Source organism: Mesoplodon bidens (assembly GCF_964165515.1).
Source record: "Mesoplodon bidens genome assembly, chromosome: 15".
Taxonomy (NCBI): domain Eukaryota; kingdom Metazoa; phylum Chordata; class Mammalia; order Artiodactyla; family Ziphiidae; genus Mesoplodon; species Mesoplodon bidens.
Window position 1 is genome coordinate 53,645,606 of NC_138171.1, and position 60,948 is coordinate 53,706,553.

The 60,948-nt window shown below is 47.3% G+C and overlaps 1 protein-coding gene across 1 annotated transcript; it reads right to left on the reverse strand.

Annotated features, from left to right (window-relative positions):
• Positions 1-7,640: 7,640 nt before the first annotated feature.
• On the reverse strand, positions 7,641-60,704 carry LOC308628654 (BOS complex subunit NOMO1). Its single transcript, XM_081255840.1, has 31 exons — positions 60,433-60,704; positions 57,263-57,352; positions 55,703-55,748; positions 52,738-52,838; positions 51,938-52,044; positions 49,722-49,794; positions 47,750-47,902; positions 46,504-46,641; positions 46,082-46,171; positions 43,240-43,345; positions 42,898-43,048; positions 38,256-38,430; positions 36,789-36,930; positions 35,637-35,768; positions 34,210-34,346; positions 32,371-32,458; positions 29,266-29,329; positions 28,606-28,701; positions 25,321-25,539; positions 25,140-25,222; positions 24,136-24,295; positions 23,866-23,992; positions 21,951-22,064; positions 20,930-21,057; positions 19,707-19,848; positions 15,696-15,779; positions 14,375-14,485; positions 12,824-12,925; positions 11,159-11,278; positions 8,580-8,672; positions 7,641-8,198 (listed from the first exon to the last, which is right to left on the reverse strand). Exons 1-31 carry the CDS (start codon positions 60,595-60,597, stop codon positions 8,067-8,069), a joined length of 3,669 nt encoding a protein of 1,222 aa, XP_081111966.1. The 5' UTR covers positions 60,598-60,704; the 3' UTR covers positions 7,641-8,066.
• Positions 60,705-60,948: the final 244 nt, after the last annotated feature.

Sequence of the window (60,948 nt, forward strand, 5' to 3'; positions counted from 1 at the left end):
AACTGCCACTTCTGAAGAGCCAGAGGCAAAAACAGGGTGTCGGGAGCAAAAGCAGGGTACTGAGCATGCCCCCTGCACACAACAGCAAACGGGTGGGCAAAACACCTAAGCCAGCCTTCCTGCCCAATCCCTGGACACACCCCCACCCTCACCCCATATAAGGAACCAGCTCCCCCCACCTCAGAGAGCAAGCAAGGGAAACTGTTACTTGTTTTCGCTCTCTGGCTGCTGCAGCAGGGGCCCCAGTAAAGCCCTGCCTGAACTTCCTGTCTGGGCTTTTATCAATTTCTATTGATTAAGGAAGGCCAAGAACGCTGGTCAGTATCACTTCCTTACTTTCTGACACTATAGGATGTTCCCAGCTCATCTTATATATTTCCCACCCGAGTCCTAGAATCAGACATTTCTCCACCAAGCCCCGGTGCCTTTTATTGGAGAGGGGTGTTATTAGAGAATGGAGATCTAGGCACTGGGTGTTTGTTGCTACTAAGCTCTCATTGCTTCTAGCCCTGCTCAGCTGGCAGAGCAAGGAAGCATATGTGTGTTACTAGCCTGTGTGTATGCACATATGTATAAATATTTCCATATGCAACCATCTGTGTCTATATGAAATGTGAGTTCATACTGATGTCTCCAACTCTAATCCATCACCACAGGGATCGTTCTAGTCTTCCCTCCTTTGCTTACTTGTATCCTTCCACTCCAACAATGAGAAACCTGGCTCCCATATACACTATCCATTTACTTGTTTAATTTCAGTACGCATGTATAATGGTTGGTTAGTCAACCATTTTGACCTATAAAAATGGCAGTTTCATATGGTTCATCCTAAACAGAAGACAAGTGTGAATTGGTGACATGGTCTCCATATGAGTCATGTGGATGGATCATGACCAACATTATTTCTAATGACCATTCATTCATCCATCCATCAATGAATGGGTGGAGCGTTGACAACTGTTTACCCAACCACCCTATCCTGGGTTACTCCACCTCACTGGCCATTTCCGCTCAGTCTCTCCGGCAGCTACCCCACACTGTCCAGGGCTTGACCTCCTGGCTCTTCCTCAGACCCGTGAAGCTCATTTCCTCCTCAGGGTCTTTCTAATTACTGTCCCCTCCACCCGGGCAGCTCTGCCTCCCGACCTCTGCCGAACAGGGCCCTTCTCTAGTTTGGGTCTCAGCTCCAACAGCACCTCTTCAGAGTGGCCTTCCCTGACACCAATCACCCTCTACCCCATCGCCCTCTTCCCCTCTTTTTTTTACAACACGTTCTCATCCAGGAAGTTCTCAATCACCCCTTTCATGTCCCTCTCCTCCGTCAGCATTTTGCTTCCAGAGAGTTGAGGCCCAGCGCATGTTCTCACCACTAACCCCCAGTACACAGAGCAGGGCCTGGCACGGCACAGATGCTCAACTAATGCTTGTTGAATGAACTAATGACTCTCCCCAAAATCAAACTTTACGAAGTATCCAGTAGACTAGAGGTCAGCAGACCTTTTCTATAAAGGGGCAGATAGTAAATAGTTTAGGCTTTGTGGGGCATTACAGTCTTTGCCATAGTAAATAGTTTAGGCTTTGTGGGGCATTACAGTCTTTGCCACAGCTACTCATCTCCACTGTTGTAGGATGAAAATAGCCACGGGCAATTTGTAGATGAACGGGTGTGGCTGTGTTCCCGTAACGCTTTATATACAAACACAGTGGCAGACCAGATTTGGCAGGGGTGGGGGAGGCATAGTTTTGGGGTCTTTTTTTTTTGGCAATTTGTAATTTTTTTTAATTGAAGTATAGTTGATTTACAATGTTGTGTTAGTTTCAAGTGTACAGCAAAGTGATTCAGTTTTATATATATATTTTTTCACTATAGGTTATTATAAGATATGGAATATGGTTCCCTGTGCTATACAGTAGGTCCCTGTTTATCTGTTTTATATATAGTAGTGTGTACCTGTTAATCCCAAACTCCTAATTTATCCTTCCCCCACCCCCGCCTTTCCCTTTGGTAACCGTAAATTTGTTTTCCATGTCTGTGAGCAGCTACTATGGAGAACAGTATGGAGGTTCATTAAAAAACTAAAAACAGAGCTACTGTATGATCCAGCAATCCCAATCCTAGGCATATATCCAGAAAAGATGAAGACTTTTCAAAAAGATACACGCAACCCAGTGTTCATAGCAGCACTGTTTACAATAGCCAGGACATGGAAGCAACCTAAGGGTCCATCAACAGATGAATGGATAAAGAAGACATGGTATATATGCACAATGGAATATTACTCAGCCATAAGAAAGAATGAGATAATGCCATTTGCAGCAACATGGATGGTCATAAGAGATTATCATACTAAGTGAAGTCAGACAGAGAAAGGCAAATATTATATGACATCACTTATATGTGGAATCTAAAAAAAAATGATACAGGGCTTCCCTGGTGGCGCAGTGGTTGAGAGTCTGCCTGCTGATGCAGGGGACACGGGTTCGTGCTCCAGTCTGGGAAGATCCCACATGCCGCGGAGCGGCTGGGCCCGTGAGCCATGGCCGCTGAGCCTGCGCGTCCAGAGCCTGTGCTCCACAACGGGAGAGCCCACAACAGTGAGAGGCCTGCGTACCGCAAAATAAATAAATAAATAAATAAAATAAATAAAAAATAAAAAAAATTTTTAAAATTTAAAAAATGATACAAATGAACTTATTTACAAAACAGAAAGAGACTCTGGGGGCCAGAGTTTGCTGACCCCTGCCCTCAACCAGTGTCAGTCTTAGACCTCATCTTCATATGTGATCAGTTCTTTGCCATCATTAACTGAGTATCAGTCATCACTTAGGTGAGGCATTCTCAAAACTATACAAGGGAAGAAGCATTTTTAGTGGGCAACAAAATGTTCTTTCTCTGTATTCCCGCCCACCCCGGCCCGTAAAAAGGAAGTGAGAGAGGCCCATCTCGAGTTTGATCACTCAGCGGCGGTTAGCCATCTCTTCCTCTCAGCCCCAAGAGCAGTAACAGGATAAAAATGCAGCAGCTGTCAGCTTCCCTCCTCTTGCCAGCCGCCTCCCCTGCAGAGACTAGACAGGGAGGGGCAGCCATCAGTCCCCAGAGGCATGGATTCCGCACAGACTTGGGGACCACTTGTTCCAATGCATTCATCTATTTTACAGAATCTTCAAATTCCAAAAAGCAAATGCAAGATGGGCTGCTGTTTCATCCACAAGGTGGAACAGTGAAACAGTCACTCATCCGAAAGGGTATGTAAGCGGGCAGCATCGTAAACAACCCCAGGTGTGGGGACAGCAGAAGGGCTGTAGTGACAATGGTCATATCCATCTAAAATCCTACCACTGTATCATGAAGCATAAACGCTCCCACTGAGAAGGGGGGAGGGAGGGGGTCCCCTCATACCTTCCCCCACTCCACACAGTAGGCCCACAAGAAGAGTTTCTCCCCTCCCCTAGGCATGTCATGATAAGGTCACAGTTATTTGCTAATGAAAAGATAAAGCCAAAAATGGTGGGTGACTTCGACCAGGCCTTGTCATCAAGTTTTGAAGGGAGTGGAGTTGACTTCTATTGGTTTTGCCCACCCGGGATCCCTTGTTTCTCTGGGAAACGCAGTGACCCCCTGCAGGAGCTTCGTATGGCATGGACGGAGGTGTGGCTCAGGGCTGGCCAGGGCCCCATGAGCAGTTTGCCCATCACTCCTTCACCTTCCCCAGATGGACACAGGGTCTGTGAGATGGAAGTTCTCTTTCTGTTGGGTCTGCAAATTGGGATGACACAGGCCCAAGGCTGCTGGGTGACCATCTTCCACAGAAGCAGGAAAAATCAGAAGTCAAAAGCCAGTTTTCCCAAACTCTACTCACAGTGGAGTCCGTTCCACATCTGCCCCTGCCACTGCCTCAGGCAGAGCAGTGACTGAACAAATAGCCAAGGACCCGGTTTCAATGTCTGTCAGTTTCCAGCAAAGGGGTCTCTCAGAGGTAATCACTGAGAGCTGGCGTAGAGCCTTGATGGAGGGAAGAGCATAGTCAACACACAAAGGGAAGCAGAGCCGGGAGGCTAAGACATACCCTGGATCCAGCCATGCACGGAGCCAGACACTCCTGGGTTTCTCAATTACATGGGCAGTGAAATGCCCCATTTTGCTTAAGCTAGTTGGAGTTGGGTTCCTGTCACTTGAACCAAAAGAGCCTTGACTAATACAAGTAGAAATGCATCGATTTATTGGGGGTCTCTCAGTCACTGTCCATTCATGACAGACCTTTAGTGAGTATTGTTCCTGTTACCTAATGTTGCATAACAAGTTATCCCAAAACTTAGAGGCCTAATACAGTCATGTATCATGTTCACAGATTCTGTGAGTCAGGAATTTGGGAAGAGCTCAGCCAGGCAGTGTCACCTGGGGGGTCTCTGAAGCAGCTGCAGTTAGACGTCAGCTGGGGCTGCAGTCAACCGAAGGCTTGACTGGGGCTGGAGGATCCATGTCCAGGGCTCCTGAAGCGCATGGCTGGCAAGCTGGACTGGCTGCTGTCCAGGGGCCTCAGCTCTCCGAGGGCTGCCTGTGTACCCTCACACATGGAGGCTGGCTTCCCCCAGGGCCAAAGTGGGAAGTGAAGTGCCCTTTAATTTTTTTTTATTGAAGTAGAGTTGATTTACAATGCTATGCCGATCTCTGCTATACAGCAAAGTGACTCAGTTATACACATACACTACATAATTCTTTTTAAATATTCTTTTCCATTATGGTTTACCACAGGATATTGAGTATAGTTCACTTAGCATGATAATCTCTAGTTGCAGCCATGTTGCTACAAATGGCATTATTTTGTTCTTTTTTTATGGCTGAGTAGTATTCCATTGTATATATACACCACATCTTCTCTATCATCTGTTGATGGACATTTAGGTTGTTTCCATGTTTGTGCAATGCCCTTTATGACCCTGCCTGAGAAGGCACACATCATCACTCAGGTCTGAGTGCCAGCCCTGACTCAGTGTGCAAGGGGACCACACACAAAGGCAGTGGGGATCATCGGGGGGATGATCTTGAGGGTGGCTCCCTACCTCAGGCACCCGCCATGTGTGAGGGACTGGAAACGCAGATGATTGAGACACAGTCCTCACTCCCAGTGAACACTCAGCCTAGAGAGACCGGAATGCAACTATGCAAACTTTGTCCCCAAAATCCTTCCCAACTCTCCTTGTCAGGTTGCTCCAGCTTTTGAGGAAAGAGGAATCTCACCCACTGGATTTGGATTTGTGTTTAGGGAATTGGATTTAAGCATTTAGTCACATAACTCTGGTTCTAGAAACAATGCTGATGGAACAATTAAAAGGTCCTATGGCCCGATGCTCCATTGCACACATGGCTGCATGTCACTGTGCCTTGACTAAATTTATCACAGCTTATGCCCACATCTCTGGCAGATGATATTCACTTTCTAAACCCCTGAATTATTCCCAGACAACCTGGCACACAAATGCACCGACTCATTTTGTACAGCAGGAGTTAGCAGAGCACAGTGGTCAAGAACTCTTGCACCTGGGTTCAAATCCCACCTCTGCTACTTGGTAGCTGCAAGATCTTTAAGTCTCACTTTCCTCCTCTGTAAAGTAGGGTTAAAAACATACCTGTGTCATAAGGTCACGTGGACAAAGCAGTTCATGCATGAAACGACTCAGCATGGCACCTGGCACGTGGTCACCACTTGAGAAAGGCTAGTCTTTCCACGAGTGCTCTTAACTCAGGGAGGTAGTCATTCACTCTTCCCTACTTTCACGAACCTTCTTTCCTTACAGACCACTGAGTTGGGCACAAGGACCGCCTCTTCCCTCCACCTCTCTTGCAGCCACCAGCCCCTCCCCACTACACATTCCTCACACCCACCCCTTCCCACCCCCCACTCCAACCATCCTTGCTGGTTGGTTGATAACATTCCAAACAAGTAAACCAGGAAAGACTGAGGTGAAGCCAGCACCTTAGAAGGGCACTTCCCTGTCGGTCTTTGGGGTGTCCTCACTGAGGTTGGGGCTACTTTAATAAGCAAAAAAATGTGCAAGCAATGGAGGTCTTCAGGGACCCGCCATTTTAGACATTTTTAATTTCTCAGGGGAAAAAAAATCTGTCTCATATAACTTTTGCCCCGTTCAAAAGCCTCTAACTATTTATACTTACACCTCACAGGGGGATCAGGGAAGCTGTCCTGAGATTGCCAGCAAATGAAGACAACTACAGGCAACAAAGTAGGCCCAACTTCCAAATGGACCGAGAAAGACAGCAGCCTTTTCCAGGAACGGAGCCCTTTAGAAGACCCACCACCACCAAGGGTGACATGTAGCAGTGACGGGGGAAGACTGCCACTTAATGGCAGCGCCTGGAACTGGATGGAACATATTGACATTTAGTCGTATCTTTCACGAGCTCTTAACCTTTACACTGTGTCAATAAAAAGCCCCATTAACATTTAAAAGGGATGTTTCTGGGTGTCCACTTGGAATAAGTGTTAGAACACACTCCAAGAAATGGATTATGTATCTCAACTGTCCCAGATCTCTAAGAGTTTATTTCCTTTCATGGTGAAAAAGTAACACCCGTGAAATGGCCAACAGCTCAACAGCCGCTGGCTGGAAACACAGCAGCTCTTCGGGTGGCCACCAAGGGGCTGGGAACCCTCCAGCTAACTGTCTGCACTGGTCGTGGCACCCAACAAGACCTTCTGCCTTATTTTTCCTCTTTCCGTTCTGGGTCCTTCCAGACTTGGCCTAAACATCATGCCTGGGAAGCTTCCCTAAGCTCTCAGGTGGGATCCGACCTCTGCTCTGTGACCCCTCGGCCACGTGAGCCTCCTCCACCAGGAGGCCTTCAGCTCTCCGCACGGCACTCGTCCACCTGCTGGCTTGTCTTTCACCCAACGATGGCTGGGTCCTGCGCTTGGGGGGGCGGGGCCCCGTGCCCGTGTGCTTGTTCATTCCTGCAAGCACGCACGCATTCACTCATTCGTTCCTTCGAGAATGCCCACCCCACACCAAGCGCTGGGGACACGATGAGGAACAAAGCAGAGGGGCCCTGTCCTCGTCCAGCTCCGTTTATACCATCGTCTACTCTGCTCATCGCATACCCTGGTGCCTGTCACACATGCGACTCAATAAACATTGGATGGATGGATGTCCCCGCTTCCAAAATAACTTATTAACGTTAATTACTTCCTATAAGAATTAAACTAATGCTGTTCAAATGGTGAGCATTCCTGTGGATCCCTTATGCAAACCCGCAGCCTTCAAGCTTCACACATCCTACGTATGCATTTTGTTTGTCTCTAACATTTAAAACGTGGAAGAGTTCACATAAAACTCTGTCTTCCTGGCTTCTCTAGAAAAATGAACGCATGTTCCCGCAGGGCGCCGGGGAGCCAGAGCCCCCGAGAGCCAGAGCCCCTGAGAACCTCGGACTCCTTTAGATCAGGTGGGGGTGGGGCTCTTTGCTGTGCCACAGCCCCCCCTCCCCCGTCTTCCTACCACCACTGAGGCCAAAAGCCAGCTGCCGTGTGTCATCCTGCCTTCACTCAGGACCCACGTGCCCCTCCAGGCGGCTTAGTCGGTGACCCCAGCATTAGGCCCGTGTCATCCAAGGACTACACCTGAGATGACCTACAACAAAACAAACGGGCAACTTTATTGAGTTTTACCTCCTAACACACCCTTCCAGTAGTAGACACAGGCTGTGTGGTTTCTAGCAGGGACCTCAAATGCACAGGGAAGTTAAGGGGAAGGTCAATCCAACAGGTGCTTGATTAGGGGGCCAGAGCCCCCATTTACTAGAACTCTTCTTGCAAATGAAGCAGAAGACTGAGGATTACATTTGCACGCCACCGGCACAGCTTAAATACTTCTTTGACAAAAATAATAATCATAAATTATCTTCAACTCAGAAAATCAATTGTGCTCAGCAGAGTGACAGGAGGGTCCATTCACGGTATGGCACTGGGGCCGGGCGAGGGGAGGGTGGGGACAGGCAGCGTGTCCTCCACGCCAGGGACCTGTCCCGAGGGAGACTTCCTGGCCTCTTCCCCTCACGTCCGCCTCATCTTCTGTTTCTTCGCTTGTCTCTTAGCGTCTTCCAGGCCACTACTGTCAGAGGCTGCCTGGCCAAGAGCTCGGACTCCCTGCAGGCGACTTGTCAGCTGCAACAGCAAGGGAATGAGCTGGAAAGAGAGAGAGTATGAGAGAGGGGGACGCCAGGAGAAGACTTCCGTCCAGTGGGACATCAGAGACCCTCCCCCGCGCCCCTCCCTCCCCAGCCCCCGTCACCACCTGCTCTGTGCTCTCAGGCAGATCTCAGTTCAGACCAGGGCAGGTCTTTGTACTAGAGACGGTCACCAGAGACCCAGAGGTACTCCAGGTTCAAGGGTTAGGAGAGCTGTTACAAGAGGTTTCTGGCCTTGCAAGGAGGCCTTAGGGATTGGACATGACCTAAAATGCTGTAACCTCTGTAACAGTGGACGTTCTTCCACTGCCACGTCCCAGTCATGAGGGATCCCTCCCCCCGACACATCTGCTGCCCATGAGGTCTCAGGACCCCCTACCTTGTCGTGGTTGTAGCCAGCCAGCAGGATGAGCAGTGTCAGAGGCAGGGCGATGTAGGATCCCTGCGCGATGTCCTGCTCGGGCAGCTTCCTCTGCAAACATCGAGAGCACCGTCACCCCAAGACACCAGTGCTCCATCCACAGTCCTGATGCGCCCGGCTTCTGAGCCGGCCCCCCTGGGACCCCCGGCACACTCAGTACCCAAAGTAAGGAACCGAAGCGACGCAGATAAATCTCAAGTGAATCCTCTGCTGCACAAACTCTCCTCACTTGCTCTCTGAAGCTCTGGAATAACCAGATTCCAATAACAAGGTGCTACTCACCCCCGCACCCTTCACTGTCTAAACTGACAGGACAAACAGCTGCAGGCCGCAGGGGACCCCTGTGGTTGAAAAGCAGAAGGGTCTCATTCTGTTGAGTCCCAGCCGCACACAGGGACTCTTTCCTACAAGGAGGCATCGAGAACCCACTGTTCCAGGCTTGGGGACACAGTGGGCAGTAAGCTAGTCCCAGGGGTCATACCCAGTGAGGAGAAGCAGCGCTTGGGTCCCAGGGGCCATTCACGCTTCCTTCCAGTGGAAGGACTGACTTTCATCTGGGCCAGTCAGAACAGACCACATTCCCCAGCCTCCCTCGCAGCCAGGTGGGGCCCTGGAACCAGTTCTGGCCAACGGTACAGGAAGAGAACTGACGGTGCAACACCCAGGCTGTACCCTTGGAGAGAAATGGTGTGCCCTCCCTCCTTGCTAGCCAGACAGCCTCCAGCCAAGTGAGTCATTTCGGAAGGTTGGCGACATGCTGGAGGATGGCAGAGCCACGGGAGAGAAGGAGCTGGGGGCCCCGGCACCTTGGAGCTGCCATATGACCCCTGGACTGCTCACTCCTGGTGCTGACATAAGACAGAAACTTCCCTCTTGCTAAAGCCCCTGAAATGCTGGGTCTCTGTAACAGCAAATGAACCTATATCCTAACTAGCCCACTCCACCCTGACAACAGAAACAAATAAATTAAAAGATAACTTTCGGTTGACGATAAAACAGGTTAACGGGCCAGGGCACTGGTTCTCAAGATACAGCCCAGGGGCCTCCCTTTCAGGAGATCTGCACGGTCCAAACTATTCTCATAATAATACTAAGATATTACATGCCATTTTCATGCTCTTACAAGTGTACAGTGGACTTTCCCAGAGGCTGCAAATGTGATGATGTCATGACTCTGACAGGTAATGGGGCGTGTGGCTTATGGATTCTTGTGTTTTCGGCATTTCTCAGTTTTAATTTCTAATATGATAAATATATATATAACCCATATAAATCACAGCTCTTTGAGATTCACAACAATTTTTAACAGTGTAAAGGGGTCCCAAGACCAAAATATCTGAGAACACGTAGGCTGGAGAATGACTGAGGGGCCTTCTGACCTGAGATGAGTGAGGCAGAGTGAGATGGTCCCTTAATACACAGAAGGGCAGGAACAGATTCCCATCCCTAACTGCCTACTCCAACATTTTTTGACATGTCTCAGATCCCAAACCGTTTTCCATTAAAGTAAATCCTTAAGGAGAAGTTGAAGTCAGTGGGAAGTAACAGAGCGATTATGAGAAGAAGCCTTGAGGACCGCGGTCTAGGCTCCAGGACAGGTCTTCCCGTGTAATCTCGGGCAGTCACTTTAAGACTAAGTTGATTCAACTATAAAATGGGGATAATACAGACAGCACCTACTGCAGGCGAATGTTGTGAAAGTTCAACAAGATGAGGCGTGTGAAGTGGTCAGCAGTGCATGAAATACTGGGTCAAGCATCAATAACGTGGCTGTCGGTACTGACATTCAACACGGGATAAAGCAAAGCGCCCTTACGGCCACAGCAATGAGCTGTCCAGCAGATGGCTGGAATGTGGTAAAACCCAGATCTGCTGACCACCTCCAGTTAAGTCACTCAGCCTCTCTGAGCCTCCATAAAAAATGGAAGAATTCCTTCCCCATGGAAGGATTGTCGTGAGGACCAGCAGGACACCCCGCCAGGCCATCCCTTCCCTGGCACATGGCCCTGCTCTCACCGTCTCAGATGTGGGACCACACTCCTGGCAGCAGCTACGAGGCCTGGCTGCTCGGCCCCCGCCAAGCGGCACCTCTGTCCTGCCCAGGCCGCCCACGTGGCTCCCTGCACCAAGGGAGTGTCCTGGCGAGCCCTGGTAGGTGTCCCAGGCTGCAGCCCCAGCACCCTCCGCAGAGGCCCTCTCCCTCCCCTAGGGTCACCGTGCACCTCCACTCAGAGACAAATGGTTCCCCCACGTGCTCGTCTCTTTGGCACTTTGTGAGCGAGTCTCTGCTGAGCGGGAACTGGGAGGAACCCTCTATCCAGGTAAGATCATGGGCCCAGTCACCGAGCACGAGCCAGAAACCAGCAGAGGAGCCACGTGTGAGTCCGGGCTCTGCCACGCACAAGCCCCCAGCCTTCTCTCTACATCAGGGATGATGACTCCCACCAACTTCCTACATGGGATGGGCTCTGAAAAGCACTCAGTGGCACCTGGAACCATTCTTCACACCCTACACCCAGAAACTCCCTCCTCCTTACCGTGGGGTTAAAGATCAAGGTGATGTGTTTATGATAGCCCACTGCCGTGAAGGACACTTGCGGCAGGACGTAGTCATACTGGGACCTGGGCAGCGTGGAGTCCAGAAGCACCACGTAGTTCTGTGCACAGGGAAGAAGTTGTTGTTTTCATAAAGCAAAAGAAAACTAACTCCTAACGTATGACTGTGATGTAAAGGACTTTATGTTTCTAAAGAAATCCCCAAGTTTACACCTCCAAGCCTAAGTTGCTAACTCCCAAGGGGCGGCCTCAGCAGGCTATTCCAGCAGTGACAGCCGTGCGTCCCTGACATCTCTGAAGAGGCGCTCAGAGCTCGTTTTTACAAGCGTATCCAACCACTGCACCTACGGTGGTCCTTGGAGAATCTGACTTTATGAAACACATACAGTTCTGATGAGTCAGTTCTGATGAGGGGGGCACATGATCAAACTGAGGAAGACTGTTTTTAATCTAAAACAAGGTTGACTTTCAAGGGACGATACTTAAGTGGCTCATTAGCTGGAGAGTTCTAAGACGCAGCGTCTCTGCAGTGGTTCCAGTGACAGTCATGGTCCTGGTGTGCTGAGCCCCGACCAGGGGCCCAGTGCCATGAGCACATTAGGCAAATGCCTGTTTTGCTCTCAACCACTGACAAGATCAGGATTATTGCCCCCATTTCACAGATGGGGAGAGCGAGGCCTGAAGAGGTGAAGCATGACATGCCCAGGGTCTCTCAGCTGTAGGGTACCGAGCAGGCTGTGAGCCCAGGGGAGTCTGTGTCCACGCTGTTGTGTTGCCGAAAGTGGCTCGATTACAAAGAGCACCTGGAGAAGTGGGGAGGAGGCCCCAAACTCCATCACAACCTGCTTCGTTATTTCACAGCCATTTCATGCCGAAAAAGGCCATAGAGTATCATCCCCGTGGCAAGTGGTAAGAAGCCGGGGGAGGGACCACACACACACAGGCTCGCTACTCACACCCTTAGGCTAAGTCCCCCGGAAAGGGACCAAGTTCTCTGCAAAGTTTGCTGCCACAGCGCCAGCCACGATAGCTTGCTCTGCCCAATTAAAATGGATAGGAAACATCCTATAATCAGTAAGTGATGAACATTAAGGCCTTGGTTAAATAGATTATAGTATTTCCTCTATCATGGGCTACTGTGCAACCGTTAAATATCATGCTATGGAAGATTTAACGATGGGGAAAATATTTGTGATATAGTTTTCATTGAAAAGCAAAGACTACAAAACAATGTACAAGCAAAGACTACAAAACAATGTACAAAACAGTCCCAGCTTTGCATTATCAAAATAAATATATATGTGTATTTATATTTATACACACATGTGCACATGAATCAAAAAAAGACCAAAAGGAAACCTATCAGCACATTAACAGTGGTTACTTCTGGATGACGGGATTATGTCTGATTTCCACCCCCCTCCCCAATCTCCTGCCATGAATGTGTATTATTTTTGTAAATAGAAAAAGAGCTAATTCCAAAAAACTAATCCTTAGAGAACCCTACCTCCTGTGATTCAGAAAGCACGACATCAACTGTGCCAGCAAGGTGGTATAAGGTGGGAAAAATGGGAGAACTGTGTTTCCTTAGCTGAAAAGTGCAACCAATATGACAAAGACAGAAAGCAGAGTGGAGCGGGCATCACCTGGCCATCTCTGAGCAGGGGCGGGAAGTGGAAGAAGAGGGACTGGCCCAGGGAGACCGTCTGGATCGGGTTGTCCAGGTTGTCACTTCTGTAAAGCTTTACCTGGAGAGCAGAGACAAAGAGGGCGTGCTTTTAAAACTGAAAACACGATAAACATTGCATTTCAGACACCCTCGGGTCAGCTTATCTCTTGTGGGGAGAGGATCTCTGGAAACATGGATCTTTGAAAGAGCAACCGTCCACCCTCGACAGGCCATTCCTAACGCATCTGAGATGCCAGTGACGTGGCATGTGTCGAAATGTTAAGATTTTAAAATAGATTCTGATAACTTACATTAACACTCAAAATAGTGTAGTGATACTATTGAAGAGAATAGCTTCTAACATGTCTATAACATGCCAGGCCTGCTACAGGCACTTCACATACATCGTCACCAATCCTGGCTATTAAACAGGCATGGTAGTCATCCCCATGGAGACTCAGAGAGCGTGCATCACCTAAGGTCGCACAGTTATCGCCTGGTAGAGCGTGGGACCCAGCCCTCCTCACTGCCGGCCTCGCCCACCTGGCGTGGCCTCCCACATGCTGTAACCTCAACCCCACAGGTATTCCTTAAACTTGAAACGCATTCCCATTTTGCGTTTGGTTCTCTGGCTGCTTCCAGAAGCAGTTCAGTGCTTTGTTGGTGGCCTTTCTTTCTCTCCAGCCCAGGTTCGCTGCCTGTTCCCACTACCATCTGCAATGGGGCGTGAGACACGGGAGGTACAGCCCTGGCGCCATCCCCTCCCTCCAGTTTCCCCATCCGTGCCCAGCCCTCTTCACACTGGGGCATCACCCACCAGGCCCATAGGCAACATGCCCGCAGCCCCTGAAGGGCAGCTGAGGTGAGTTAACCTAAGCACATGTTCTCACTCAAGTCAAATGCTTCACTGTATACATTACATGTGCCTCTGAAAAATACTTCCCCATGGCGATTCATTAACATCCTTCCAGGCATCACAGGGCACTGTACAGACACTTCTTCATTAACTGCAGACATGCGGGTTCTGTTAGAGCTCCAGCAGGCCTTAAGAGGCCACTGAGTCCAACTCCGTGGTATCACAGAGCAGGGGACAGAGGCCCACGGGAATGAGGGGGTGCCCGAGGCAGCCAGGTGAGTAACTGTGGGACAGGAGCCAGCCTGGACTGTCTGACTCCAGGTCCACTGCCCATCACCCCAACCCTGCACAGAATCTACAAAGTGACGAGGTGCTTTGCCCTAAAACCATCTTTCCGTTTTACACTCCAGATTGTATTGCTGGTTCATTAGGTTTCTACTGTGATGCTTCCAAAGACACACACGGCGGGCAAAACAGTGATCTGAAACTGGACCATGTGTCTCTCCAGCAGTCAGGAATCATTCCCCCAGAGGCATGCTGGGATTGAAGATTCTTAAATCTCAACCTCAACCCCCAGCTAAAGCAAGCGCTAGACAGGCCCGGATATCCTGCTCCCTCTCATCTTGAAGCCGGAAAGAACAGGGCACTTGAACCTTAAAAATCTGGCCTCACCCATAACGTAGGAAGATACTCGGATGAAGTGATCACATTTCCACTCAAGTCAAACTGATTTATCTGCCGGAAAACTATGATGTTCACGTCGTCGATGTCGTTATTCCCAACCTGGGAAGAGACAAGGAAGACTCGGGTTGAGGATGCTGGAAGGGGGACTTCTACTCCAGCCGGGGGTTCTCCTAGGAGCTATTTCCTAGCTGACTTCACTTTGTATTCAGGAAGCAAAGCTTGCCGTTCCAGCAGTCTGAGTCTATGGTCCCAAACTGACAGGAGGTGGGTGACACCTGGCCCGTGGGCACATTTTGTTTGACAAGCACAGTTGTTGTTTTTTTTCTAATTTTTAATGACTTGTCAACATTCAAAAAAAGAAATTTCATTAAAAAAAAAGCCAGATTTCCCAGCTTTTCTTGAAAAAAGGGAAAGATGTTCTTGCCTGGCAGGGACTGGCAGGAGCCAAGCTCCAGCTGCCCCCCCGGGTGGGTGTGTGCCCCCGTTTGTGACCTTTTCATATGTGGGACCTTGGTCCACATGACTGCCTGTGATCTGGTCTGAGTCCCCATGGCAGGGAAATACAAAATTATAAGACATAGCCATCACAACCATTTAAAATGCCAGGTGCCATAAAGACATCAAGAAAACTCATTTTCTAGGCCCCAAAGTCCTTAACGGCCCACCGGCCTCCTAACCCCTCGTAATCTTTATGCCTAATGCCACCTAATGAAGCCAGCAAGAGGCAGGCCCTCTTGTCCACCCAAACCTTCTACTCTAGCGAACAAGACTTATTCCATGGAAGAAAACCTCACTGCAAATGATTCCAAGGCCACTTCCTGTGACCTGGAGGGCTGCCTCTTTAGGTATCAATTAGCTAAGTTGTGATCCTAAAGATCAAGATGCTCTCCTTGCTGGGAAAACAAGGTCATCTAAATATAAGAAAAGTGGGCGGCCCCGTCACCAATTAAGCCCATGTTCTCTTTATTACCCTCCCTTGATTTGAAATGCTACTTAGCCCTTAAGATCCTTAACTTGCAGAATAGTGATAGGAACTTGCAGGGGAAGTGGGGAAACAACAGCTGGGATTTCTTCTCTGGATGCACGACAGCGATGCTATTCATTAAAAGCCCAAGAAAATGCTGCTTGTGAAAATGACACTATTCCAAGAGGGCCCTTAATTAGGATTTAAAGCACCCCCCGCACCCCGCCCCGGCCGAAACAGATGAAAGGCAGACAGACAGAGGAGTGCTGAAGGATCAGGGAAGGATCAGGGAAGGATCAGGGAAGCAATCATGCCACGATTCCACTGAAGAATTTCATGTCATACCGCGATGATCCGGTGGTGGGGCAGGGCCCGTTCAATGTGGTCGTTGCCTTCTGCCTTGAGCTGAACGTGGTATACACATCCCGGCTGCAAACAAATGCAGGAGTCACTTCTTTGCAAAGGGGCTTGTCACGAGACCTGATCTGAGCCTGCTCTGCCTGCAGGCCCCCATCAGACGGGCGCCTTCCTGTTCCACCTCAGTTCCTAGGATGTGGCCGGTTAACCTTCTTAAGAGTTCCTTGAAAAAGCACCCTGATGCAGAAACATTTTCCTGAAATTCTACAATTCCTTCAAACCCCATTCAGTTTCTCCTACCCAAGGGAAATTAAATGTGGTTTCTGATTCCAAAACTGCAAGCATGATATGCTTATTCTGATAAAATTATTCTTTCCTTGCTGCCCAGCCCACCCCTCTAGCTGTGTATGTGCACTGAATGGTATCTGGAATGACATTCCCAAAGGGGTATTATTTCTGGGAAGTGGGATTTGAGGTTTTCCCTTTTTTAAAACAAATTTCTTCTTTATACATTTTATTCTATTCCTCAAATGTATAGGCATATATGATGTTTACCAAAAAAAAAACAAACCCACACTTTTCTAAAAAAACTTTTTTTCTTGACACTGCACACATGAAGGATGTATATTATTTACTTAGATAATTTTTTGGTAGATAGCAGTAAAGTACTTTGTTCTAAGAAAGCCAGCACACTATGACAATTTTCCAATAGAGGGAAGCAAACTGCCTTGAAGAAATGAAGTCTTCTGTTTGTTTCTTACATTGCTGTATGGGCTAGTTGCAACTCTAATAAAGAAAGATATGAGTTCAAGATATGAGCCTTCTCGGAAGGCTGCAAATCAGATAAAATTCAGCTTTACGCAAGGCTTTAAGAGTATAAAAGAACCCACCGTTTGTCAACTTCTGAACTATTTTTTTTCTTACACACTTATTAAAAGAAAAGATCTGCATCTTTCTGCAAAGGATGACAGATCACTTATACTAGCGGGGTTTTAAAAACTTTTAAAACAACCAATTGCTGATCATCAACTGCACACTGGACCCGATGACACATTAGGATCTAGAGCCGGGGCCAAGTTCAAAGTTGACCGTGTGCATCCAAGAGGGGACAACCCTGAGATCGTAACTGTTGATCTATACGTTAGCGAGGATAACACGGCCCTGGTCTCCTAAAATCGTGTGCACTGTGACCTTCTTCTCTGTGTGCGGGCAGAGCAGTGTCCGAAACGGCATTCGCTCTACATTAACCAGGGGCCCTTCCAGGTGGTGGCTTAAGGGTGATTTTTTTTTCCCTTTCAAAATTTTATCCTTGATATGTTGCTTGAACTATTTTATAATGAGCACACGGTACCTTTACAGAGACAATAAAGCTATTATTAAAAAAACAAGAACAATCAAATTTATGATCACCAATAGTGATTGTATTAATTCACTTTATACCTCAGTGAGGACTAGCAGCATTGGGTTTGGTTCAAAATATCTACCTGCACCTCAGAAAAGAAAGACATGCATAGCAATTTGTAAAGAAAAGAAGGAACGGGCACTGCCCCCTCATGTCCATGCCCAGCCGGGCAGGAGCCCATCAGGCGGCTACTCCCATCCTAACCGGCCTGACTCCTCGCTCCTGGCCAGCTGACTCTGGGATTCACCTTCAGCCTCTGGCAGCAACATCTAGGGATGCAGCTTCTCACCCAAGATGCCTTGACAAGTACACTGCCCGGAAAGATCAACTGGGGAAATGAATTCTAAAGGGGGTTGAAATCCTTAGGAAATCTTCAACAAGGGCTCTCCAGCCTGGTGTCCTCTGGGAGACTGGAAAACTCAAATCTAAACCCTTGATGGGAAACGTCTAGCCTTAGGCTATTCCTCCAGAATCTGAGGCCTGGCACGTGAAAAAGGCGTGGGCTGCCACAAGGGGGCGACTCTAAACAACACTGAAAGCACTAATGAATTAACACCTATTACGAGGAGGGTGTGGGGCAGCAACATCTAAAACGGAAATCTATTGTCGTGGAGGAGAAAACTATATTCGCTTTAGTTAAATAAAACGTGTTAAGTTGGTGAGTTTAGAGAAACATGTCTGGGCCACTAAGACCCTCGGAAGAACCAACACGGTGATGCAGAATCTGCATTCCTACAACCGTAAGAGGGAGGTGAGCCTGGAACACCGAGTCCCCCCGGCCCCGGCCAGGGGAAGGCAGGCTGAAGTGCACAGGCGCCTGCCGGGCCCTCCACCTGCTGCTAACTTAGACCAAGAAAAGCTGCAAACAAACACCTAAGCTGGCAGTTCTGGTGAGGACCACCTCAGGGGAAGGTGCTGTCTGTTCTTGCTTTTACCACTTACGGAGCCAGTGTGCCACGCACTGCTCCATGTGTTTTACGTGTATTAACTCACTGAATACTCACAGCCATCCTGGAAGGTAGACATTATTCTCATCCTCACTTTACAGACGATGAAACACATAAAAAGCACGAGACACTTGCCTGAACTTACACAGCTAAGAAATGATGGAGGCAGGATTCAAACCCAGGGAAAAAGGCATTAGTGCGGCCCATGAAAGACTAAATTTCAAAGGCTGGGCCTGCACTGGATGCAGGAGACAGAGAAGCTGGCTCTAAGGACCCGTCGCCCCTCCCGGGGCCCTGGATGTCCCGGGGGACATCCATGCCGCTGCCACCACTGTGCTCTCTGGAACCACTGCTACGAGAAAGGAAAGCAGGCCTGGGGGACAGCAGGGAGCAGTGTCCCGGTGGCAGCATGCTGCACAGAGGGTGGGCCTCTCCAAGGGCAGAGGAGAGCGAGAAGGGAGCGTCGCGGTCAGGCCATCCAGACTCCTGCGGGAGCAAGAGCGCCGTTGTCTCGCCGAGTCTGAGAAGATACTGAAGACGGGGAGTGGTGGGCAGAGGGCACAGGGAGCCCACCTGCGGGTGTGCATCCGGCTGGGCCATCAGGACATACGCTCCCCAGTCCTCCCCAAGCCCATCTTCCTCCTTCAGCTTTTTGAACCCTCCTCACTCACCAAGCAACCTCCTGACCTGACTTCCCCATATCTGCGAGTCGGGATGGGCAGACAATGGACATGGATGTTCTTACCTTTGGAAAAGGACAGCATCGCCCCAACATACCTAAGTAAACTGGCAAACGGACTTGCACCTCAGCTCACGCGATTCAGGCAAACATCAGTCAGTTGCCAAGAGGTGTACGACTATCCCTGGGGTCAACTAAGAACATCCAGTTTGTGAATCTGAAAGGCTGAGGATCAAACCCTGGATCCAAGTGGCCCTGTCCAGTGGGTGCCATCAACCCACATTCTTGTTCGGTGACTCCTACTTAGTGTCTGCTGAACGAGCAAATGAATGTATGGATGTGCAAGTAAAAGTGAGGAAAAAGGCACCATAAATTCTGAACCAAATGTTGCAATTGAGCAGCCAAAAGGACAAATAAGTCAGTTATTTGGCCTGCACAAAGTTGTGGGGGTTTTTTTTAATTGGTTGTTAACATCTAAAAATCAGAAGTTTTCACATTTTTACAAACTCAAAACGATCTGGCAACCCTGAGTCTGTCTTCCCACACAGCTGTGTAGAGCTGGAGCTGAGTGGCAGCTGCCCCCTTCTCGTGGGCCAGGCCCTCTCCAGGGCCCCGCAGTCTGCACCGCTCCCTACCAGGCACCCAGCATCCTCCAGCCTTTCACACTTGTCTTCTGGCGCCACAGGCATCTGGTTTGAGAGCCCTGGCCTGAGCCACACTACCCATGCTAGGCAAAAGGTGCAACAAACCCGTGGTTTTCCACCTTTATTTCGCTACAAAACCCCCAACCCAGTACATCAGCTACATGAAAGGTAAGTATGTCAGCTACAATAGGGATTGGGAAGAATTCCAGAACCTACGCTGCCCTGGCAACACTCTCGACCCCATTTCTAGCAGTCTTGGGGGCACCACAAGGCACCGCTGAACTTGGTATGAAAAAATCCACTAATGAAACACATGCAAAGGCTCACCAGCAATCCACGTAACCTGAACTTTCCTTCTTCGTCCGTCACGGTGTCTTCTCCATAAATACTGCAGTCGTTCTGGCCCACTGCTTCCACGGCAACACCCTGTTCCGGTTCTCCGTTTAAGGAAGAAACTGTACCATAGCAACTAGAGGGACGAGAGAAGAAACAGAACATGACATTCTTGGGGTTTTCTGAAGCACACAAAAGATTTCAGGGAAAGTGTCCTGCATTTACTAACAATTTACAGTGCAAAACAGCTCAGTGGAGAACTGTGCCCCAAATGACCCAGACAACTCAGTTCTAGCTGTGTCACTTGCAAATCGAGCCTTCCTGCCGGAGGGCTCAGGCCAGCCAGAAGGCTGTCATCAATTTCTCTTCTTGTACATTCTAAGGGATGCTCCAGAAAATTGTAATTAAAAAAGGCTAAGCTTTATTTTATTCCACTTTATTGTATTTTTTTGTTAAGCTTTAATTTAAATAATGAAGCATCCAATAAAATGAAAATAAGTCACTTCCCCTTTCATTCCATTTTTATATTTGATTGAAAATGGTCCATTTTTCTAAACCCACTCCTTCTGATTAATCGATCTTTGCCTCGAGTGCTTTTGTAAGTGTGTATAAATATATTTACTAATATTTGTATAAACCGTCTCTGAAAGTATTCACAAACACTGGAAAACCTAGGTAGCTCAGAGACAAGGACAGGAGGGAAACTTCACATTGTACAGACTCTTTCCAGCATTTCCAAGTTTCACTCAAGTGAATGCATTTCCTCCTTTTCAAAATGTAACTCAAGTTTCAAACTTTTTAAAAAAATGAAAATTTTTAGGAACTAAATAGGGTCTTTCAGGCCAATTTCAAAATAGGAACTTTGTGACTGAATCACTCGTTTGAAGGGAGTTCCCTGTTGGCCTAGTTGTTAGGATTCAGCACTGTCACTGCTGTGGCCCGGGCTCGATCTCTAGTCAGGGTACTGAGCTCCTGCAAGCTGCCTGGCATGGCCAAAATTAAAATTAAGAAAAATAAAAAAGTGTGGGGGGGGACACTTGTTGGAGGTATTAGAAGAAAACGGCAGCAGTCAGGAGCCTGTGGACCTCGTATCTTACGTCTCTTGTCTTCCAAATAAAATCAGTATGAAGACTGGGATGAGTTTCTAGAGAACAGAAGCGTGAGTGTGATCCCACAGCCCGGGCTTGGGAGAGAGGGGTGCAGGTGGGGCTGCCTACCTGTAGGCCGTGCGGTAGCCGGTGATGGTGATCTTCAAGTTCTGCCCCTCCTGCACCTCGATCATCTGCGAGGATGGCTCAAACCGGAACTCTTTCATCATGGGCTTGAAGTAATACTGGCCGGGGCTCTGCCGAGAGACCACCACAAACTGAGCCTCTGCTGTAAATCTAGGTATGGCTTCAAAGGGGGTGGCTGAAGTCATGATGGACCAGAATTAGGCCCAAGAGCTCCATGGCTTCCTAGACACCCAGAAATGGTAACTCTAACTCTACAATAAATCATTACAGTGACAGCAATTACAATTCTAACAGCAGCTGTCATCATGGTGCGCCTATAAGAACGCTGTGGGGTAGAAATCATATGTGAATTTTATGAAGGAAGCAACTGAGGCTCAGAGAGGTCAAGTAACTTGCCTGAGATGACCCAGCAAGTAAGTAGCAGATGGAAGATTTGAAGCTGGGTATGCATCACTGCACAGCATGTGATCTTTCGGATACACCTCACTGCCTGTTTGCGACATCCCTGTAACAGTCACTTTATTCCCAGGACGGACAAGATGGCCAATTGACGTGCACTCCTGAGCGCCCACCCACTCAGGGCCTCATTCTACATCCCCAGTGAAAAATGGGTGCTATCCTCCCACCACAGGGAGTGTGCTTTGCAGAAGAAACACGAGCTCAACCCCCAAATGAGACTCAGCATTATAAACAGCGCGATCCTGTGGTAGAACAAAGGGATGCCTAAGACAGGAGCCGCTGTGGCCGGGGTAATTAATTACACTGTCTCAGTGACAAGGGGGTGACCAGAAAACAAGAAGTCTGTGCAGAAGGGAACACGAATCAGCAGCATTAAGTTCTAGTGAGAGCAATCTTCTAATTACGTCTGGTCCCCGAAGAAACGTAAAACACTCCAGGCTGGTTTTCTGTTCTCATGTTGTCAAGCAACACACAAGTCACGGCCGCCGTGTCCCCACACTCTCATGGGGGAGTCAGGAAGGCAGTAAACTACCAGACACCTTACCAGGTTTGAGAAGGTCAGAATGCCATTGTCCTGAGTCAAGAGGTTGGAACGAAACACACCACCGCTGAGGGATAAGAGGACCCCAGGGAGGGGCTGGTCGTCTTCAGCTTTTATCTGGGGGTGGAAAAAGGAACCCCAGAGCAAGGTTAACTCATATTAACCATGAACAAGTCAAGAAGTAATCCTTAATGGGTTGTTTTTCTTTTACCGTTATTCACTGGGGGAGACAAAAGGTCTCCTCTTCATCCCAGGGTAACCAATGTTAATAGTTTGGTGTGCAGCCTTCCAGAACTCTCTGTGCCCACACAAATCTTATCAGCATTATGGCTGCTGTTGACAGACTTCGTAAGTGATCTGGTGGGGCTGGGGGAGGCCCCCTAAACTGTACGGTTCTGTAACTGCAAGTTGCTTTCTCTGCCCTCAGCCACTTTCCCGGCTGCCCTCGTCCACCAGTCCCCACCGACCAGCCTCGCTGCTTCAGAACAGCTGCATATCGTTCTAAAGCAGAGGTCAGCCAACAATGGCACACAGGCTAGCCACCAAGTTTTGTGATGGAAAAGGAGAGACGATCTGAATGTCCCCGAGCGTGTGTATCTTTGTGCACTTAAGTTTTTTAAGTTTTTCTTTTTCCAAACAGTCAATTCCTAGGAGTAGAATTGTTGGATGTGTGCACTCGAAATTCAGAAAGAAACCCCCAGACTGCCCTCCATTGTGGCTGTAACCATTTCCAGCTCCAACAAATTACCTATGTGTGGGGAAATGCATGCTCGCCAAGAAGATGGATATTGTCTTGATTATTGTAAATCTCAGCCCAGACCCAGTGTTTCGATGGTAACTTCCTTTGCATTTCCTCAGTGACTACCAAAGTCAAGTGTTTCCTGTATGTTTATGAGTGACTTGGATGACTTCTGTGAACTGCCTTTCATATCCTTGGTTCATCTTTTCTCTGTTGGGTTGTCTTTTTTTTTTAATTAATTAATTAATTTATTTATTTATTTTTGGCTGCACTGGGTCTTTGTTTCTACGCATGGGCTTTCTCTAGTTGCGGCAAGCACAGGCTTTCTCTTGTTGAAGAGCACAGGCTCTAGGCACACAGGGTTCATTAGCTGTGGCACACGGGCTCTAGAATGCAGGCTCAGTAGTTGTGGAGCACGGGCTTAGTTGCTCCACAGCGTGTGGGATCTTCCTGGACCAGGGATCGAACCCGTGTCCCCTGAATTGGAGGGCAGATTCTGAACCCACTGCACCACCAGGGGAGTCCCATGTTGGGCTGTCTTTTTCTTATAGATTTTAGGAGTCCCTGGTAAACAGGGAATGTTATTTATGGTACGGATATTTCTTCCCAGTTTGACTATCTTTCAGTTTGGTTTAAAATGCATTCTGCAATACAGAATTTTAATTTATTCGGCCTCTATGTTGAAAATATTCAGTCTCAAGGATCTCCAGACTCACTCTGTCCATTACACAGCATGCTTCTTCCCAAGAAGGACTGAAGCAAGAGAGAAAGACATTCTGCATCCTTCGACAGAGAACAGAGTCAAGGATGAAAGCTTAAAATACTTCCCAAAAGGTATGCACACGAGCTAAAGTCAACAGATCTCCTAATTACAAGTGAAAGAAGCCAGATCAAAAGAAAGTACATCCTGAATGATTCCATTTATATAAAGCTCTAGGAAATGCGAAATGATCCATAGTGAGAGAAGGCAAATCAGAGCAGTGGGGAGGGGCAGGAGAGTTGGGTTGCCAAGGGTATGAGGAAATTTTGGAGGGTGACGGATGTGGCTACCATTTTGATTGTGGTAGTGTTTTCAAGGGGGTCATCATATGTCAAAACTGTCAAATTATACACAAAGTGCAGCTTACTGTATGTCTATTATACCCCCTAAAGCTGCTTTTTAAAAGCACACAGTGTTACCTCAAAGCTCACGCCTGCCAAGGCATAAGCCTTAAAGTCTCCTATGGTTCCTTCCACCGCAGTCAAAACGTAGCCCTCCTTCTGCGAGGACACGGTATACTCCAGGTCACTGTGCAGTGGCCCAACACTGAATAAAAAAGAAACACTGGAGATGGCTTTGCTTCAAATCCTGGAAGAAGCATCACCTGCCCCAAGAAAACCTGGCTCCCCAGTTTCTTTCTAGGCTCCCCGACTGATTCCCAAGCAAGTGTTTCTTAGTCACGGCCTTACCTATAGGCACCTTTGTCGTCAGTAAAGACTGTGATCAGCGGTGAACTCGCCCCCTTTTCACTGATAACAATCTCCACTCCTTCCAACTCTGGGTGGATCTGGCCTTCCAGAAATAAGCCTGCTTTCCCTTGGATCTCAATCAACTTCCCTGGGCAGCTTTCTAAAAAGGGAAGAGATAAACAGAAGACTAGGTAGGGGCTTCCCATTAAAGAAGGGCCTAAAACTGAGATATTGGAAGCCAGCTCCAATGAGGCTGCTGACTGTACCAGAATCCTCAGTGACTGCAAGTGGCCCAAGCCTCTCACCATTGATGAATGGCCTTGTTCAACTGCCAGGAATGTTAGCAGGTACAGCCAACAAAGCTGGCTTTCCCCTGCTCCTCTCCCTTGGCTCTCACAGGCCACAGGTGAGGAGAGAAGCCATTACTGCAGGTCAGAGCCTGTGCAGCTGGACCTCAGAGGACCGGTATGGAGGGCTGCCCCGGACAGGCTGCCTGCTGGACAGCCATGCCCTTCAATACTCTCCTTCCAACACAGAAACGTCCAGGGTTTAATGAACCCACGATGCTGGGAAAAGCTATTGGTAGCCTAAATATTCCACCAGCAATCACTTCTGGTTATCCAGTCCCCAAAAGACCCTCCCATAACCCCGACCAAAAAACATAAACATCACCAACAGTTCGGACTCACGAAGACATTTCAGACGTTTCAACAACTGATGCTTTTGCTTTTTATCTCCCTTCTGGTGTCAACCTGATAACATCAAGGAAAACTGAGTCCTTTTCCAAAAAGATCCCCCAATTCTAATAGTGAAAGTTACGTTTACTGATTTAGACCTTTCGTTCATCCACTCACTCATCAAGTAGTAAGATCTATGTGCCAAAGGGGACTGAAGGTGCCTTACAAAGATGGTTTCACTATAACAGGAGCACAGAATAAAATTTTAATTGCAGGGAAAGAAACACTCGCAAAGGTGTGTCATTGGCTCGCTGAGCTGACATTTACCTCCACTGACGGTGGCTTCCATGGAAGGAGGATAAAAGAGCAGCTCTTTAGACGAGGGTGTGACCGTAATTTTCTCTCCAGACCTAAAATAAGTAAGATACTTCAATGTGGCTGGTCTGTCCCCCCATGAGGAAGGACATCAGAACAGAGGACCCTGCAGGGAAAGCCGGAGAGCACTTACCGTGCCCAGTAGGAGAAGTCGTAGGAGAAGGGGCCCTGTAACTCATCCACCATCTCCTGCACGGGGGGCTTGGTCCTCCCCTCGACCCCCTCCTCTCCACCGGTCTTCTCCCTCTCCTGCCTGCGGCTCTCGATCTCGGCCAGCTGCTGCTCCCTCCGCAGCTCCTGCACGGACCTCAGAGGGCCGAGGACCAGGGCGGGTTCGCTGTCGATGGAAGATCTGGAAAAAAGGAAGGAGCAGAGTCCAGAGACGAAGTCACGTGTCCCTGTAGTCAGCGGGAATCGGGCATTTCTGCAAGCAGAGATCCAGCAGTAAAAAACCCCAAGCACCTCATAAAGCCACCAACACGTTCTTCTCCTGTTTCGAATAAACTAATAGCTTTTTAAAAACAAAAAATTGCACTTCTTTGCCATGGTGGACGTATCTGATAGATCTGGGCTGGGATGAAATACCACTGACTTTATGACTTGAAGGACTTATCAGATTTCCCGTAGGACATGGAGTCCTTTGCACACCACCATCTTCTGTCTCTCTTTCAACCTTTATTGAGAACATACTCTGCAAGAGAACCAGGCACTGGGGAGACTGTACACAGGACAGACAACATTCCCCAACCTCGTGGAATCCACATTCTAGTGGGAAGAGGCAGACAATCAACAGAAAAACGTTGTCAGGTGATAAGTACAATAAGGAAAAATAAAGCAGCGTGGAAAGATAAAAGAGCTGGTGGGAGGCGAGGGACGCTACTTTTTATTAGGAGCTCAGCCAAGTCCCTTCTGATAAGGCGACACCACGCCGACCTGAAGGAAGGGCGGCAGAGAGCAAACCGCTCGGCTCTGGGTGAGGAGGCCTCAGGCAAGGAGGTGTCCAGTGCAAAGTCTCTCGAAGCCTTGGAGGCAGCTCCCTGCCATGCTCAAGGGACAGCAAGGAGGAGACCAGGGAGGCCTGAGCAGAGGGTCCCAGGCAGAGCCAGATCAGGTAGAGCCAGGTCAGGTGTCAGACTAGGGCTTGGAAAACCTTGGTGTGGACCCTGGGGGGATGGAGTTTTAAACAGAGGAATGACAGGTCTCCACTTTTAAAGATCACTTGGACTTCCCCATGAACAACACACGGTTATAAAGCAACAGCCAAAACTCAAAAGCCAGACAGAAAGCTGTGGCAACAATCCCAGCAAGAGACAAGGGTGGGTGGAACCAAAGTATAGAGGCCAGGTGCTAAGAAAGGACTGGATAACGGATATACAGTTGGTCCTCCATTTCCACGAGTTCCGCATCCGAGGATTCAACCAACCGCAGATGGAAAATATTTTGGGGAAAAGATATTCCAGAAAGTTCCAAAAAGTAAACCTTGATTTTGCCACATGCTGGCAACTATTTACATAGCATTTACATTGTATTTACAACTATTTACATTGCATTTACATCGCGTTGGATATTATAAGTAATCTAGAGATGACTTAAAGTATATTGAAAGTATACAGGAGAATGTGCATAGATTATACGCAAATACGACTCCATTTTATAAGGGACTTGAGCATCTGTGGATTTTGGTAACCACGGGGGGTCCTGGAACCAAACCCCATGGATACCGAGGATTGTACAGTTGAGGATTTGCAGATGGATCGGTTGGGTATGGGATGCAAGAGAAAGAGTCAAGGACCAACGAGAAAGACGGAGCTGCCATTTCTGAAACAGGGAAGGCTACAGAGGAGGTCTGTGGAAGGCGACCACCAGGAATCTGGTTTTGAATCCAGGAAGTACAAGATCCCCATTAGGGACCCCGCCCCCGGCCATGTCCAGCTGGAAGATGCATTTCACATAATTTTCAGCAAAACCAAACCAAACCAAAACTCTTCTGAGGTTACAAAAATAAAGTTAATGAAGACTGAAAACAACGTAACACGGAGTCACTACTGGTAAAAATACGACTTTCTAGTCATACCAGTAATTCATACTTTCCAAGCAGGAAAATACTAACTCCAGCACCAGGCGAAGTGCCAGCCCCACAAGACAAACGCAGCAAGTCCTTCTCCTAGAAACCATGTCACCCTGGTGAATAGGTATCCCATCAATTCAGTCAGAGACCACGGGCTGCCCCTGACACTCCTCCCTCCCTGACCCCACGTGGTCAGCCTGCTGCCGCGTCCCTTCAACTCAACCTCCCTGACAACTCTCCAACCCGGCCACCTCTCTCCACCCCACCGTCATCCGCCTGGCTGAAGCCCCCATCCTCCCTCACCTGGACTCCTACAAGAGCCTCTGCCCCCACCTCGATCGACTTCCACTCTTGCGCCTCTGCTATCTGTTCTCCACTCAGCAGCCAGGGGGACCTTCTTGAAACAAAAAGAAAGTGATCCCTCTACTTGAAATATGTCAGAGTGTCCACGGGACACAGCTAAGACCCTTAATGTGGCTGGCCCCCAGAAGCCCACCTCTCCTGCATGGACCTCAACCCCCTGACAAGGTCAAAGTCAAAGCACTTATGACAGCTGTAATTTTACAGTTCTGTATGTGACTCTTGGACTACTGTCCGCTGCCCCCATGAGACTCTAAGTTCCACGAGGGCAGGGGCTATCGCCTACGCCCAGTGCCTAACCACTGAGGATTCTCCATACATATTTTCTTCATGGACAGACGGGTGGACAGAAAGATGGAGACACGGCTGGAAAGGCAACTTCAAATAAGGCAAGCTGGAAGAAAGTTACTCAGATTTCCATTCTATTTGACAAAGATGGTCATATTGTCAAAACTCTTTCCTTTCTTGAGAAAATTAGGGTGTCAGATGCACCCACCACACAGCAAAAATTCCTCTCAAAGGTGACATTCACACAAACCTGACCCTCAGTGAGGGACTGCCTTTCATACACTTTCTCTCATGACCCTTCTCTTATAAGGTGTCATCTCTATTTCCCAAGCCTTCGAGAAAGGGTCTAAAGAAAAATAGGCAATTTTTTTTGAATTTGCTAAAACACTTGAAATACAGTGAACAAACCAGAGGTTTTTTTTTTTTCTTAGCAAAGACAGGAAGTGTAACGAGTTCAAACAGAAATTTAAGATGCTGAAACGAGCTGTCAGAAGACTCTTCCTCATCCACAGTTAATTCCTGAGTCATAAAAGGAAAGGAACAGGCTGTTGTGAATTTACAGCTATGTCACATAAGTATAAGAGCAAAGACCGTTTGTACTACGCCTAGAGATAAATCAAGAATAATTTTCAGAGCGTCCATTAGAGAAGGTCTGGTCCACCACCCTCCCGTGCTCAGCCCAGCACGGAACACTAGCCTTACTTGATAGTCACGGTGACATCCAACATTTTGTCAGTGGTGATAGTTCCAAGGACGTGGTGGCGAATGGCTGTCAACGTCAAGATACTGGGTGAAGACCTATAAATCAGAGAAGTGGAAAGAAAACACCACATCACCTCAGGGTTCTCAAAGGATCACAAACAACATCCTTTATGGGCGACCTTCCTGACCCTGAAATATACTATGTGACACTGCTCTTAGCGCTTCAGAACTCCTGAAATACATACAAGTGTCTTTAAGAGTAAACTGATTCTCCACACCAAAACTTTATACCCTCCAATTCCCTGTGAAACCCACAAGCATTTGTAAAAATAGAAAAATGGTAGACTTGAGCTTGAGAAATTCTCATCAGTGAGGCTGGAAGATTCAACAAACATTGTATTTAAGCCACTTCCAAACCACAGCCTTCCGTCCTGGGTTTACAGGATTCTTGGGAAAGAAGAGCTCCTTCATTTCCTCAGTAATTTACCCAACTGTCTTAAAATCCTTGTCTAGAAATTCTTTTCCATGCCTAACCTTACCGCTTCCAGAAACAATACAAAAAGCTCCCGTGTTCTCAGCAATGCGTGGAGAAGAGAGTCACGCTCACTCTCCTCCACAGGAGACACACAGACACCCCGGAGCAGTCGGCGCCCGGCTTACGTGTCATAGGTGTAGAACGCTTGCTCGAACCGGTGGCAGGAGCGAGGGGTCACCTTGTACACGCCTGCAGCCAGGAAATCAAAAGTAATTTTCAGAGAAGAGCGTCTATTATGCTGAGCAATTCCAACATCCGAAATCCAAAGGCGGTGCCTCTCACTTACAACCTATCATGGATGTGCAACACGGGATCAGAAATGCCTTTTCCGCCGCCTATGATGGCTTCTTACCAATGACCTGATCCACGTAAAGGCCCATTCACAAAGCAAGGATTTTCATTTTGCATAATTTAACAAGTCACAGCACTTTAGTCTACACAGACCAAGCTAACAGACACGTGCAGGAGGAGGAACAGGAAGTACATTTCTACTGCGAATCAGACTAAGAATCTTCTACTTAATAGATTTTGTTAAAGATCCAAAAGACAGCCACAGCCTGGACTCCTTCCTATAAATATTCCTAAGATGGGGTATGGGGCAGGGGAAGGCCCAGAAAATTATGGAACAACTGCAAAAACACTTTCATGCCATGAGCTCACGCAGGGTACACTCAGATTAGGGGCATAGGATGTCATTTGCCAGAATAGTCTCTGGAAGGAGCAAAGTGTAACAATGGATTCTCCCAAATGGTCTTTAACCAACATTTTGGCCATATGACCGACCAAAACATGAAATTAGTTCAAATCACCTGTGCTGTTTCTGTCACACTGATCAAGCCTCAATGCAGTTACGAGTAGAAAAAAAATTACTAGGTTTCTTCATTCATTTTGTTTGTTCTTTCATTTGACAAACACTGACAGGGCAACACTCGGGCCGGGTATTGTGCCAGGTGTTGGTACACGGTGGGCACAGATACGGTCCCTGCCTTCGTGGGGCTTGCCATCTACAGAGAGAGAGCATTCGACAGCCACGTGCACACCAGGTGTGACGGGTATGGGCAGGGGAGGAACTGGGCACTGTGGACACGAGCACAGCAGGGAGCTCTCAACGACACTGGGGGGCCAGTCTCCCTGGGGAGTGACACTGGAACCGAGAAGTGATGGGCAGGCAGGCAGAGCTGGGTGAAGAGCGGGTGGGGCAGGGAAAGCACTGAGGTAGAGCACAGCATCTGAACCACAGGCTTGCTGGCTGTCTCCCTAACAGCTGTCTTTCCTGCTTACGTTTAGGGTGAACATGCGCCCAGCCTCGGGCAGCAAATCCAACCTCCCCAGGCTCCCTTGCAGCTAAAAGTGGCCTTGTGACACGGTTCTGGCCGGTAAGACACAAAGTTTCCTTGTGACATGGTTCTGGCCACTAAGACACGAAGTTTGCCCGCCCCTCTCCTCATCTTCCTACCTTAAACATTAAGTTTTCTGGGGCAACAGTAGGCACCTTGAAAACACAAGGTAAGAAATACCAGGGAAAGAGCTAAAAGAATCACGAAGACACCAACCCTAACATCTACCAGCTGCTGAACCCATGCCTGATGCTGCCAGACTTTGCTACTGAGCCAAATTAACCCCACTTGTTGGGGGCTGTCGTACAGATTTTGTGACCTGCAGCCAACGGCATCCTGATGAAAACACAGGACAGAGTGAATGGAGCAGAGCGTGACAGGCAGAGCTAGATTATACAGGAGCTCAAGGTCTGACTAATAAGTGTTTCATACAAGAGAACCCCTATCTGTGGGGCATACGTTCTAAGACCCCCCGTGGATGCCGGAAACCGCAGATAGTACCCAACCCTCTACATATTATGTTTTCACGTTCACTAACAGGTGGGTAATGTATACAGCAAGGACGTGCCAGACAAAGGGACGATTCACATCTCCGGGCTGGACGGGAGCAGGATGGTGAGAGATTTCATCACGCTACTCAGAATGGCATGCAATTGAAAACTTATGAACTGTTTATTTCTGGAATTTCCCATTTAATATTTTTGGACCACAGCTGACCACAGGTATCTGAAACTGTGGAAAGTGAAACCATGGGTGAGTGGGGATGACTGTATCTTATCTTGAGAACCAAGAGAAGTCACTGAATTATTCATTAGGAAAATGCAAAATAAAACCACAATGAGATACTACTTTACACCCACCAGGATGGCTAAAAATCAAAAAGATAGTAACAAATATTGGTAAAGATGTGGAAAAACATGAACCCTCAGGCATGGCCGGTAGGAATATCAAATGGCAAATACAGCCTTTTCAGAAAACAATTTGGCAGTTTCTTTAAAAATTAAACATAAATTTATTATATGATTCCATTCCTAGGTATCTACCGAACAAATGTCCAAACAAAGACTTGTACACAAATGTTCATAGCAACATTATTCATAATAGCCCCAAGCTGGAAACAGTTCAAACACCCACCAACTAGTGAATGGATACACAAACTGTAATATATCCATGCAATGGAATACTATTCACCAATAAAAAGGAACAAATTATTAATACCTGCTACAACCTGGGTGAACTTCAAAAACGTTATGCTAAGTGAAAGAAGCCTAAAAAGTAACAGTATTGTATGATTTCATTATATGAAATGTCCAAAAAAGGCAAATCCATAGAGACAGAAAACAAATTAGTGGCTGCCTAGAGCTGGGAATAGAGATCAAATGTAAACATGCAGGAAGGATATTACTGGGGTGATGCAAATGTTCTGAACTGGATTATAATGATGGTTGTAAAGCTCGGTATAGTTACTCAACATCACTGTACTGAACACATTTTAAATGGGTGAATTTTATGGTCTGCAAATTGCATCTCAATAAAGTCATTAACAGACAGAGAAACCACTGAAGGACTTTAAGCAAGGCGGGAGATGATCCAATCTTTATCCTAAAAAGATCACTCATCAGGAGAGGTCATGGGCTGATGGTGCAATGCTTTTAGAAGTGAAAAGGGCCCAGTGGTCTGGCCCCAACTCCAACCCGAGAGCCCGGGAACACGTGCCAGCCCCCACCTCTGTTTCTTTGGGTAAAAACGCTGCTCCCTCCAGAAGAGCTAACCACAGCCAAAGTTGACAGCTTGATGCAAACTGAACCAAGATAGGGAAAAACGCCTTTAAAACCACCCTCTGGTGCCTTTCCATTTCTCTCACTCGTAGCACATCAATCCTTCCAGACTCACCGGGCTTGGACAGGCAGAATCGGTTGACGCCTTTGGAGAGGTTATAAATCCCCACGTTCTCAGGTCCATTTCCATCCTGATAAAATTCCTAAGGGACCAAAGCCAATACAATGACTTACTAGGGGAGATGGAGACACAGCGATGATTAATAATATTTCTGTTTCTGAACCAGTCATCTGTTTTGCCCATTAATCATGTGAGCAGCTGGGTGCCACAGGAAAATCAAAAAGCTTCCAAAACTTCCAACAAAAACGTGATCTTTTTCATTCAATCAACTAATATTTATTGAGTACCTGCTATGCGGCAGACTCAAGGCTGGGCCTTGGTTGCTGCCGTGGCTCTTGTTTTCAGGGAGGCTTACATTCTAATATGGGAAAGAGAAAACCCAGGTAGTCAACAAAGAAGTCAGTAGATTTCAGCTAGGAAGTAACAGAGCTTACAGAGAAATAAACAGGGAGCAGAATAGAGAGGGACCACCGCAGAGGCCTGTTCAGCTTGGCCTCAGAACAGACCCCTCCTGAGCAGGTAACATTGGGGCTGCAGCCTGAGTGATGAGAAAAAGCAAATACGCTCAGTTGTGCAGAAGACACGTCATTCCAGGCAGAGAAGAGTATGTGCAAAGGCCCAGAGAAGGGACCGAGCTTGGTGTGGAACTGCCCGAGGCAGCCGGTATGCCGCGGCCCAGTGAGCGAAGGGGAGAGGGGTAAGGGGTAAGGTACGCGTTAGCGAAGGGCTGGCCACTGTTAAGGAAGATGGATCTCCGTCTAAGGGAAATGCAAATCCACTGGAGGGTTTAAGGGAAGGAATGGTTTCCTAAATGTCTATTACTTATTCTCAACTGGATATTAATCAACCCATCTCTCGTAACAAAGCTGTTTGTTGAGCACTTGTAGTTAAGTGGTTAGAGCATTCAACTGGTGTTGGAGACACCAGTCTCACTGCCTCTGGTGTCTAATATAAGCGGCCACTTAATTGCCATTTGCCTCTGTTTCTCCACTAGGACCTGACAGTGACATCTGCCATTGTTGGAAGTCACAAAATTATATAGGGTTTCCCTGGTGGCGCAGTGGTTGAGAGTCCGCCTGCCGATGCAGGGGACGCAGGTTCGTGCCCCGGTCCGGGAGGATCCCGTGTGCCGTGGAGCTGCTGGGCCCGTGAGCCATGGCTGCTGAGCCTGTGCATCCGGAGCCTGTGCTCCGCAACGGGAGAGGCCACAACAGTGAGAGGCCCGCGTACCGCAAAAAAAAAAAAAAAAAAAAAATTATGTAAAGTTCATGAATGGGTCTACATAGCTGTACACAGGTGCTCCCTTTCCTGAAACCCACTGCGTACACTGCCAATCCAGCTGCAGAGACTACAAGAGAATAACCAACTCTGTCCTCAGCTGCACCTGTTCATAAACAACAGCAGTGTATGGCCAGGAAAACTTCAAATACATAAGAGGTTTACTTAAACCTTATCATGCCCCTGGGGAGTGAGTATTATGATCTCAATTTTAGAGGAGAAAACTGAGGCTCACAAACACTAAATGAACTTGCCCAATGCTACAGAGCCCACGTGCTTTGCACTCCGTCAACAGCTTCCCCAAATCACTAGTCAAAGTTAGAATTTAATGTGAAGCCAGGACAAGGAAATCTCCCAAACAAAGGCATCTTTCCACTAAGGGAATTAAAATGCTTCCTCGTGGTGCTTTCCGTAATAGGTGGGAGAGTCGAGGGGCAGAAAAGGGAATCCGCCTTGACTATCTATGCTGATAAGACTCTTAGCATGCTAGTCCTTCTTGCTCTCCAAAAGGCGAGTGTCCTTCCACATAAGAGAATCCTCAGAAGCCCCGCTTACCAGAGTGATGGCGTGAGAAAGGGAGCATCTCAGCATATATCCTGTCTGCCTGAACTCAATCGCTGACACGTCGTCCTCCAGAACCTCCACCTCTAGACTCTTGTTCTTCCAGCACCAATCTTCATGCAGGATGCTGACTGCAAAGGACACAACATACACCCACGTGGGAACAGAGCACACCGCCTCCCTGAGTGCCCCCAGAAAAACAGTGCTGATGAATTCTTTGTGTGAGCCTCTATACACATACATACCAACAAATATGTGTGTGTGTGTGTGTGTGTGTGTGTGTCAGTATACACATAGAGCTAATCACAGTGGGAATAAGTAACTGCTGAAGAAAAACTGAAACCAATGGCCATTAAAATCACCAAGAAAGAAATTCAACTGGGCCTAAGAGCCGACTACAAGTAAGACATTCAGGGATTGGCAAACTTTTTCTGTAAGGCATGAGAGAGTAAATATTTTCACCTCTGCGGGCCCATGGTCTCAACTATTCAACTCTGCCTCTGCAGCACACAAGCAGCCACAGACAATAAACAAACAAGTGGGCGTGGCTGTGTTCCAATAAAACTTATTCATAAAAACAGGCAGTCGCCCTCAGCTCATAGTTTGCCAACACCTGACATAACAGAAAATATAATTCCTCAGAAAAATCAGCCTACTTTATAAGCCATTCACTGCCAGCAGCTCCCAGCTAAATTTTGACAGCAAAAATACAAGCAAAGGGGGCTTCCCTGGTGGCGCAGTGGTTGGGAGTCCGCCTGCCGATGCAGGGGACACGGGTTCGTGCCCCGGTCTGGGAAGAGCCCACATGCCGCAGAGCGGCTAGGCCCGTGAGCCATGGCTGCTGAGCCTGCGCATCCGGAGCCTGTGCTCTGCAAGGGGAGAGGCCACAACAGTGAGAGGCCCGCCTACCGCAAAAAAAAAAAAAAAAAAAAAAAAAAATACAAGCAATGGGAGCTTCTCAAGAAAGGCGGAGAAAAGAGAAACAACATTTGCCAGCACCTTCTGCTTCCAAGGCCCTGTGCAAGGGGCTTCACATACTGGATTTCATGAGTCTTACATTCTGCAGAAAGGTTCTATGACTCCTATTTCAGAAGGGGAAACTGAGTCTCAGGGAGATCAAGTAAGCTGCCTCGCTCACACAGCTGCTAAGTGGTAGAACACGTCCGTGTAATTATTTCACACTCTTTTCCGGCATTTAGAAATAAAACGGCATGAGAAGAAGTGTGTGGGTCATCCTGATGAGGCGGCGGTCAGTTCATAAAGCCTCAACTTCTGCATTACTGCCCAAGGCTAAATAATGCACATTCAAGGTCAAGGGGTAAAGAAGAGTTAAACAAGTACAACTGTACAGCTGGGATGCAACTTGAGAGCAGGTTTCTAGAAAGTTTAGAAAGACGGGAAGTGCTGCCTTCGGTTCTTACTTTTGTATTTTCCGGGCAGCACGTTGTCAAACGTGAAAGTCATAGAGTTGACCTTGCCGGAGAGCTGGAGGCTCCGCTTCTCGCCCTGGCGGCTCAGGGACTGCAGGGTCACCAGCAGGTCACCGCAGGTGTCTGCAGAGAAAAGATGCGGGGGCCTCACTTGACTGCCTTGTAAACCATAGCACCCGTTCGAACCCTCCATCTCTGTGTGCTGCTTCCCACCGCTTAGCTCCTGAAGGACAGTGCCAGGAGGTTCCTTCAAAGCTAACATGCATCTACTTGATTCTAGGAAGTCTCCCCCTATGCTTATCATTGGTACCAAACAATGAAGCCACCCAGCAATTATTGCATTGGGGGAAGTAATATCTATGGAGCATCAACAGGAGCCAGAGAAAAATAGACAAAGGTGATAAAACTTTATTGAAAATCCACTTCATACCAGGTATAGAACTGGGCCCTTTATCATCATCATAATAATATTACTAATAATGGCAAAGATTTATATGGCTCTTGCTGTGTTCCAGGTACTTCCAACAGCTATACATACAGTAACTCATTTGATCCTCACAACTGCCCTGTGAGATAGGTACTATTAACATTTCCACATTACAGATGAGGGACTCAAAGCACAGAGAGGTTAAGTAACTTACCCCAGGTCACACAGCGAAGGTTCAAGCCCATGTGGTCTGGTTCCAGAGTCTATGATCTTAGCCACTGTGCTACACTGCCTCTTGACATGACCGCATTTAAGCCTCATTAAAACCCTGAGAGCAGCAGTATTCCCATTTTACAGAAGAAAAACTGAGGCTGGGCAAGTACATGCTTACAGTCTCACAGTGGTAAGTGAGAGTTGAGATGGAAACCTGGGCCCAACTACCGTCTTCCTTTCAGAATCAGAGGGCAATAAAAAGAAACCCACATTTTCTTCTGGAAGCCAAGGCAGCATTACTCAAAGAGAAATGTTATGGTGATTGTGGCAATTATTCAGAAAGAACTGCACACTACACAGACTCTCAGACAGACACCACTCCCCTGGAGCAGCTTCTGCTTTTACCTTCAATGCTGCCCAGTGAGGAAAAGCTCACCAAAGTCCCACCTCTCCCCACTTACTTCTTTGAACCTATCTGTTCTTGCTTTCAGTTGACACCTTACCCAAACAAGAGACTTTCCCTGAAACCGATGCCAAAAACTGCACGAAGGCCACGTCCATCACAGGCCTGTCAGTCACAGCCAGAAGCAGCATCTGAGGCTTCAACATCAGCCCCGCTCTGGTCTCCGCCTCAGGAACCATCACCTGCGGGACACACAGAACAAGGTCAGCGGCTGCATCAGGGCCGCTGCTCCCTGGCCGACATGGCACCAGAACATCCACCTGGGCCCAAGGCTAAACGGATTCTGTAGGACGAAGGTTCATTCCTAGGCCTAGTTTTATAATCACAACAAATCTGCATACAGCCGGTGTGAAGAAAACATATTTCTAAGCAGACATAAAACACTAGCCTTCAGCAGCACCAGGGTGTACACAGAAGCGTATCAGGGCATGCAAAGCTGTCATTGATCATGTGCACCCAGGTGGAAACCATACTAAATCCCAGAACCTGATCCTGGCTTGAGGTCACTCGTGACACGAGCTGTGAACTTGTGGATGCCATGTGGATGACCATCAGTGGAACGGGGCCATTTCTTCTTCCCTCATCTCTATGTGCCTTTCTCAAGCTCACAGGAGGGACTGGGAGGGGAGGTGGTGCTCGCCTTCTTCATCCCTGGTAGAGACCACATTCTGGAATGGCCCTTCCCTGGACAAGGGCCTCTAAAGGCTTGTCCGTGTGGCCAATGTCACAAGACACTGGCTGGCTGGTAAAGGAGTTGCCCACCCACACAGTATGCTGTTCGTGGAAGCAGGGTCAAGGCTGTGCGCCCACCTCATCTCCTTAGCCAGGGGGGATCCCACTGGCCCTACAGGAGAGCAAAGTCTTAGAAGGACCCTTCCCAGTCCCCTCCCCTGCTCTTCCCTAGGGAGCAGCTGACTTGATGGGTGAGAGCCTGAGACCCCAGGGGGCCGGTGACCTGACCTCCACGTCTGTCTCATCTCTTGCCCACTGCCCCCACCAGTGCTCAGGCTTTCACCCTGATGGTGAGACTACAAGCCAGGGTCTCCCCTGCTTCTCCACCTGCCTGGATGGAGAAATCAGGTGGTGCCTGCCCAGCGTCTTCAATTTACAGCAAGGCAGGAAAAGGGAAGCTGTGTTTGGCCTCAGGGTCCAGAAGCCATGCTCTGTGGATGTTACTGAGCTGCCATTGATAAAGAGTTCACTGCGATCTCCTCTGGGGACCCGTGGATATTCAACAGCAGCCAGAAGCCTGAGAAGGTGGAGGCGTGACTGGCAGCCTGATACTAACACCTAATAAACATCAGGACTGGAAAAGAGAAAGGCCTGTTGCATCACCTTCAAACCAGCTACCTGTCTGCTCTACTAACTGTGACATGCAGGAATGTAAAGATTTCAAAATAAGAAGTTGGGCATGGAAATGCTCCTTCTCTAATCCCATTTTAAGATAACCCTTTTTAAATCATTGGTGTTTCTTCAAATATCTTAAATAGAACAAAACTCGTCATACCTGGACTTTGTAGGTCCCTGGTTTTGCTTTAAAACAGAATGATCCCTGAGCATCCATCTCCACGGTGACCAAAGACTTGTCCTTGTCTTGAGAGGACAGGACAACTTTGTATTTACTCATCTGCTTGACAGTGTCGGGGAAGCGAATGATTGATATCTGGCCACAGACACTGAACCTGCAACAAGGGGACCATTCATTCCAGCATGAGAACTCAATTATCACAGGAAAGGTGCTTAGCAACCCAAACTATGCATCCCTCTTTCAGCCCTCGTCCCTAAGACTTGTATGATCTTAATGAAGAGACAGGAATGTAGCCAAAATGACTCCAGTTTTAAAAGCACCCTTTAGAAAGACGATTGGACCTCTTTCTGCATAAGGAAAAGGCAGAGCGAGGGCCCGGGGCCCGGGGCAGGGCTGTTCGTATGTTCTGGGTGACATCTGGCCATCCTCCACTGCAGAAGCAATTTTCAAACAATCTGTGGATGACAAAAATGCTTCAGATAGGGCTTCCCTGGTGGCGCAGTGGTTGAGAGTCTGCCTGCCGACGCAGGGGACACGGGTTCGTGCCCCAGTCCGGGAAGATCCCACATGCCGCGGAGCGGCTGGGCCCATGAGCCATGGCCGCTGGGCCTGCGCGTCCGGAGCCTGTGCTCCGCCACGGGAGAGGCCACAACAGTGAGAGGCCCGCCTACCGCAAAGAAAAAAAAAAAAAAAAAAGCTTCAGATAATTGGGTCGTTGACGGTGGAGCAGCCTCAAACTGAGAATGTAGACTAGTCCTTAAAAGCAAGAGCTGTATGCTGCCTATGAAAGTGTGGTATTACCCAGGGGACAAAACAAGGCAGGGTTATCAAAGACACCTTCCTCGCCTGTGATTATATATAATGCACAGATAAAAGCAATCTGAGAGATCTGAATAGGAAAGGTAATTAAGTTAAACAAAAATGCAGAGCTAACTGAACTCCTTAGGAGCTAGGAGCCACAGAAGCAACTTATAAGTGAAAAGCCCTATTAACGTAATGGCTCAGACTGGAGACTGCAATGAGCGGCATGTAAAGTGCTACAAGGCACACCTCCAGAAGCACATGAAAGGCACATCCGCTCGCTAATAAACACCAACGAAGCCTGGCGTCCGTGGAGTGACCGTCTTCATTTTTAGTCAGTTGGTGTGTTTAAGTGTAATAATGTCCCACAGCTGGAGGCCACAATCGCTTCTTCAACTGCCTAAAGGTTATATCTTCTAATCTTAAAGAGAATCACTTTAGATAAAAATTCAGTTGTGCCTTTTGACAGAAGGAGAATAAAAAATGCCGGATTCAGTGTTGGATAATTATGGGGCGCACTAAATGCTGGCACACCCACTCTGCTGCAAAGAAAAAACAGCAGAAGGAACAAGAAGGCGGTGGAACGCTGTGTGTGTGAAGTCCAGGAGTGAAGGAAAGCACAGCCGTCTCCCTAAAGGGATGTGACCAGCCTGGCCATGGGGGCTCAGGCTGGACAGTGAGGGGCAAGACGCCACAGCCCATGCGCCAAGTCACACCAGCCACCTGTTTTGGGAGGGACTGTGAGCTAAGACTGTTTTCACACTTTTAAAGGGGAAAAAAAAATCAAAAGATTATTTCCTGACATAATAAATGACATGCTACTATGACGTCAGTGTCCACACATAAAGTTTTCCTGGAACACAGCCAAGCCTGTTCATTTATGAACTGTCTGTAGTGGGTTTCGTCACAGAGACCTTATCAGCCCGTGAAGTCTGAAATATTTATTCTCTGGTCCTTGACAGACAAACTGTGCCAGCCCCTGATCTAGATTCAAAGGTTTGCCTTTTGGTTCCCTACTGTGTACTACCAGAGAAAATGGATAGGAAGGGACTACTGATGGAATTATTCTCAAGGACCTTCCATATTCCCTTCACTTGTGCCCACGTTGCGGGGGAAGTCCCCTTATTCATTCCAAGTTGAACCTCTTTGCCTACGTTTTAAATATTTTAACCATACAATCAGTTTTATCTCGTATTCTCAATTAAAGATAAGTGTCCAATTACCCTAAACCTCAAATATATATTGGTTTAGCTTAGAAAAAGAACTAAAAAGCCAGCAAGACAGTGTTTTGTTATACTGAAGCTCTTAAAAATTGATGTGTCACTAAATTATTTCATCAGGATTTAATACATTAATGAAGAGAAATCAGTAATTTTGGTGCATCGTGAGACAACTATATTCTCATTACCATTTAGACAGAAGTCAGAGTTTGATTTTCAAATAAATTAGCAAATAATTTTTTAAAAGGGAAAAACAGAAAGAGTACGAAATATCAATGAATTAAAAGGCAAACGGGCCAAAAGGAAAATGATGAATTTTTCCAATGATGCTCAACAAATGTTGTTTCTCTTTCTTTGACCCAAATATTCCACTTTAAAGAAGAAAATAAATATAAAATTAAATTACGTTTCCTCATTTCCATGAATGGCACCTCCTCCATCTACCTGGATGCTCAAATAGGAAATCTGGGCTCTGATGCACAAAGCCTCCATATCACTCATCAAATCCACCTACGCCTCCTCCCACCCCCGCCAGCAGGGTCCCAGGTTCCACTGGTCACCATCTCCTCCAGACAACTGTCACACCTCCCATCTACGCCCTCCACTTATACTCTGGCTTTTCTCCAATCCACTCTCCACACAGCAGTCGGGAGGAAAAAAAAGACAAAAAAACAACAACAACAACAAAAACTTTCCAAAATGCCCTGATCCACGCGGCTCCACTGATGAAAACTCGTCAATGGTTTCCCACTGCACTTGGGGAGAAGCCCATCCCCACAAGATGGCTACAAGGCCACGTGGCCCTCCAGCCTCACCATCGCCCCCAGCCACGCTGGCTGTCCCCACCCCGACCCCAGAGCTCCCCTGTCCCCTCCAGGCCCTGGCACACACTGTCCCCTCTGCCTGCCAAGCCCTCCACTCGGCTACCTTTCGGTCCTCCCAAAGGTCTCGGCTTCCACAGCGTCCCACCTAAACAAAGTCCCCTCGGAGTCCCCGAGCTCTCCCTGCACACCCACCCCAACTTACCGTCACTGACTCCTCGTCTTCAGTCTGTCTCCTGGACCCCTGCCTTTGTGACGTTAGCCTGGTTCCCTGTACACACCCAGCACCTATCACGGTGGCTCACCTGGAGTCGCTGCTCAGAACTGTTTATGAGGGAAGCAGGGAGAACTGCAGCCCAGGAGTCACTTCCTGAGGCTCCACCACGACACACACGGCAGCAGGCTCCACGGGTGCTCTGCTTCCTCACCTGCCTTTCAACACTGAACCCCGGACCCGGACCCCCCGCCTGCCTACAGACAACGGTCACCTCCTCAGCAACCAAGCCAATAAAGCATGCCTTCAGGGCTCAGCTCCTGGACCTCCGGGACCTTCGGGAGGTCACACCTAACCCCCCGCCCCAGGTTCTCCTGAGGCCGCCTCGAAGGCTGACATTCTATTTCCGGTCCACTGATCCACTTCTACCTGCTCTTACACATCCGAGGTTCTGGCTGCCACCTGCGGCCGAGTCTTCCCGATTTACAATCTATCCAAGCACGTGGTGGAGAGCGCCACCTAGTGGGCCTATGGACTGCCGCGGCCAAAACTGAAGCTTCATCCCCGACCGGCTCCTCTCCCCGTCCACAGGCATCCTGCCTCTCGGGCTGGGAACTCTGAGACATCTTCCCGATCTGTCCCTGACTTCCCTATAAGACAGGCCCTCGCCAACTCTGCTTTCAGGCCTCCCGCACCCTCTCCTGTCCCCTTCGAGGCCCTCCCCCCAGCCGTGGCACCACAGTGTCTCACTGAAGACAAAAACCTTACCACGTTACCTCTGTGCTCACACCGTTCACCGGCCCGTTGACTTTTCTCCCTGGTGGAGAAAATCCCCGTCTTCCAACGGGGAGTGAGGAGGCCCTCTGACACCTGCCCCCTTCATCCACCCAGCACTTTACACTCCAGCAACACCAAGTGCTATGCCCCCATCCGCACCGCGCTGCTCTGAGAGGCCACTCTCCACGCAGACCCTGCTCGCCACTCCCCACCCAGTTAAGTTACTGTTTAGTGAGCACCTATTGCCAAGGAGGGATGGCAGCCTCCCCATTCTATAGGTGACACACGGATAAGAGAAAGACCCAAACTCTGACTCCAAGGCCGGGGTTCTCCGCACTAGACACTGCCACTACTTGATAAAACTATAGGAATTCAACCACGGGATATCCCCTCACAATTCACAATAAGTACAACAAAGTGGGAAGAACTGTGACAACGACCCGAAGCATCTTACAGCAAACGTTCTCAACCAAGTACATTATCTTCCAGTGAAGCCAAGGCAGGCCTCACAGATGTGAAGTCAGGCACAACAGATCTTCTTCTAACTTGAACCCACTTTAACTTTGAAGCAAGATGATTTTCTTGAAGCAGCTAACAGTTAAGCACATTCAGTTTATAACACTTAGCTCTGATCTTTCTAAAGAAACCAGCCTGAGTTTCTCCATAGGTGTCTGAGACTGGAATGTGGACCCTTGGCAGAAATGCATGGTCAGATCAAAGGTGGTCTTGTCCTCCACTGGCCGCCAACATAAGCACCGGCCCTTCCAGGCCCCGCACACCCGCCTTACCCTGTGGCGATGATGTCAGCCAGCTGAGGCGTGTTGGGTGCGATTTTGATTGAGACGGTTTCAAAGTAGAGGTGCTCCTTCTGGGCGTGGATGGTGTATGTCCCAGTTGTTATGTTCTCCAGACGGAATGAGCCATCAGCTTTTGTTTTGACTGTAAAACAAAAACAGGCCAACAAAGGATGAGACAAAAACAACTGTGTAGTCCTCATCTACACAGGGATACTCGAGACCAAAATCTGGCATGTTTTCATAGAGTCGTTAAGATTTTCTTTCCTTTCCATTCCTCTCTGTGAGCAAAACCCAGCCCAGGCAAACAGGCCAGGGCCCAACGTGTCTGCCCACCTTTGATCTGGTTGTTCAGGGTGACCACCGCGTCCGGGACACCCTCTCCTTCGGGTCCGTTCAAGACCCTCCCAGTGACAGAGAATCCCATGACGTGGAACATAGGCTAGAAGATGAAGAACAGGGAGGAGGCTGTCATGTCCTTGAGTCGCAGAAGCCCCCCTCATGCCCCTCATGCCGCCACTCAGCACCCCTGCCTACACTGCCTTCTGGTGCCCCGTGCCAGCCAGCTCCCTCCCAGCTCACCCACCCGCAGCCCCTTCCCAGGTCTTGTCTTCCGCTTGGTTTATGTGTCTGGGCCCTCCTCGCTTGTGAGGGCCAGGGCTTGGCTCTCTGCACTCAGCTGGGCTTCAGCCACCCTGATCTTGGGTTCCTGCATGCTTTCCCCACGAGGGGCTTTCACACTGGCTGCTCCCTCAGCCTGGATCTCCTCCCACACCTGCAGAGGACGGGGGAGAGGCCACCCCTTCTCGTCCTTCAGGTTTAGCTCAAACTGTCACCACCTCTGAGATGCTCTAACTACCCTCTCTCGGGAGCCCCTGCCTCACGCCCCAGCCAGTTACTGTCCATCACACTAACCTACTTTCTAGGCTTCAGCAAAAACCTCCCCAATATCTGGTATGTCCTTGTTTGGTTTCTTCTAGTTTGTCTACCTCCCACTAGAATGTGAGCTTCATGAAGATAGGGACCTTTTCTGTCTTAGTCACCTGCTACACAGTAGGCACTCAATAAATGACTCCTGAATGAATGGATGCATGCATGCATGCACGCATATATGCAACAGCATTTGGGCTCTAATAAAATAAAATGGCTTCCTCTTTAGTCAGGTAGCTCTTCTTCTTCTTTTTTTTTTTTTTGCGGTACGCAGGCCTCTCACCGCTGTGGCCTCTCCCGCTGCAGAGCACAGGCTCCAGACGCGCAGGCTCAGCGGCCATGGCTCACGGGCCCAGCCGCTCCACGGCATGTGGGATCCTCCCGGACCAGGGCACGATCCCGTGTCCCCTGCATCGGCAGGCGGACTCTCAACCACTGCGCCACCAGGGAAGCCCAGGTAGCTCTTCTTGATCCTTCTAAAAAGACGTGGTTAACCCACTTATTAAATTATATATTCACTCAACAATCACTTTTATTAGGCACCTACCATGTCCCTGGCACTAAATCACGTGTTAGGAATACAGTAAAGAATAAGACTCAATGGTCCCGACCTCATACAGCTTACAAGCCACTCCCTGAAATTCCATTCATGTCTGTTTAAAACCTTGCATTTGGTTGTGATCTGGGAAATGTCTTTCCCCACTCACCTGCCCCCATCCTTCTGTGCAAGCCCCTTGAAGCACCAAGGACTTGACCTTCACTCTTCCATCCCCCCTCCAGGGCACAGCGCTACAGTCAAATGCTTCACTGAATCTTAAAGGGCAGAGTCAGAACCCCACTGAGAATGTGACCTAAAAGCTAGCTCCCACCAGTTTAAGCTACTTTAACGCAGTACTTTCTAATGTAACATTAAAAGAAAACGATTAAATTTAATTTTTTCAATAACTGTAACACTGGGTGGTCCACTTATGAAAGACTGCTGTTTTCTTTGGGGATTTACTCTATCTAGCAAATTTTCTACAGTAACCATTTTCTACATCTGTAATTAAAGACAGAACTGTGTGAAGGGCCTCCCTGGTGGCGCAGTGGTTGAGAGTCCGCCTGCCGATGCAGGGGATACGGGTTCGTGCCCCGGTCTGGGAGGATCCCATATGCCGCGGAGCGGCTGGGCCCGTGAGCCATGGCCGCTGGGCCTGCGCATCCGGAGCCTGCGCATCCGGAGCCTGTGCTCCGCAACGGGAGAGGCCACAAGAGTGAGAGGCCCGCATACCGCAAAAAGAAAAAAAAAAAAAAAAAAAGACAGAACTGTGATGAAAAACACATTTACCATCTATTTTAGGGCCTGTATCACCCCATCCATCACCCCAGCTGTCATTCCACTGCGGGCTCTGTCAGCTCTCACCTACTCAACCCGTCCCTCACTTCCACCTTGCTCCCTGCAGACTCTTCTCAACATGGCAGCTGGAGGGGACACACCTCTTCTTCTGCTCGGAACCTTTCAGCGGTGCCAACTGTCACCCAGAATGGCCCACCAGGACCTGCACAACCTACCCCACCATTTCTCTGACACTCTCCCCTCTTCCTCCCTTCTTCGCTCGCTCCATTCCAGCCACCCTGGCCTTTCTGGGGTTCCCTAAACCTTCTGGCCACACTCCTGCCTCGGGACCTTTGCACCTGCCATTCCCTGTCTTAAACACTCTTCCCACAGATGTAAGTACAGTTCGTTGCCTCTTTTCCTTCAGGTTGTCACTCAAAAGTCACCTTCACCCTAAGGCCTTCCCAAGAACAACCTATGAGACCTCAACCCTATCTTAACCTTGAAACTATATAATCTCTTTTCTTGCTTTATGTTTCTAAAGAACAAAGACTTTCTCATATACTTGCTTATTTACTTATTTGTAAGTATATTATCTCTTTCTGCCATTAGAACATGAATTCCACAAAAACAGGAACTTTTGCCTCTTTGGGTCACTGCTATACGCCCATCGCTAGAATAATACCTAAAATATATCTCATTGACACTTGGTAAATATATTTCATTGAATGAAGTAGATGTAAATAGGGCTCTGATTCTCTAAGATAAAGACATTATGTGAGAGAGGTGAAGGATCTAGTCGATCCCAGAATGAAGTGGAAGAGAGTACCTCATTCTGTTTTTTCCAACAGTACTTCTAGATAAACTGATTTTTTTTTAACACGTTTACAACACCTGTGCCCAGGGATGGGAACCCCAACAGAGAGGCCTTACCTCAATTTTCAGGCTGTCATGTTCCACCGTAAAGTCAAGTCTAGAAGGAGCAACGTCAAAGGTAATCCTCTCCCCTCTATAGAATGGAATCTGGAAGAAAAAGTCGGTTAATTACCAAGAGCCAATAACATGATTCAACCATCAATATTAACACTCAATCCAGCAGTCCACAAATAACCAGGGGTCCAAAGCAGGCAAAGAGACACTATTAATCCTAACTGTTTCAGATTTGTGCAAGAGAAAGACTTGCACTATTCCCAGCTGTTACTGAGGGGACAGAGTTACATCTTCAGTAACTGCTAAATAAAATGGTCATGGAACTGCAGGCCAACCATTCAGTCCTTTGATATCCAAATGGCACTGACTCTTCCTATGATGTAAGTGTCCCAAACATAAACAGAACAGAAGTCGGCTTCACTCACCACAGTATAGCCCCCACTCGGCAACGAATAGAAGGAGAAGGAGCCATCTTCTTTGGAGACCGCGTGGCACAAATACACCAGACTCTCGTCTTGGGGTTGGAACCTGGGCACTGGGGAGATGTTGCAGCCCAGGACATCCTAGGCCAGGAGAAAAAACCCAAAATGACTTCCTTTTCCACTTACATGTTCTGATTATTATCAAATAGCCATGCTTTAACAATACTTGTAGGGGCTTCCCTGGTGGCGCAGTGGTTGAGAATCTGCCTGCCAATGCAGGGGACACGGGTTCGAGCCCTGGTCTGGGAAGATCCCACATGCCGCGGAGCAACTGGGCCCGTGAAACACAATTACTGAGCCTGCGCGTCTGGAGCCTGTGCTCCGCAACAAGAGAGGCCGCGATAGTGAGAGGCCCACGCACTGCAATGAAGAGTGGCCCCCGCTTGCCACAACTAGAGAAAGCCCTCGCACAGAAACGAGGACCCAACACAGTCATAAATAAATTAATTTTTTAAAATACTTGTATAAGTTTTATTTCACAAAATATATATTTCTGAAACCTAGGACAGAGCAGAGGACATAGTAGAATGTAAAATCTTTACATTCAAGTTTGAAAAGTTAAAAATGGTCACCGTCCTCCAGGTAAGAAACCAGAGTGGCCCAAGTTCACACAGCTGGTCAGAGGAAGAGCTGGGATTTGTCTGAACTTGGGTCTGTTTGATTTCAAAGCCAGTGCACTTTCCACTGAATTCCACTGCCTCCCGGTGCAGACATTCGATTTCTTGTGAGTCAACAGAGAAACACAAAGTTCTTAAATGCTGAAACTATAAATCAACCTTGACCTGCATTTTATTTTTTATTTAATTTTTTTTAATGGAAGTATAGTTGGTTTACAATGTTGAGTTAGTTTCTGGTATACAGCAAAGTGATTCAGTTACACACATATATATATATTCTTTTTCAGATTCTTTTGCCATTATAGCTTATTACAAGATATTGAATATAGTGCCCTGTGCTACACAGTAGAACCTTGCTGTTTATCTATTTTATATGTAGTGGTGTGTGTATCTCTTAATCCCAAGCTCCTAATTTATCCCTCCCCACCTCCCGCTATGCCCTTTGGTAACCGTACGTTTGTCTTCTAGTCTGAGACTGACCTGCATTTTAAACCGTGTATTCTTAGTCTGTGATCCCCTGTGCCCCCAGCCCTGCCCACAATCTCTCTTGTTCTTCACTCTTCTTTGCTTACCTCTTTGGTTACTAAAGAAGAGAACAGAAGAAACTTCACCCCTTTCATGGGTTCCCCGTCACTGCGGACAGAGCCAGACACGTTGTAGCCAGCCACTATGAGGGGGCCTGCGGCATTGGCGTTGGAGGTCGTTACTCGTACAGTGGTGCTCGCCTACAAGAGAAGGTGTCAACTTCCAAAAGAATAAACACAAAGCGTTTAACAACACGAGGACGTGCTGACACTAAAATATTAACTGGGGGGAAGCAACATACAAAATTGCACGTGTAGTACCATAACAACTGTTTTTTAATTCGCAAAATGAAGTGAAGGGAACTGTGGCAAAATGGAGATGATGGTGATTTCATCTAGATGGTAACAATTTACCTCTTTTACAGTTTTCCACTTCCACTCCTTTATGCTCTTCTGTATGTTCCAATTTTTTTTTAATGAACATGCTTTATTTTTTTCCATGTTTAATGGTATGTATGTGTGTATTTTTAAACTCTTTGTCAAAGTATAATTCACATGAGGAACACTGCACACAGTCTCAGTGTCCAGCACAGTGATTTTCCCAAACTCACCATGCGTCCAACACCCAGACACAGAACAGAACCAGCACCCTAGAAGCTCCCCTCATGCTCATTTCCAGTCACTACTCCCCCAAAGGGCAACCATTATCCTGACTTTTAACAGCCTGCTTTACTTTAAAACACAATTTTACATGAATAAACTCAAATTCCTTTATGTATACAATTAACAAACAATGCAAACCTTAAAATGTATTCTATTTATAATGTGTAAGCTATGGAGTTTTAAATGAAACATTTTTCAATGTTGCCCAGAAGAGAAAAATCCTGAAAACAAAGTCATAAACAGAATACAGACATATCTAGGTGTGAAACTATATCATCAATTATAAATGCGTAAAACTTACAAGGTAAAAACTGAAATACTGATGCTTCTTTAGCAAAACAATGAGACATAGCCTCAAAACTAATATAAAAACTAAGCCTGTCAAAAGGTTCTTTAAGTCTTAACTTCAATTTGTTTCTTCACAGTTATTACAGAACCTCGCTTAGTATTTTTCTTCCTTTTTTGCTCTTCTATTATAAACTATTTCAGTCAAACAAAAATAGATATAGGGATCTATACCAAAGAACACCTATATAAGTTCCAACCAGCTAAAGAATAAAAGAGAAGAAATACAATTCTAGACCCTTGCAGATGCCCACGTCCCCTTCCTCCCTCCCTCTACAAACATCAGTACCATAATGAATATACTGTTTGCCATTCCCATTCGTGTCTTATAATTTTCTACGTGTGAATGTACCCATAAGTGGTATTATCATAAGTGTTTTTAATGACTATATAAACGGTATCATATTTCCTTATCCTTCAGCAATTTGCCTTTTCCCTTCAACTTTATGCTTTTAAGCACAGTCATATTGATATGCGTAGCTCTGGTTCATTCATTATTGCTGACATACAGAATTCTATTGTGTGATGAAACCACAACCCATTCTGCTCTTAATGGACATTTAGGTTGTTTATAGTATTCTGCTACTACAAACAAAGCTGCAATAAACATTCTTATACATTCTCCTTGGGCACATGTACAAGAGTTTCTAAATTGTTAAGTGTATTTATAGATTGTTGTTACAGACTAAAAAAAGAACAATAAAATAATCTCATCGGGTCCTTCTGGTGTTGATTTAGCTTAAAATAGCTACAGTTAATAACAGACCAATTTCACAGCAGGATGACAATGTTGTTACCTAAAACTGAAACCAATATAAGCAACATCTGCTACATGGAAGGAGTTTTCCTGTATAAGTACCACCAAACTAATCAGCAGCACCATTGTGTTTTTCCATCGACTTCTAGAAAAACCATAAAATCATTTCATATCTGGAATCGAAAACCTCTACATTTGTCCCCAAACCAGCACACTGTTGGCATGGCCATCGACATAACTGAAATAAATGCTCACCTCTTTCAATGGCCAGGTTGGATGAGTTGCAAGGATTTCGTAATCTCCAGGAAGAACTTTAAAAAACGCAAACCTAAGAAATACAAAATACCACTTCACTTTCTGCCAACAACCCGAGCACTTCTAATTTTAGGACAACTATTGGAAGCATAAGAAAACAACGTCTGAGTTATCACGAACTTGCCCTTAGCCAGTTAAATGAGCATAAATGAAATTCAATCCTTCGCTGTACAAATCCTCATCAGACAACACTTATTGGGCACTGGCTGTGTGCAAGGAGAGGGGTTCGTGTGCTAATGGGAGGGAAGGCTGATGTTTCCCTTAACCCCAGAAATTTCTGGCCTAAAAACCAGTCCTTGTGGTTCAGCAAGGATCAGTCACAGAACATTCAAGTGTGTGTTGACAGAGTGAGAGGCATGAACAGAAGAGAAGGGAAGCATCCAAAGCAGAAGTGGGAAGGGACGAGAGGTGGGTAAAGAACAGAGGACAGACCCAATAAGCTGAGACGGACGCTTACACAAGATGACACTAAGCGCTAGGGGAGGGCAGGTGACAAAGAGCGTGACTCCTACCCCAGAGTTTAAGACCTGTTATCAGACACAAATAGAAGCCAATCTGGGTTCTTGCACAAAGCAACTGTGATGAAACCAGAAGCTGACAAAGATTATTCTAGCAGCTGTGAACAAACCAACACCAGAGTGGGATGAGCTGAGGACGGAAGTACTACTACCACGTTTCTGCCACATTTAGCCCTCTGGATTTGCAAATCATCGGACCATGAAAGGGCTAATTCCAGCGACATGAAAAATTTCATGCAATTTCTTCTTCTGTGGTTGTATTATATTACATCCAATGTTGCCTGTAATAACTGGATAGAGCTTGGAAATCAGTTTGCTACAAAAGAGTTGACACTGCCACTGGATTTTGGCCTGGGTAAGATTCAGCCTCTACTTCACGTTCACAGCATCCCGGTTCTGCGCGTTACTGTCAGTTTAGTTAGCGCATAGGAAAGAGATTTGGAAAGTGATTCGGAAAGTTCAAGTCACTTTTCCCAGCACGGTCAGCAGCAAATTACTGAAACTAGAGAAAATGAAAGTCCCACCCCCTCCTCTGATCCTCTACAGATCAGGGGAGGGGGTTGGAGAGGCATCAATAAGTATTTTTCAAAACTGAAATATAATTTCAACAATCATCATTTAAAAATTGGATGATGTACTGACAGACTCATTACAAACTTCTATTTTGCAGTTTAGTCATATTTGTGGATTGAAGCAGTCAGTGGTGATTTGCGTGCTTTCAACATCATCAGGTGGAACTATTCTGATATGAATCTTGGCACATCTATTAACATTTACAACTCAACGATATAAATCCATTACATAAATGCTTTAAATTTGACTCAGCAAGGTTAATTAGTCATTAGTTCCAACTACAAAATGATTGTGATATAATAGTGATAAAATGATTTTTTTTTTTTTTTTTTTTTTTTTTGCGGTACGCGGGCCTCTCACTGTTGTGGCCTCTCCCGTTGCGGAGCACAGGCTCTGGACGCACAGGCCCAGCGGCCATGGCTCACGGGCCCAGCCGCTCCACGGCATGTGGGATCTTCCCGGACCGGGGTACGAACCGGTGTCCCCTGCATCGGCAGGCGGATTCTTAACCACTGCGCCACCAGGGAAGCCCGATAAAATGATTTTTAAAAATCAAAACTGAGCTAATCTGTATTGAGCTAAGTTATTAAGCACATGTTCTATGCCAGACAGTTTGAAATGATAATATCGTAATTTAATCTTCTCAATAACCTTAAGAGGTAGGTTCCATGATTATCCTCATTTATAAATGAGGAAACCAAGGCACAGAGGCATTAAGTAACTTGCTCCAGGGCAGACAGCTAGCAAATGGGGGAACCAGGATTCAAACCCAGGCTGTCGGGCTGCAGAGCCAGTCCCAACCATTAAATGAAGGCCTACCATGTGCCAGGCCCTGCAGCAGGTGCTTTATTTATCTCATATTTAATCATTGCATCAACGCTAGATGTAATGGGTCAAATGACTTCCATTTTACAGATGAGGAACTTGAGGCCCTGAGGGGCAGGAACCCGTCTGAAGTTGAGAGGCTGAAACAGGATTTGAACCCAGGTCTCCCTAAATCCAAAGCTCCCCACACATCAGGGCCCGGCTCTAGCCTCGGGGCAGGGCGTAACACGCATGACTCACTTTCCGCCAGGCTGTGTGACTGTGGACTGGATCTTTGCTTCTGTGCCTGTGTTTCTCAGAGACACCTGAACTCCTGCGGGCCCCAGGGGCTGCCCTTTGCTGAGAACCTGCCGTGGAGACGGAGGAGTTAGGAGCCACCCGGCAGCAACGTTCTCCTCCCAGCCGCACGGTCCATCCTGCTCCCCACATGAAGCCCATGACCTTCTTTGGGTCAAGTTTCCTTGGAAAAGATAGTAGAGATTGTGGATACCCTTCCCAGGGAGGCTTGGGGACAGGGACAGGGAACAGCAACAGTAAAATGACACTTTGTTTCATTGACTCTAAGACACCTTCAATTAAAGATGCACAATTATTTTACAAACCACTGCGAAAGAATAAATACCCAGGGTCCCCATCTCTAACAAGAAACCCACACAAAAAGCCGGGACCAAAGGCCCTCACTCTCAGGGTCAAGGGAAAGGAGAATAAACCCACCATGAAGAAAAAGGAAGGCAATAAATATGCGCATCTCAACCGTGGTGCTGGGTGCGGGGAGGGGGAACTCTCCCCTGAGAACCTGTCCCTCTAAAAAGCCATCCTGGCATCTATACTCGGACAGGGGAGTGACCAGCAACCTAGACCCGGCCCCTAAAAACACCTGCTACGTTTTACATGCAATTTCATTGAGCTCCCAGGCCCTCTTGAAGCTTATCTGTGGGTCCCTTGTGGGCTCAAAGCCCCCAGTTTAAAAACGTCTTGCTTTTTTAAAGGTAAGAGAAGACCCAGTATGTACCACAGCGCAAACGTGACAAATGCCAAACCTTTCCATTCACGGAGAAGCCCGTGAACACGAAGTTGACGTCCCCGCCCTTCGTGCAGATGTCGCTCACACCATCCACGTAGAGCTCCACGGTGGTTGGCTCTGCCCAATGACAGGGGGAGGGGGGAACAGGGTACAGGACACAAGAGCAAGCTGAGTTCTGGGACAGGATGAAACTGTCTGCGTCAAACACATTGAACTGCTTAACTTTCACTGTATTCACTTTTGAGCCACTCACGTGGCTTGAAATCCGAAGGCACAAGGAGATACACAGGGAAAAGTCTCCTTCCCACCCCTACATCCTACACCCACTTCCCCACCCCAAAGGGAACCAGAGTTTACAGTGTGATATGCTTTTGTAAACAGTCTTGCAGCTGAGCTATATCTCAGAGTCCCATGGAAAATCCAGTGAGTGCCAAAGAGTTTTATTACTGAACGCCCACCACAGACCAGGCACTGAGCTAAGTACACTTAATCCTGACAACTATCTTAGAGGTAGCTAGTAACATCTGCAGCTGATTGAGGGATAAAGTGGGGCACAGGAAGGTTAAAGAATCTCCTAAAATCACAGAGCTTGTGAGGGACAGAGCCCAAATTCAACCCCAAAAGTCTGGCTCCACATCTGTCTCCTGACCAAGTACAGGAGTTTGGCCACATTATACCAGGACTGTAAACTCCAATGTCCATAGTTACCGGGTGGATTAGAAGTCAGCAGACTGGCCAAGTGCGGACTGCAGCAAATGGAAAAAGGGGGACAGCTTCTACCAACTACTGCCACATGACCCAGTGCTGCCCAAGCTTCCACCTTCTGAAGGACTGGAAATCTGGATTTTATGTGCCGTGTCCTGATTTTTCAATATTAGCAACTAAGTCAAATTAAAAAAAAACTGAAGAGTTCATCATAACAGGGGTTAAAGTTGAGTTTTAAAAAGGTTAGGAAGACCATGAAGTGAGAAGCAGAGGAAAAAATGGACCAGTCGAGAGAATTTCTGGTAAAATGAAGAATGACACACATACACAGGGGAAAGCACCAGTGAAAAATGGACAAAACCTTGAACAGGCAGCTCACAAAAAGAGGATATCCAAATGGCCACGAAACCTATGAAAAAGTGCTCAATCTCATGGACCATCAGGAAATGCAAATCAAAACCACAATGCGAGGCCACCACTCCATCACCAGGACAGCTAAGATGAAAGAGACTGACAGCCGGTGCTGGTGAGGATGTGGAGGTCTGAACTCTTACACACGGCTGGTAGAGCAAAGTTTTGCGACATCTACCTTGGCTGTCCAGCAGTCTCTACTAGGGCTGAACATGTAAAAAGTCTATCGCCCAGCAATTCCACCCTGGTATATACTCAACAGAAATGTAGACATGTGTGCACCACAAGATATATACAAGGATGTTCGCAGGAGCACTGCTCCTAGTGGCCAAAACTGGGGCGCAGCCCAGATGTCCGCCAACAGTAGAGGGGGTAAATCACTTGATATTCACACAGCAGTAGAATGAACTAATATACTAACACATAATACATAATAAGGATGAATTCTGTACAAATTGTCAAGAGAGAGAAACCAGGCACAGAAACGTACCCTGTGTGATTCTGTTTACATGAAGTTCAAAACAGACAAAATAATCTATAATTTTAGGTCGGGCGGCGCAATTAGCAAGTGCCTGGGATGGGGCACTTCTGGGTGCTGGTCAGGTTCTGTCTTGTCATCTAAGTGGTGGTTACATGAGCGTGTTCGTTTTGTGAAAATTCATCACCTGATATCCCTGTGATGAGTACAGTTATCGGAAAGTATGTTATAATTTAATTTAAAAACTTATTAAAAGAAAAAGAACTGACAAGAAGGGAGGGGATTCAAACAAAACACTCCTGCAAGCCACCGATCTGTGACGTCTCTGGCAGATTTGTCGTCTCTCTGGCCGTGGGTTGGCTTTGACTCCCCTCCGCTTTTCTGGACCGCACCAGCCAGGCACCCCCGGCCGTGAACTGAGAAAGAGCTTGTCGCCCAGATGCAAGTTGGCTGTCGCTGCCACTGTGACAGCAGGGACTCAGTTCTTCCCCTTCTAACTCACAGGCAGGCCTGGTAGGAACAACTGGGCCCTCCACGTCTCCCCGCAAGCTACAGAACTGGGGTCACACACCCTCTACCGAAACGTCAGGGCTCTGCTCTCCAAAAACACCAGCCACGTCACAGCAGGACCCCTTCTTCTGATCCAGCCCACTCCCGCTCCTCTGACTTTGCTAAAAGACAGTCACCTCAGGAAAGTCTGGAGCTTTTGTTTGTACGTGTGCGGAAAGACTGCTTTTAAGTATTTACTAATTAATTGCCAATTATGTGCCAGCGATTCTGAACACATAAATACACTGGTCCATTAATCCTCCAGTAGCCTGTGAGGCAGGTACTACTACTCTCCTGACCCCTAGTGAGAAGACGGACGCCGACCCAGCGGAAGTAGCTCGTCCAAGGTCGTCACAGAGCTGGTAAGGCCCAAGGCTGTCAGAGCTTCTGATCTCTTAAGAGAAGTAAATCTGCATTTTTATGTCAAGTCTCACAATGTTTAATGTTGCCATTAATTCACTGAAAAAATTTTTTTAAAAACACTGAGGGGGCTAAGAAAGAAGCCATCCTGGAAGAGGAACAAAGTCCCCACTCCTGACCTCTATATTCATCAAGTTCTACTGGCACTTAATGAACGAAGCTGCTAAAGTGGAGTTTTCTGAGAGGTACAAGAAAAGATGCCTACTTTAAGAAACATGACAGAAAATCTTAAGGTAGGTCTAAAGTAACTCCAGTCTACTCTAAAGTAATAGGGGCAAGGCGGTTAAAAAAAAACCCTCTTCCACACTAGAAAGGAATCCTTAATATTTTAACAATCTATGCACTCTGTCAATTTAAATTAATATTCAGCATATAACCTAATCCTTTACAGAGTGTACCTGGTTATTTGTTAACTTACCAAAACTCCACCCTAGAGGAGGCTCAATCTTCAGAATGAAATCTCCCTACAAGGAGAAAAAAAAAATCACTGCAAAGGACTAAGAACTGATGACTATTCAACTAGTTTAATTTAGTTTAGTGCTAGCCTATTATCTAGAATTTTCCCACCTGAAATGGAATTCCAAGCATAAACTCTGTACTTGTAAATGGTAGTGAGCTCTTGATTCCCTTCATGTGCTACAATCTCAACCCCCGAACCTCCCGTTTAACCCATCAAAGAGTTACAAAGACTCTGTATTCAGAGCTCGTGGTCTTTTGATTCCAAACATTCTATTAATCCAGTCTCCTGTTAACCCCTCATATGACTAAGGTTGCCAGGGTCAGCCAGATCTTCAGGAACTAAAGTCATTTCTTAAAACTAGATTTTACATACACCCTTGAGTGAAGGGTTCCTTGAGAATGTTTTAATAGTTTAAAAAAAAAAAAAACAACAGATTTCAAGACCCAACTAGTCTACCTCTAGAAATCAATCTTATGTATTGTGCATAAAGATGTAAGTTCAAGAATATTTATTGCTGTGTGGTTAGTAATAATAATTTTAAAAACTGGGAAAAAGCCTCTGTGTCTATAGAGAAATTGGGAATAAATTAGTTTGGCCTGCCTCTGACATGTGTGCAACCATTAAAAGGAAGGTCCATACATGCTGATGTCCAAAGTGTGCCAAAACACCACCACAGGGAAAAAAAATCACATTGCAGAACAATGCCTAGTGTTTGAGTCCATTTGTATTTTTTTTAATCAAAAGCAAAACTACACAGTATATTAACTACTTTTGCAACTTCCTGTGAATCTATATTTCCAAGTAAAAAGTTGAAATGTGGGGAGAATGAGGGGTGGGAGAACAGGTATGCATGGACACCCATCTATGTGCACATGTGTTTGTGTATCTGCATATATGTACATGCATGTATATTCGTGGATATCCGTACAACTCTAAATACACAGAAAGTCATCTGCTAGGATACACACTGAAACTTTTATCAGGGGTTATCACTACAGACGGAGGGGGGTTTGGGGGATAAAAGATAAACTTTACTTCATAAACTTCTAAACACCTTGATTTTTTTCACAAAGCTCATGAATTCACATATTACTTATATAATTCTTTTTAATGATATTTTAAGCCGCTTGCAAGTAAAGGGTTCTATTAAATCAGGGTTTCTCAGCCTTGGCACTGGTGACATTTGGTCTGCCCCATACAGCATGGCAGGATGTTTAGCTCCATTCCTGGCCTCCACTGACGAGATAACTGCACCACTCTCCCTCCCTCACAGTTGTAACAACCAAAAATGTCTCCAGATGTTGCCAAATGTCCCTGGAGACATTGAGAATCACTGCATTCAATCAAACCAGTTCATAAGCTTGGCCAGAATTTGGCCAGAATTACCATACTCCACTTACAACTTACAAAACATGAGTATTTGCACATGTGGGAAAGCCACTCTCCTAGTCAGCGCAGCCCTGTGGGTCACACTGACAACTTCCCATCGTAAAAGACTAAAGTACTCTCCCCTCTTACCTTATCATACAAGGGGATCATAAAGTAACCATTGTTAGGGGCACAGTCTGTCTGGTATTTCAAAGTCCCATGCTTGGTGTACAACTTTATCTAGAAAGGAAGGAAAGAAAAGAGAAGTCATAATATCACTGTTGAGAATTAGCTACATATAATGCACCTGAATGCATTTAGTCAAAATGCATTTGCTAAGGACCTACCATATGAAGCTACTAACACTAGGCATTAGGTCAGAGGGAAATGATAAGTATCCCCAAAATAATGTGATTTGATATTTTTCAGGTTAGAAACTATCTCCCAAAGTCATATTTTTTCAATGGTTTTCAGTTTATTTTAGTGTCTGTCTCTACGTTGTTTCTGGGTCTAAAACAAATTTTCAAATTTTGCTCTTAGTAAGGGGCTTGTTAAAATGCAATTCCTGGGGCGGGTTGGATTGGAAGTTTGGGACTAGCAGATGCAAGCTATTATATATAGAATGGATAAACAACAGGTCCTACTGTGTAGCACAGGGATCTATTTTCAATATCCTGTAATAAACCTTAATGGAAAAGAATATGAAAAAGAATATATATATATATATGTATAACTGAATCACTTTGCTGTACACCAGGAACTAAACACAACACTGTAAATCAACTATACTTCAAGTTTTTGTAAAGTACCTTAAAAAAATGCAATTTCTGAGCCCCACATCTGTTTCTAAAATAGAAGGTCTGAGGTGAGGGCCAGGGATCTGTATTATTTACCCTAAAGAGTTCCAATGCTTGGAGTAACATCCATCTAGAAACTTTTAATGTTAATAATCTGTAACTATGATAACAGAATTGGGTCACACCAGTTAAGAAGATGTATAAAGCAGCAGACTCAGAACGTGCGCACTTAGGAAAAGAACACAGTGAAATTACGTACAGACTGCAGGCTCCCCTTGGGCGGTGACCACGGCTTACATTCCATGGCGCCTGGGTCAGTGTCTTATTTAGCGTAAGTACTCAATAAATACTCAAACTTGTCTACAGGCCATAAAGAAATTCAGATGCATGCACTTAAAGCAGGGACTAAAAATCCGACTGTCCAGAGGGGCTATGGAAGTCCTATCAAGGGGCATTCACTTAAAGAGAGACAGATTGCTACTTAACCCAAGCCAAGTTTTGCAGCCCAAAGATCAGCTGGTTTTCCAGAGAAATCAGGAATGCAGTTTTTAATGTGAAATCTCCTGAATGTTAAAGAATTAGCAACCAGTAAGTTTTTCTTTTTTAGGGATTTCTGTCTGCTCTATTCACTGAACTGAATATCCCCACCAGACACAAGGCTTCTGCACATGCCGGGGCTCACTCAACAGTTACTGACTGAGTGAATATGATGGAAAAACACCCAGAAGGGAAGAGAGCTGGAGAAGAGCGAAGGTAGTTTTACTGGGACACAGAAAACACAATCAAGAAATGATTATGAAATATCTTATTTACATTTCTTGCATAAAGCACAGGTCAGGGCACAGAATGGCAATATACATTACACATATGAAACACCTCATTTCACAATCAGAAATTAAGAAAGAATGAGTGTCTCAGACCACCTGGACAGGCAGCCCTAGGGCTCAGGGAACACATTTCATACTAGGTCACAAAACCTGCCCTCTGCTCTCAAGGTCACTATTAGTGTTTGGGGTGGGAGTGCCCCTTACTGCCTTCACTTTCCTCCTGGAGCCCCAGGAAACTACAAGTTGCAAAGCCTTTCCAGGCGGCTTCTGGAATGTCCTGTGCCCACAACCCAGGAGGTGGCATGGGCACCCAGAGATCCTAGGAGCCCTGCCACTGTCAGTGGGTAGATTCATTAAACGCCTGACTTCTTAAGACCAATCGTCTTGAAGGTGACGATTGATTAACTTCTTTAGAAAATACATGATGCTGGGTTCTGCTGCCTCTCACCCAACACCATCTTACAGGAATAAAAACTGGGACTTGGAGCAAGGCCAGATCAAAGAGCTAGTGGGATGTGAATCTACTTCCTACCCCTCCCCCAATCCTCAGCAACCTACTTTGTAGAACACACTGGTCCAACCCTTCACCGCAGCCCTCCAGCTACCTGCACAGAAGCAGCTCAATGTGCTTTCAGACAGACAGCCTTTGGGGTCTTAGTCCCCACTCCTTTCTCTTTTTCAGCCACTTCCTTTTTTCTCTCCCCAATTCCCTTTTCTGCCCCATCATCAGTACCCTCCTGAAACAGAGGCCAGCCCCTCGGGTCCCTTCCCATCTGTCCTGCAAGTGACTTTCTATCCCTACCTCCATCTATCTCCCTTCTTCTCACAAGCTTTCTGGGTCATAATTCCACTAGGCTAATAATCATCTAACTGAACAGGGCTTTGCAACTTAATAAAAAGACTCCTGCACAAATCTCTAGTGTAATTCCAATAACTACCCAGTACAGGCAGCTGACAACTCGACATTTTCAGAGGAAAAGGGGTCCCATGGGGGAAACCAGGGAAATTAAAAATAGTTTCCCAGCCCCAGAGATGCCAAGAGAGATCTACTGGGTCAGGATCTCTGGGATGGGAATCCATGCTCTTTAAAAGCTCCCCAGGGTGGTTGGAGGAGCAGTGGATTGGAACTTTGCGGGGACTCTCTGTTGTGTGGGTAAGACTTGCTGTATCTAGGTTCTGGAATATAGGTTTCAGAAATCTCAGTTTCAGGAGGTCTGTGTTCCTGGGAGTTTGAGCATCTGGGGTATCAATCAGTCCTAAGGGGTCTGGGTCCTGCTGAGACTGGGTTTTAAGAGATCTGGGGCCTGGATTCTGGGGATCTGGAGTTTAGGTTTTGAAGAATCTGGAGTCTTGATTTGCAGGAGGATCCTTAGTTTTGCGTGACCTAATAAAAGTTTTAGACCACCATCATCGTCACCAAAAATGTCCCTCACACCCATGTGCACATACCTTCGGGGCCCCGCCCCCGCCCCCACTCCGTAGCTGACCCCAAGATAAGAACCCTCACTCCAACGCGACTGGGGAGGAGATATTGGAGACCCGCGGAGAGCGGCGCCTTTAAAAAGGAAAGGACTCCCAGAGTGGGGGGCTGGTGGCAACTGCCAGGTGTCAGAGGCGAGGCCACCGCGGCTCAGAGAGGTTGAGCGATTGGCCCGGGGTCACACAGCGAGCTCCGGGCCGCGGGGCGGCCGCTCACCTCGATGAGCGAGTAGTTGATCTCCACGTCCGACTTGACGAAGCCCCCGCAGCCCACCACGATGTCCTCGGAGCCGCGCGCCGGCCCCACGCCGCTCAGCAGCAGCACCACGGTGGCGACCACCACCACCGACCCCGGCGGCCCCACGCCCCGGCGCTCCCGCATGGTCCTGCCTCTGCTGCCAGACCCTCCGCAGACCTCCAGGTCCCGCCCCTCAAACCGCCCGCGGCCTGCGGCTTCCTCCACCACGGGCGGCTGACAGCCCAGTCCCCGCCCCGACAAGGCCGCGCGTGCGCGATCCGGCCGCACGCCCACTCCCCCAGGCAAAAGAATTATGGCGCATGCTCAGCAACAAAACGAGACCACTTGTGCCCTCTGGAGGCCTGGAGGACTCCGCGCACCGTCAGGCAGGTGCAGTTGCAAGGTGTGTGTGTGTACAGTCATAAACTACATAGCTAAACCCTACTTTGGAACTCAGTAGCACTGAAACTGGAAAGGACTGTTGATCGAAGTATC

Coding starts and splice junctions, on each gene's coding strand:
- LOC308628654 (XM_081255840.1), bottom strand. CDS start 60,597: ATGCGGGAGCGCCGGGGCGTGGGGCCGCCGGGGTCGGTGGTGGTGGTC. Junction 36,931..38,255: donor CAGGGACCTACAAAGTCCAG/GTATGACGAGTT, acceptor TGTGTCCCGCAG/GTGATGGTTCCTGAGGCGGA. Junction 34,347..35,636: donor GCTGCCCGGAAAATACAAAA/GTAAGAACCGAA, acceptor TGTCCTTTGCAG/TCAGCATCCTGCATGAAGAT.